Here is a 51,598-nt window from a genome sequence, read left to right on the forward strand (position 1 = left end):
GTTGAAGCTCTTTAGATTTTTATAAAACTATTTTTAATTAGATGTTGTTCAGAATCTGTTTTTAAAGAACTTTTATTTAATGAATTATTACTATTATATACTTCTGCAAAGAGATTTTATGACATTTTTTCCTTCAACTAGACGCTATACGTACAAGGGGGATATGTGTCTTGCACGTAGCCCCCGTGCTAGTATATGTGTGTTACCATACATGATCCGAAGGAAAACATGATGAGTCCATTTTTTCTCGAGTATTCCGGATTTTGCTTATGATGATAAAGGATTGATAATCAGATCAGGAATATTGCCCGCAGATATGATGAAAATCCAATTAGTGCATGCATTGTCTAGCTAGCTAGCTAGTTACGTACGTACAATATTATATAAATATATATATATATATATATATAATTATTCAGTAGATCGTATATCTTTGTATGAAATATTTGAAAACATATTATATAATATATATATATATACAAGTACACATACGCATGCATATATATTTGCTTACACATTTTATAAGGTTAGCATGCATGCATGATGATGAAGTATTAGTAAATCCTACGTACGGCCTAATTACGATATAATCATCACTAACAAGTACATGCAGCTAGCAGATCATGATCATCAACAAATCAAGAAAGGCGGCGTAAGAACAATTAAATAGCCCACGTACGCTCCTAGCTATGCATAAACAAACCCTCAGCGCACACATTATATACATGCATACATACAGATAGATAGATAAATAAGGACGTACTCATGTGATTTATTATCTTTGGCTTTCAGTTCTGCACCTGTCTTTTTTTTTTTTTTTTTTTAACGTAGCTTTCAATTATAAGTAGTATGAAAAAGATGCTGATGATCAGTAATTGTAAAAAATTAGATAACATGCATCGAACAAAATGATCTGTACCTTGTAATATTTGACAAGATCGATCGATCAATTGCGAAGTACGTCATGTACAGCCTCCTATTTTTTTTTCTCAAATCCAGAAAATGCTGCTCGATCCTCTACTACTCGAGGCTGCATATATATAACATAGTAAAAAACAACTAGATCGAGCATTTGAATTTCGCTAAAACATTACTGCATGCCATCAATGAACAAAGAAACTTCAACACTCACTGCTTTGTCCTAATCAAGATCATTCACGATTTCAAACTTAGGGTTATACATATCTAAAATCAACAGTTTGCTCCCAAAGCAATGGAATTGTAGCCCCCGAACGGCCTGCACAAGGCATGCAATTAAATGGATAAATAACATGAGACAGCTCAGGTCGATGAAACATGCAATTACCACAACACAATTTTAAACCGAATCCCACGTCGCAGCCTCTCCCATGCCCATGCCCATGCCCCTATGCAGTGAACTCAGCCCAGTCCGCACTCTGGGGCTCCTCGCCACACAGCCGCGTTTTTGAACCACCTCAGGAAAATCAATCCACCACAGCCCAGCCAGCACTCGATGCCAAACACCATGGAAACCGCCCCCAACAGCCATATTCCCAGCCCCTGTTTTGCACTCACAAAAACAGAGCACTCTACCAACGACATGCATGAGAAACCAGCAATTCGGCCACCACCAACAGAGGCCAGCTCCGCCCTAAACCACCCCTGCAGCGCCACCTTTGGGACCCCGGAGGCCATCGTACCAAACGCCTCTCCAATCAAGCGACTCAAGCAACGAAGGGCCAGACCCTAGCGCACAAGCGTCCCGCGCGATTTCAGGAGTACCCAATCACCGGGAAGATTCGCTGAGCCACAAGTTCAGCCTCAAGCTCTCCCACCTCCGACCAAACCTCCATCCCTATCCCTTCCCTTTGTATATAATATGGCAGCTTTAAGTGAGGCGACACGCTCTGTATTAGGAAACCAAAACAGGGCATTATAGGAACTTCACAATTGCACCGGTTGCTCCTCCGCCTCCCATGTATGCCCTTGCGGAGTTACGTCACCGAAAGTCTCCCTCTATCGCGTCCTGCCCTCCCCTAACCGACGCAGCAAACTACCAAGCCGATGTGCCCCCTTCGCCGGTTGCGCGTCGCCCAGCTGCACCGAAGCCATCCTTGCCACGTACGTCCACTGCACCACCCTCGTTGGAACGTCTCATTTTTTCATGCTTAAGCACATCTCCACCGTTCCGGAACTCACGGAAAGGGTACGGCGTTTCATGCGAAAGGAAAGGGTACGGCGTTTCGTTTCATGCTTAATTAAGCACATCTCCACCGTTATGGAACGTTGCGCCACTCGGTATATAAGGGGTGCTAGTGCATGGGTGAGAAACCGTGCTCCAGAGAAACACAGTACATCTCTCAATCGATATATTCTTTGTCCACTGTCGTCTCAGTCACAGTAGTTTTTCATTTCCAATCATCCATGGCCAGGCCTGGAGATTCCTCCTCCTCCTCCTCCGATGAGCAACAACAACTTGGGCGTGAGATGCCGCCTCAGATTAATGCTTATGCTGTCGGAGAGGATGCCCCCATGCAAGGAACTGATCATCAGAAGATTTCCCCAACTAGGGCTCAACAGACTGGGGGTAATAATGGAGGAAACAACGTTAGGGCTGAGGGTGGTACTGATGCTGTTAATGTTGTTGGAGGCCACCTGGAGGGTCCTAATAGGAAGCGGAGAGGCCGAAACGAGGAACAGGGCTCATCGAGCATGGGCACGCAAAAACCTAAGAGGAAGGTGGAGTTACTGGATCCACCATCGCGCGAACCCGATTGCGTCGTCTGTGGCAAGCACTTTAACTCGTGGAAGGCTTTGTTTGGGCATATGAGGTCCCATCCTGAGCGTCAATGGCGTGGGGTGTTTCCTCCCCCGACTGGAAGCTGGGACCCTTTAGGATCTCCAGACCGAGAAGTAGAAGCAGGAACTGGAACTGGAACTGGCACTGGCCGCATAGGCCCTCGGGCTCAAGAAGAAATCGCTTCGACTCTTCTCAATGTGGCTCAGGGCGTGATGTCGAGAATGACTCCTGTACTGATCGGTGCAGGTGGCGTGGATGGAAGTAAGGGTGATGAGCCTGCGCCCTCGGCTGCTAAGGATTCCACTTCTTCTCCAGCGAGAGGCCGCCTGGGAATCGATCTGAACCAGCCCCAAGAGAAAGGCCCAAAATCTCCGAGATTCGATCTGAATATGCCTGCTCCGGAGGACGATGATGAGGACACTGATTCTTCTTAAGTCCTCTCTCTCAGATATGGGAAATGCCTGTGTTGTGCGCTGCTTTTTTTTACGTTGATTTCCGTCCGTCGTCATGCATGGGATTCATGCATGAATAAGAATAAGACTTATTTGTTTTATCTGTTCCAGTTCTCTTCCTTCCGATATGGTTGGAGTACGTCATGTACGTACGTTGATATTTCCTTTTGTCTTGTACTTAAAAGTTGAATAATGTTGTGTTTGGATGCTGTTATTGCAGCAATATTAAAACATCTGTTATTCTTAAGATATATATTTGATCATTCCTCTTTACTTGTCCTATGAAAACTGTTTGTAAACATAATCGTGGCGATATATATATATGTGTGTGTGTGTATATATATATATATATTGTATTATTGTAGCTCATAAATTAAGTTTTGGTTTTTTCTTTCATGGCTGTGCATGCATGCTGCATGCATTGGTCATGACACTTGAAAGATGAATCATTTTTTGTCGGCCTATGATCATACACTTAAATAAAAGTTGAGTAGTACTGGTCCTGTAAATATATAAATATATATTTTATATATATATAAATATATATATGATTTAGAGTATATATCTTACTGATGAGTGATGAAAACATTGGTACATATATATGATCAGGGGGCCAACATATTATCCAGATCGAATTCTATATATAATCATTGGCGCTGCTGATATATAGCGCCACGATTTTTTTTTATATACATGCATGCATATATACTGTTTAAATACGTATTATCCAGACCTGGTCTATATATCATTGGCGCTGCTGATCACAGCGGCCTGACGTACAGTAGTAAAAATTAATCACTTCTGAGAAAAGAAAAAGAAAATAAATGATTAAAGATATATCGACTCTAATCCGATCCTTTGCATGGCAGATATCCAAATATATATAGTGCAGAAGGCCGCTAGCTAGCTAGCTAGGGTTGTGGGAATAATAAGATTGTAGTACTAGTACTAGTACTAGTGTTGTTAAAACAAATTTGCAGTCAAAGTCGAATCCGATATGGCCGTCGCCCAATGCTAGAGAACAGGCTCAAGAATTATATATCATTCATAATATTGAATTCAGTACGTGTTGCTTATATAGACAACGCGAAGAGCCCAGAACATTCAGGCAAATTATCAACTACCTGTTGTGTATCATACACGCTAAGGCTATGTTTGGTAAATGAGAGTAGCTCACTTATTTTTTACTATTACTTTTTACCTACTTTTATACTATTCATTACTTTTCACCTACTTTTTACTACTATTCAATATTTTATTATTACTTTTTCATTACTTTTTTACTATTATTCATAAACATTCTCAACACTTCTCAACATTTCTCACTATCCAAACGTATCCTAAAGCTAGTCTCACTACAAGAAATCTCATTTTTTTCCAGGAGAGACTGTGGTCGGTAAAAATATAGACTTAGTGAGAAATCATTTTTTTCCCACCAAAACGATCCGTGGGACACTCGTGGCATATAACCAGTGGGAAAAAATAAATTTTCCACCAAATTTTCAATTCATGGGAAAAGCCCGATTTTTGCGACGACCTGAACAGTAGATAAAGCATTTTAATTTTGTAGCAAATAAGTCCATTAACATGACCTCGTGGTCGGTAATAATGCAGTTCTCCGTGAAATAATTTCGTGGTAACACTATTATATCCACAAATTTTGTTCATGGCAAAAGATGAGTCTTTTGCATTTTACCCACCAATTTATTAATGGGAATAGAAGAATCTTGAAGATAAAATCTGGTGGAAATTATACTTTTCACTACAATCAATTGGTCGGAAAAAAATATTTTTCTACCAATTCATTGATTGTAAATAGTTTTTTCCGGTGAAGCTCATTTGTAACAAATTGGTTCAACTTTTTTCCACGGTAATTAATTTGTGGCAAAAGATGAGTCTTTTGCATTTTACCCACCAATTTGTTCATGGGAAAAGAAAAATCCGGAAGATAAAATCTGGTAGAAACTATACTTTCCACTACAATCAATTGGTCGGAAAATAACATTTTTCTACCAATTACTTGATCGTAAATAGTGGTTTCCGGTGAAGCTCATTTATAACAAATTGGTTCAATTTTTTTCCACGGAAATTAATTTGTGGCAAAAGATGGGTCTTTTGCGTTTTACCCACCAATTTGTTCATGGGATTTACAATTTCCACTACAATCTCTTGGTCGGAAAATCATCTGTGCAAAAAGATGCATTTCACAGGAATATTATTTGTGGGAAATACGATGGTGAGAAAAGATTATTTGTGACCAAATTAACTCTTCTGGAAAAGTTTGTTCTCACCAGTGTCTGCGACTAGGGAAAAAAAAAAGGTTTTCCTACCAATCAGATCTGAAAACAATTAATCCAACCAAAAATCAACACTATCACAACAGTTAATCCCACAAACAGGCCTGTATTGAACCTCTTTCAACACAATAATCCATCAAAAAATATAAGCAACAACATATATCAAACTTATCAAACAAAAAATTCAGATTGCCGACAGCTATTATGTATATATACATAATTAATATTGTAATTTACAAATCTGTCCACTAGGTTAACCAATCAACATAGGCCATCAAAATACAAGTATGTTTGCAAATAGAACCCAAGTACAGGATGGAATTACAAATATGCAGTAAACACATGTTGCAATACTAATGCTGATGAGCTGAGGTTTGTGTCCATTCTGGAATAGTGCTCCCTGCCTGGAGAGATTGGATCCTCTGTTGTACCTTTAAGACCTGAAATATGAGATTTGGACTAGTACAAGCAATTAAGCCATATTTCTAACAAATGATCTAACACTCGATACATATAGATCCCTTTTTTGTGTAGTTATAATCCTTCACAATATTCAACAAGGTTAAACAATAGTTACTGAAAAAAAAAACCTCAATTCATAAAATCTAGTACTGAAATTTAAATGAGCAAATGATAACTACACAACTTATCATGGCTAGCACACCAGGACCCCTTTTTTTTTTTTTTTGGATAAGCTAACCACCATTAATCTTTCAGTACCAAAGTAGGAACTAATATGTTTGTGAGTATAACCACTAGAAACTACCAAATTTAGCTACAAAGCATCAATACAACCATACTAATTACAAGCTTGGTATTGAGATTCTTCACTAGCCTAGGCAGCTCGATCTATGTATAAACAGATGAAAAGAGAGGCAAGAGAAAGCAACAAGAAAATTCTGGTTGGGGGAAAGGGGCAATTTTTTACTTTTAGACCACAGAAAATCAAAGACAGCAGAGCAAATACATAAATAAAAGGATCATTCCAAAAAAAAAAATGCTTCCAGTTATAAGAATAGAGCATGCTTGAAGAAAATAACATCATCTAGGAAAGTACTGCCCATCCATTTTCAGTCTAGATCCCAGAAAGGCATACACCCAAATCCTATTATATTATGATGTAGATCAATCATAACTAGCCCCAAAATTAATTTGTCTAAGTATTCCTAGCCAGAAGTACAACATAGGTTTTTTTATGTCATCGAAATATTACCTTCATTCTAGTTGCTTCATGGTTATTCAAACACTAAAGTGTGTGTTAAAAATAATATCATAAATCAACCATTGCTTGATTTATGCATCACTCCTTCTAGGTTTTAAGATGGTTGGGTCAAGGCTTATGTTAGGTACATAATAACGTTATCATCAAAAAATACCCACAGAGAATATGACCCTTTTTCATAGCTCAATGGCAAAACAATCACTAGAAAAACTGAAATTGGAAAAGAGTGTAATACTTGGTTGGAAGAAAGGAGAAATGAAATAATTGAATAGTATGAAGATATACCCTAATTGGCATGGCATATGTGAGGGCAAGCACATAAATGTAAAAGCCACTCTATTCCATATTCAAACACAAGAACCAAACTGCATTATGCAAATTAACAATATCGTGAATGTGCCAACCAAGGTTTTGTCCATGTTTTTTTTCATCCATCATGTATTTGCACAATTAACTTGAATAAAAGCAAATGAGCTGGAAACTTTACACTTACTGCTATGTAGTGCTCAAAGGAATACAGTGCGAATTTTGCCAGCTTCCTGAAACCCTCTTCATCTCCACCAACTGTTGTTCTATCCTTATATCAAATTTATACCTAAGTTATGAGAGAGCTTAAACCTGCATACAATGAAAGCAACACTAATATTAGCCAATGAAGTCTGGTTTAATATATACACAGTCTACAAACCATTAATTAAATGCACAAATTATAGCCAATAATTATCCCTTTATAACCACAAGTCTCTGAAGCGGCAAGACAATCAAGGGAGACTACTAACATCTCCAATATTTGCTTACAAAACACTAGGAAATGGAAAACTAAAACACTTGTTAATTTTCCTGCACTGGTTCTAACATACCCAACCTAACAATATGGGCAGCAATGTTTGTAGATACATATATTCCTTTTCTACAAACCACTATGGCCTTTGGATTGTTACCATCCACTATAACATAAGGTTCGAACGCAATTGCCCTGACATAAAGTATGGGCAAACTTGCATGCTAAAGCACATTTTTAGCTTCGAATGGACAAGTTAGAGTTCGAACACTTAAATCATATATCTAGATCTCCCATCCTCATTGTGTCCTCCATTTTCAGTCCTTAATTTGAGAGAGAGAGAGAGAGAGAGAGAGAGCATCCGACATTCTCTTCCTTGCAAATAAAGGGAGAGACCGTGCGAGGGAGAGAAACAACAAGAGGGAGAGAGAGCTACTATATCTCTTAGAGAGAGAGAGAGACCGTGTGAGATAGAGAGAGATTTGGGAGAGATAGTGTTTGTTGGGAATTCTCTAAGTAACTGTCGTGCCACAGATCTAGAGAGAGGTAAAAGCTTCTCTCTTTCACTTCTTGTGTTTATTGTTGGTTTAATATGTAAATCTATGTGATATATGCTTGTAACAACTTGTTGGGTTTACTTTATTTGATTTTTTAAGAGTGAGAGTGAGATTTATTTGGGAATGAGATGGATATGCAGTGCGAGAGAGAGGTCAACGACCTGCTAGAAAGTGTAAGAAGTGAGAGAGAGAGAGAAAGAGAGAGAGATAATTTACTGACATGTTAAAGAGTGCAAGCCATGCGTGCCATAGAGGAATTTCGCGCATGGCTTACTGTTTGAATGGATGGTGAGGTTTTGAACCAACAATATGTCAGTATATTATGTCCTAGAAACCTTAGGTGTTAGTGTTCAAATGGCTGATGCGTGTTCGAACACACCTCTGAGTTAGGGTTTGAACGACTGGTGTGTGTTCGAACGTATGTCCGAGGTAGTGTTTGAACGTGTTGATAGGAAGCATGTCAAAGCTTTAATGACAATTTAGAATATGAATATGTTCATGGCGTGGATTAGGGTTGAGCAAAAATCTGACAATCCGACTCCGCACCGGCTCCGACTTGTCGGAGTCGAAGGTTTTTTCCCCTTGAAAGTCGGAGTCGGAGTTGGAGTCGGATTCGGATTCGGATTCGGAGTCACTGATGAACCGACTCCGGCTCCGCTCCGATCCGACTCCGACCCTCCGCCTCCGATTTTATACATATTTTATAAAAAGATGTGTTTTTCTATATATTAATTATTTAAATTTTATACAATTATATCTTATATAGTTAGTTAAACTCAATAATATACTAGTTAAATAATATATTTATACTATAATATATAGACTAAATTAACTAATAATAGTTTAGTATATGACTATAATATACTACTATAAACACTAAGATGCATAATAACATCAACATGTAATATTGTAATACTAATGAATAAACACTAATCTATAAATTTATAATAACGTATAATACTAATGTATAATAACTAAAGTATTATTCATATAAATTACTAATAGTATTAATTACTATATATAAATTAGTAAACCACTTTAAGCCTATATATAAATTACTATATAAATCACTATAGTATTAATTACTAATACTATATTACTATATGATACTATTAACTATAGTGATATACTAGTATTAGACATTAGTGTACTAATACAATCAGTGATATAGTTAGTATAATATTTATACTAATACTATTATATAGTTATACTAAATTAAAATCACTATAGCAAATACTAATATATAATTATACTAATCACTATAACTAATACTAATACTATTATAGACTATAGTTATAACTTATAGTATTATAACTATAATAAATCACTATAACTTATATTAATATAGTTATATTAAAATTTAAATCACTATAACTAATACTAATATAGTTATATTACTATAGGGTACTATTAACTATAGTGATATACTAGTATTAGACATTAGTGTGTTACTTGTTTTATTTTTTAATGCATGTTAGTATGTTACTTGTTTTATTTAGTTGTATTTTTTGTTATAATCAAAAGTTTAATTAGTTTAGATTATAATGTTGAGAAAATTGAAATTTGAAAGCCTTCCAATATATATTTTTTTAAAGTGGGTCAAATATGAAGTTAAAAAAGACAAAAATAAAAAAATCCAATTCCGCTCCGAAAAGTCGGAGTCGAAGTGGGAGCGGATTCTCTATGTCTCAGAGTCAGAGTCGGAGGTCAGATTCGACCTCTGACAAAGTCAGAGTTGGAGTTGGAGTCGGAGGTTGGGCCCTCAGACTCCGAAAGGGTCGGTGCTCAGCCCTAGCGTGGATGGCTTGTGATTGTGAGAGAAGGAGGAACAGAAAATCAGAGGAGGTTGAGATTGTGAGTTTTTTAATCCGGAATCCTTCTTTCAAAACAAATAAATTTTCTTAGATTTTTCTCACTAACCAAACGATCAACTCAAAATCTTTAAACCAATACTTGAAAAAGCTCCCAACAGTATTTTATACCGTTTTGGTGCTCGAAAACGACAACAACAGAGATGACATTTAATTGATTCCTTCTTAGAAGCCAAGGTAGAGGGCAAGAGATTATGACCCAAAAAGGGTTTCTAGGATGAGAGAGAGCGAACGCAATGAGAGGTAGAAACTAGAAAGTAGCGAGTCTGTGACTTCTTTTCTCTTTTTTACTTCTATTTGATGTAGAACTGAGCCACATCAGATTTAGTGCACGCGCAAGTGTACGGGGCAAATGTACCTAGCAAAATTCTAAATTTTTATTAAAAGAAATAATATTTACCGTTATAAAGTGTGCAAAAGTTATATACTCTTTTTAAAAAATTAATAAATATGAAATTTATTAATCCGGAATCCTTCTTTCAAAACAAATAAATTTTCTTAGATTTTTCTCACTAACCAAACGATCAACTCAAAATCTTTAAACCAATACTTGAAAAAGCTCCCAACAGTATTTTATACCGTTTTGGTGCTCGAAAATGACAACAACAGAGATGACATTTAATTGATTCCTTCTTAGAAGCCAAGGTAGAGGGCAAGAGATTATGACCCAAAAAGGGTTTCTAGGATGAGAGAGAGCGAACGCAATGAGAGGTAGAAACTAGAAAGTAGCGAGTCTGTGACTTCTTTTCTCTTTTTTACTTCTATTTGATGTAGAACTGAGCCACATCAGATTTAGTGCACGCGCAAGTGTACGGGGCAAATGTACCTAGCAAAATTCTAAATTTTTATTAAAAGAAATAATATTTACCGTTATAAAGTGTGCAAAAGTTATATACTCTTTTTAAAAAATTAATAAATATGAAATTTATATAAAAAAAATTAATTTTTTATTAATAAACTCTATTTTTTTTTTAAATATACGCAACGCATCATAACTCAGTGTATATAATATTACTCGTTTAATAAACGTTCCAATAATCACAAGGCATATTGTATACAAAAGTACTTGTGTAGTTATGCAAATCAGATGTAATGACCCGGCCCGTAATTAGATCCAGCCTGTTTCATAAGCCCAACCCAGCCCCCGGAAAAAAATAAAATAAAATAAAATTGAAATGACCTTATTTTTTCCTTCCCAGCCCCGATGTATCTCTCTCTATTCTCTCTTCCGGCGCAGACACCGCCACCCCGACGTCTCCTTCTTCCCCTATATCCCGTCTCTCTCTCTCTGCTGCTCTCTTCTCTCTCTCCCTCACTCTCCGTCTGTAGAAACGCAGTGCATTAAAATGTTACAAGACTCGGCCCCGGGTACATCAATTAAAACAACAGTCGCTATGGCACAGCGCGCGAGATGAATTTCATTTTGTAATGGGGGTATTCCTAAGAAGAAACGGCAACGGTGGCTTGTTATCTCGTCTCAAAGCCCTGGTTAACTTGCAGGTTCCTGTCCCTCTGTTTCTCCCTATTTCTTTCACGATTTAGTTTCCTCATTTCTTCGAACAGTTCTGTAACAGGCTTTTCTTCTTCTGGATTGATGTTTCATGGGCAGAGATTTAAACATACGTCAGCCGAAGAAGGTTCGCAAGCCCAATTATACGTGGATATGGGTTCTTCATCTGTAGCCAATGGAGGTTTCTCATCCGTTATATGTTATTTCAATGAATGTTATATTCTTCTACTTCGTCGTTTACATTTACATGCACATTGTGCACATTATTTTGATTGACTACTTTGTTATTCTTCGGTTACACTACTTTGTGTATTACTAAGGCTTGGTATCAATGGTGACTTAGGCCATATTGATAAGTCGAAATGGACAAAGTTCGATTCCAGAATATTTGGGATAAGCCGTTCAATAATCCCGCAAGCCTCATGGGTTGTGTTAAAAATTCTTAGGAGTGAAGGTAAGTTTTGTTTCATGCTTGTCCCTTTCTTAGTTCCAAAAATATTCTCTTTACACATTAGATTTTAACATTTATGTTAGCTTTGTTGGAGAGTTAATCATAACTGGATATTATTGCTAGCTAAAGGCTCTGGGCAACGAGTAGGATGGAGCCTTGACTTGAGCATTTTACTTGTACAAGTGGATAAGGCTCATTCGGGTTGATGGTTGACATGCTACCATTATACAGGAATGGCAGTTGTCAAAAGGGTTATTGTCTAAGGAAGTGGTTATCCGGACTAAGCTTGTTTTATAGGAACATTTATACCGTGAAATTGAAAAGAATAATATAGTTGGTGGCTGAGTCATTTTGTTGGCCTTTCTATGTCTATTTTGCTCCCATGTTATATAGTTTTCTGCTTCTGCCGTATTCAGGGGACAAAACTGAAAATTATCTTGAGGGGGCCCCTTTCAGCTTGGAGATTGGGGGGGTTGGGGCTAGTGCTGTCCATGGTTGTTTGGCCTGATTGCATGCGTTTTATTCACAAATAGATAGCTTCCTTTTATGTATGACGTACAGGGTTTCAAGCCTATCTAGTGGGAGGCTGTGTTAGAGATTTGCTCCTAAATAAGACACCAAAAGATTTTGATGTGATTACCACAGCTAAACTTAAGCAGGTTTTGTGACACTATTGCTTTTTGTCTGGTTCTTATAGTAATGATGAAGTGCTTAAATGATGACATTTCATGTTTTCTGTGCGTTTTCTAAATCTAATTACAGATCAAGAAACAGTTTCATCATGCTGAGATCGTTGGACGGCGATTTCCTATATGCAAGGTGCATATCAAAGGGTCTGTAATTGAGGTTGGTTCGTGCATTTAATAACCATATAAGATTCTTCCATGTATACACATGTGCACGGGTGTCTGTGTGTGTGCACACACGTGCTGCTGAAATGTGAGACTCTTCCATATAAGTATATAACTCTCTTTGATAAATATCTACCAGTGAATATATTTCACGGTCCTTCATTTAATATCCTATATCAATTTCTTTGTTTAGTTTCTTTGATTCCTTTGAAACAGGTTTCCAGTTTTGATACAGTGGCAGAACGTGCTGGAGAAAAGGAAAAAGTTTTTTCCTTGAAAGTTCCAAAAGGCTGTGATGAGAACGACTTCATACGCTGGAGAAACTCCATTTGTAGAGACTTCACTATCAATGCGTAATGTTTCTTTCTTAATTTGTTTCTTCCATTTTTTTGACCTTATTTCACTTGAAAATGTTTTTATGTGCGAGTCTTGGGTTCTGAAGGTTTTTCATGGTCTTTTCTTGTTTACTATGTGACGTTAGACTGATGCTATTTAACTCCAAATGTTAATTTGGTTTTGTAAGCAGCTTGTTCTTTGACCCTTTTGCCAACACAATATATGATTACGCTAATGGAATGGTGGACTTAAGATCCCTAAAGGTGACTCTTTATTTGTTGTGCCAGTACTGGTCAAGTTTCAGCATCAATTGATCTATATCAAAGTCATCATTTGAAGTTTACTTAGATTTGATATTGTTGGGTGATGTGGTCTCAGCTGCGAACATTGATCCCTGCTCAATTGTCATTCAAAGAGGATTGTGGTATATATTTATTTGTTAATCATCTATAATCTTTTAGCATCTTGATATTTGGAGCCACTGGCTGAATCTGGTATCAAACTATATGAATCTGAACAATTATAAGCAATCATTCTTGCAGCAAGAATTTTGCGGGGCTTAAGAATTGCAGCTCGTTTGGGCTTATCATTATCAAAGGAGACAGATACTGCAATTCATAACCTCTCATCATCTGTTCAGAGTTTAGACAAGGTAGTTGCCAAGGATTTAAATGCGTTCAGTATCTTGAGTGAATTGTCATAAAAAGTTATTGGGTGTTTTTGGCATATCTTCTTATGGCAGAGATGTTAACCACTTTTCATATTCTAGTTTTTTAAAGATTGGCTGTTTCTCATGAAAGCTACTATATCAGAGAGTTTAGATGTGCATGGAAATGTAATTTCATATTTTCAACTTCTTCCTTCTATCCATACTAAAATAACATTCTCTATGTGCTCAGGGCAGGATAGGGATGGAGTTGAACTATATGCTGTCTTATGGAGCTGCCGCACCTTCTCTCTGCTTGCTTCAGAGATATAACCTACTTGAAATGCTACTTCCATTTCATGTATGTATTTTTTCACTATTTGTTTCACAGCGATGTTAATGATTTCGGTCAAAGTGTATAACACGAAGTTACTTATGAAAAAAAAGTGTATAACACGAATTTTGGATTACAGGCAGCATATCTTCAAGAGGCCAAGCAGAGTGCCAAGAGTTCCACTATGTTGATGGTAAGCTTAATTTAACAAGGCAATAGTGAAGGAAGCTCTCTATTATGTTATTAATTTGGTTGGGGATAAATATGTAACTATGGTGTGAAATTGAGTCAATCTTGGAAATTTTTTTATAGATGGAGTTAAAGGGCAATAATGTTTAGATTGTGAGATCACCTAAGACACATTCTTGAGTTGGAGGAAAGCAATTTTTGTTAAGAAAATAAAAGGATCTCTTTTATACTAGATAATTTCACTGAATAGTGCCTGTCAACTCTACTTTGTTATGAGGTTAACCTGGCTTGAGTGTGTCCTCCATCCGGGTCGATTAAATTACCTTGTGTTCTTTTGAGCATGTGAAAAGCACATGCTCTTTAATAGGATAACAGCGTTAGATTAATGGAGAGAATTTTTTTTAGATGTTTAGGAGGAGTTCATGATAAACTAACACAATAAGTCTTAGTATAATAACATATGCCGTATTAAAAAAAAAAAAAAAAAACGCATGGTAGTTTACTATACTAGGTTGGAGGAATTTCCTCCTAAAAATCTCTGTCACTTTACTAATTTGTTCACTTTTTTTTTCTTTTGTGGGCAGAAATTATTCTTCTATTTGGATAAAGTGGTTACTTGTGATCGACCTTCTGATTGCAGTCTATGGTGAGCCAATGATTTGCTCTCTCTATTATAATTATCAACATGATGTCATCAATGTTACTTATACAAAAAACATAATGTCATCAATGTGTGATAATTTTAAACTTGATTAGTGGGAGATAGTTGCTTGACTTCTTAAGTTTTCTTGAATTTTAGGAAATTTGGGTATTTTTTTGTTCAAATTTGTTTCCATTTCAGCTTGTATAAGCCACTGTTGAAGGTACAACAGATAATAATACTGTTTCATTTTTTTTTTCCTTCTTGTTAAGTAAGAGTGTTTCTGGTTTCCTGTCAATTTTGTTTCCTGTTTCAGTCATAGATGCATGGTTAGAAACTCATTTATCACCTAACTATAGATGTGAGAACAATCTTCGTTGTGAGTGTCAATGGTTGGTTGTTTCTCTTGGAGGGAAAATAGTTAGATAATTCATTGGTACATGTTAATTTCTTTCTGATAAGTAGAGACTTGTTAATTTCTCTAACAAGAAATGTTTTTTTTCCCTATTTTAGTGTAACTGGTCAATTTATATGCTTTTGTATCTTTGCAGTATTGATTTCTGTTTTGATATGGTCTTATCTCTTTTGTATGGGACAGGATGGGACTGTTGGCTTTCAACCAGGCATTAGTAAATAACCCTCAAGAGGCTCTTGTGATTTTAACATTTGCTTCTGTTTTGTACCATGGAAGCTGGAAGGAAGGTGTTAAATTTGCCAAAACAAATGCCCGAATGCAAGTTAATTTTGCACCTGAGATCTTGGGTTCCTCTGATATTGAAGCAGATGAAGAACTTGCTGAAGCCGTTACTCAGTTAGCATCTTTAGTGCAGGATTCCATAGTTGCTTTGACTGAGACAGAAAGTCTTTTCAAATCAATGTCCAGATTCCCAGTTTCTCAGTGCTCTGGTTTTGTAAGTACATCTATTCTCCTTAAGCATATTGTTAATACCCTCAAAGCTGCATAATTAACTAAAGGATGAATATGCCAAGTTTGGGTTTGATGCCGCTCATCTGAGGTAATTTGAATCTGATGTTGTAGTGCTCTTGTGTCACATCTAGGCTAATGTTTTGACTGCTGGCCCAATAATATTGGTCTTCATTCATAGGAAACAAAATGAGCAAAAAAAAAAAAAAAAAAACAAATAGAGCTACCATTGGGGCATGGTCTGGGTTGGAGGCTAGTCCAGTCCAAGCCAACATTCAACCTGTACAATTCAGCTGAAGCCTAGTCTGTGCATAAATTTTTGGGCTCAGGCCAACATGTAATCCCAAGTTGGGTCAAGTTGATTTCTAAATTACAGTGGTTTTAGGCTAAGTTGTTAGCATGATATTTAGCTCTTATTTAGAAAATAACTTATGATATGGCATATTTATTGATTGCTTTCCATTAGAAAAACTAAAATTATGATGAATTTCAAATGGACTTTAAGATATAAGATTGAGACACTTTAAATGTAAAAATAAATGTAGTTGACTACCTGTATAATGAGAGAAGAAAAGCATAGATATTAAATATATAGATAAAAGAAGGTTAAATAACCCTTTATGTTTAATTGTTAATTAATGACAAACATGAAAAATCCTAATCCCTAGATTGCCAAAGTCGTAACTAAAATAAAAGTTGGAAATCTACAGTCTCATGCCTGTCTTGCTTTTTCATCAATGGATGATAAGGCAAATGCTTGTATATAAGTTGGCTGATTTCCTCTCATCTTATCCCATGAATGGTCAACCAGTGTTACTGTGTCATGTGATTGCACATATCTATTTGAGAGAAGCTGCTATTTCATTCTGGCTTGTTACAATAGTGATTTTTTATCACAGAAATACATGTCGAATATGCGTGTGCATGTGCTTGCATAAAAGGTTTGATAATGTCACTTACTGGATAAGGAATCGTAGGTGGTTGTCTGAAATGTCACATATTTAACCTCAACTTTAGGTTGGTTAATATATTAGGTTAAAAAGAAATCAAATTCTGACGGTGACTTGACCTTGACTGTTTACTGTGATAATGTGCCACATGTCAATATATCATGTTAAGAGAAATATGGGCTGAAGACATTGTTATTGAATGGGCAAGCTCACAGCCGAGTTCCTCTGTGAACCTAATCAGGGCCTAGAAAAACTCTGGCTCCAATTTTAGCCCTATCTTTGATGATTTATGAACCAGGTATCTCCATTGTGGTTGGTCAGGAATGTTACCCAGACATGTCTTACTATTTTTTTTTTCTTTTTTTATTGGCACTGGGTGTCCTGGAACGGTGTCCCAACTAATCCCGGGAGACATGTCTTACTATTTAGTTTCCTAGTGAAAAGCTGTCTCAGCAATTGACTTATGCCCTTGGTTTCTTGGAGCAAACGGTTGTGCAATTCTTGTATACTTTCCACTATGCACCTGATCTGATAAAAATGGGGTTCTTTAGGTATTTATTTCAAAGAAGATGGGGAAAGATGTCGCTGAAATTTTCAACGTACTCTTAAATGATATTGAATCATACAATTCTGGAAGAAAGAGTTTTGAGATTGACTATCATTTGCTTGGGAGGGGGTTTCTGAATGAGACAAGATTTGTTCTTGGCAAGATTATATTGGAAACCATGAGTGAAGTTGTTGAAGGAGGAATGGAGGGTGTCAAGGTGGAGGAAACTCATCTGCAGCCAGACTTCACCAAGGAGAATTATGGTCTGGCACTTTCTGATTTTGTGAAGCCACGAGTTGTGAAGGATAGAAATCATAAACGTGGCCTGTCTGAATCTAGTCTTGAACCACAGCACGGGAAGGTGAAGAAACAAAAGTTGGTTAAGAAGAAAAGCAATAGTCTCTCCAAACAGGAGGTAGATGATATGGTGAAGTGCCTGGAGGTGGGTGAGAAGCATCAGACAGTAATCAAGACGGGTCAATTGCCTCAGGTAGAAGCAAATATGACACAGGGAATCATGGTAGAGAGGGAAAATTGTCAATTGCCGGAGATGGAGGTTACAAAGGAAATGCAAGAGGACGTGGAGAATGTTGAGAAGGATAAGAGACATTTGAAGGTGGTGGAGAAGATGCTATCTCAGGATAAGGTAACTAAGAAGGATAAAGTACTTGGCAGTCGTAATTTGAGGCGGGAGGCAAAAACGAAGCAGAAAAAGATGTTAGAGAAGGAAGGATTGGCTTTCTCATCTCAGGTGGCGGTCAAAGGTAAACGCGATGAAGTACTGGTGAAGGAGAATAGCAGTAAACCTTTACTATCAAGCTTGTTCAAGTAAATTTGTCAATGTTTGTTGTAAAACATGTGCCATGCAATAAGAACGCCATCACCAGCAAATGGAATTGGCGGGTATCCCTTCTCCCCTCATTCATTTATCTACCTCTCTCGTGTTATCTGGATGACTAAACTCACCCCTGACTCGCGAGAGCTGATGGAAATAATCGTTGAAACATGTAACAGGCGTCTCTGGAGAACTGAAGTGTACTTGGAACTGAGTCAAGTAGCCTAACTGGCGGACGGAGTGGGTCATGGGTTTACTTTTTCTTTTTGTTCTTTTCTTTATGTAGTAGTTCAATTCAGTAAGAGTGAGGAGGTTGTAAAGACTATTGGGCCTTTGCCTGTAACGCTTAGTATTGCTTTATTTATAGTTTCCGGTTGTTTAGCTCTCAGCCCATTAAGAGGGCAACCTTAGGCCTAGTAGGTATGGAGCATCATCTGCTCTGATAGTGATGGCGTCACCATATTGTCATTTTTTTTTTTTTAAAGAAAAAAAGGGAGAATTTCATGGTCGAGTTTTGAGATATTGTTTAATACTCTCCTTTACAATAATCCTTATTAAATATCTAAATGCATTGTATATCGGACGTTAATTGATTGATAGAGGCACCGTCATTGAAGCTTTTCACACTTTGTCAGGCTAAATAAAAACAAACTCTGAAACCATCGGTACTGACATTCCCGAGATTTTTGAAATATAAAGTAATCTCCATGATTAGTTTAATAATAATATAGGAAGTTGCGTTTTGCAGCCACCTCCATCACATGCGCCTTCGATGGCTTGGCTCCTCCCCACTGATTTTATTGGCCCCTCAAGGAGTATCGCATAATTTCCAAGGGGCCCCCATTAAAGATTAAAAAGAGAAGATACAACACTAGTTTAGGTAATGTTAAAAAGATTCATTAATGGTATTTATTCTCTCCAATTCCGAAAAACATGACAAAATAATCTATCTGTGGACTCATTTATCTGTCAATATCAATGTAATCATTGATTAGTCTATAAAATCCCTTCTTTTCATATAATAAATAAACACACAGCTCAGCCCCCCCACAATTTTCCCTTCAAAACTTCCTTAAAATGAAAAAAGATACAAAGACTAACGACTCATGACAGATAATATTAACTGAGAAAATCTCTAACCTACTACCTAATAATCTTGTCTGAGGTTTGATACCAAGATTTTGAAATGCGACATTTAATGAATTTTCCTTATCGTACATTACCATTCGAATTTGTCATTCCAAAATATTAAGAGAAATAATGCTTGGTGGTTTAGGTGCCCACAGAAAGAAGTGGGATTGTATTTTCCGTGACAGGCAAACCGAAGGGAAGGTTACCAATGATTAGAAGACAGACCCCATAAAAAAGAAAAACAAGCAATATATTTAATTTGAAATCAGATGATGCACATGAGACATGACATGCCAACCAAAGTGACCGTTGTTCGGACAAAAAAAATTGAGAGCCTCATTTGTCAAAGACACTTTGATCCAACGGTCACAATTCACTAGCCGTTGCATTTGAAAAAAATGAGAGGCCGCGACCACTTTACAGACTAATAATAACGCACCGTTGGTTTTTTTTTTATTCTCTATATTTCTCTCTACCTTTGTTCGTATTTTCTTGGAGGAGGGGCTCAGGTCTTTAGATGCTCTACCCTTTAGGCTAGTGGGTCTTGGGATCGAGGAGCTTTGTTCTTTGTTAGTCATTGTTCTTGCTAATAATCAAAGAAAATGGTTATTACTGACGAGAACAAGCCCACAAATTTTCAAGGTAATTTGAGATTTTTTTGATGTTTTGAGACTGAATCCTGCTGTAAAACCTCAAGATCTAACATGGGTCTTTTGTCATTTTTTTGAATAGTCGGAGGGTTAGAGATGGGTACTAGAAAGTCCAGCAGGCAGGAGATTAGGCAGAACAGAAGGGCTTTAAGCGTCATTAATCAGAATTTAGTGGGAGCTCAAGCATACCCTTGTGTTGTCAACAAGAGAACCCTGTCAGAGTAATGTTATTGACACTACTAAAGATCTAATCTGAAGTTTTAATGCATTCGCGCTTCTTGCTTTTTAGTCTTTGGAATTAATTTTTCTGTTTTCGTTCGTCTGTTTTAGAAACTATGATATCTGTGAAAAGAAGCAGGCAGATCCAGTGCATCGACCAATCACGAGGTTTGGAACTTAGAATGCCACCTTGAATTTTTTTTTTTCCTTCATTTTTTTTGGCTGCTGACTGAAGGACGTAGAAAGAAATGAAATTCTAAAATCTGGATATTAGATCTTTTCTTGGATAAGAAGATATAAGATCGTAGTTAATTTCAGAGAAGAAAAAAAAAAACAAAAACTTTTGACTAAATGCAAGTTTAAAATTCTTTTTGTTTTATAGATTTTCATCAAAGCTTTTTCCTAAACTTCTTATAATTGATTTTGATCTTCTGTGTTATTTAGGAAGTTCGCGGCACAAATTGCAAACACGCAGCAAGCTTCTTTCCAGGTATCACTACTGTTCTCTCAGTCTGCCTCTCTCTCTCTCTCTCTCTCTCTCTCTCTCTCTCTCTCTCTCTCTCTCTCTCTCTCTCTCTCTCTCTCTCTCTCTCTCTCTCTCTCTCATACTACAAGAAAATATGGATTTAAACTTGTATAAGCGCTCTAATTTTCTGGGTGGTGCTAGCATTGATTTCTCAGTTCTAACTATAAACAGGAAACCAAGAAAGCAAATCCATCAGCTTCAGAGGGATTTCAAGCTTGCATATTTATAGACGAGGAACACAAGTCAACTAAAGAAGACCAACCAGTGCCCATGTTTTTAGAACAAACAGAAGCAATGTCTAGTGGAACTGAAGAAATGGTATCTTTCTTTCCCAACAGCCATTGAAATTTGTGTTGATCAATATTCTAATTTTTTTATAAACTTTCTCAATTGCTAGGAGGAGATTGAAATGGAGGATATAGTTGAAGAGCCTGTCATGGATATTGACAGCTGTGATGCGAAGAATCCACTTGCAGTTGTGGACTACATTGAAGATCTCTATGCCTACTACAGAAAAATGGAGGTGAATTTAATGTCTTATAGTTTCTTTACTATTTCAGTTAATAAATTTTCATGTTTAATCGTGCGTATGGTGTCTACCTAGACTACCTTCTTCAATGGATAGGTCGGGCAGTGTTTAGGAATCCAAACCTTTTTAGTAAATGCAGTCCTGTTAGTATTTAAGATAACCTAATAGGAGCGTACTTTTGCTGCCAAATACACGCTGTACACCTCAATTTCTAGCTAGTTATTGGAAAAACTTTATCTGAAAACACACACACATATATATATATATATATATCTAATGCACCCTCCAAATTTACGCCATTAAAACTCCCTTCAATTATATTACCGTACAAGATATTTGGATAACATATATATATTAGCTACATTGTCAGCAAGCGAAGCACTAGGTGTTAAGCACCTCTCGAGTTGAAGTAGTTATTGACACAGATTAGGTTGATGTGGTGGTAAAAACTCGGATATATTGAAAAGTGTTCCATTTCTGTTTCTACACAAGATTGTGATACCGCCATATAGTTCCAATAACTATTGAAAACTCTCAGATTTTGATATCAAATGAGGTAACTAATGAAAGCATCAATTTCTACCAAGTTTGGTTACCAAGTGCCAGTGATTCTATGCAGAGTTTTAGCTGTGTCTCTACGAATTATATGGCTCAACAATTTGACATCAATGAGAGGATGAGATCCATACTGATTGACTGGCTTATTGAGGTATACATAATGTTTCCTACTGAACCAATGCCTAAACTGGTAATTGGGTTTCCAGTTCGAACTTAAGCTTGATTTTTTTTTTCCAAATCAATGTTAAGTTTGAGTCATGGTTCTGCTTGTTCGAATTAACAGGTCCACGATAAGTTTGAACTGACGAAAGAGACATTGTTCCTAACGGTTAATATAATAGACAGATTTTTATCTAAGCAAACAGTAGTAAGAAAGAAACTTCAGTTGGTGGGTTTGGTTGCCATGCTCTTAGCGTGCAAATACGAGGAAGTTTCTGTTCCTGTAGTCGGAGACTTGATTCTTATATCAGATAAAGCTTACACAAGGAAGGAGGTTCTGGACATGGTACTATTCTTTGGTTGTGAATTGTGATTATACCCAAATTATAATAAATCACCTTGCAACAAATAAACCTTCAGCTCTTCATAAACCTGCAGGAGAGCTTGATGGTCAACACATTGCAGTTCAACATGTCAGTTCCAACCCCGTATGTTTTCATGCAAAGGTTCCTCAAGGCTGCTCAGTCGGAAAAAAAGGTCAGTGGTCAAAAGAAAAGAAAAAATTTAAAAGAGTGTGGTTTTCTTATTGGTGCATAATGACTTCCAAAAACAGTGTCTAGGAATATTGCTGCCCTCATAATTAATCAAATCTATATGAAACAGCTTGAGCAACTGTCCTTCTTCTTGATCGAGCTTTCGCTGGTGGAGTACGAGATGCTCAAGTTTCCACCATCTTTATTAGCAGCTGCTGCAGTCTATACTGCGCAATGTACTCTTTATGCGTACAAGCAGTGGAGTAAGACCTGTGAATGGCATACCAGCTACTCAGAAAATCAGCTATTGTGAGTTTCTTACCATTTTAACTTGCACATACAAATCGAGTACATGAAAGTTCATTGATCAGATGCTTCTTGCTTTGCTTGCTCACAGAGAATGCTCAAGACTAATGGTAGGTTTCCACCAAAATGCAGCAACAGGGAAACTCACTGGGGTACATAGAAAATACTGTACATCTAAGTTTGGCTATACTGCAAAATCTGAACCGGCTCATTTTCTGTTGGATACCCAACTATAGCAGGCCATGCACAGTTACTAACATTACATGACTTTGTAATTGGGTTGCTTGGGGATGGGGAAACACTCATCATTATAGAGCAACTTGGGTTGCACTGGTCATTGATCTTCTAGATTACTAAGCCTGCAGCCTCGGTTGTTAATTGCACACAGCCATGGTTGTTTTCCTTAAGTTCTAATTGGAAATAATCATTCTTTTCCCCTTCAAATTGTACTTCTACTGTTGTTCTCTGAACAATAATGTGATGACAGTGTCATATTTCCTTTTCCACTAATCTGGAGAAAAGTATTATTTCGAAGTAATTTGATTTCATTTCCCTTTCTCTCTTATGATTTTTGTTTGGCATTCTTATGTTAAAGGTTCCTCCATTCGCTTTACTGGTCAAAAAGTAAACTTGGCATTCTTATGTTTAAGTATATATGTCAAGAAAATAGCCAAGAGCCTGATGACCCGATAGCGTATGACCCGACTCTTCAAACCCCCCCCCAATCAAATAAGGAAAATAAAAATAAAATGATACTTAAATCTACAATGCAGGATTTTAATACAAGTTACTTTTCAGCTTAGTTGTGCTATTAATATGAGGTTTAGGTTGATACGACAGTATAAATGAAAGGTGGCTACACTAGTTCATCTATAAATGAAAGCTCCATTTAAGGTAAGGGTAGAGTGGATTGCAGGAGAACATTTGAACCAGATTGGTGGCCCCAATTTCATCCCAACAACAACATCACCTCTGTCCCTCAGTCATTTTGGCTGCCAACTAAGCGCAAGTTGCTTGAGTTCATTGAAAGGAGATAGTATTAGAGACAGAAGATAAGAAAAACAGAACCACCTTTCTAAAGTTCACTAGCCCAGGAGGTGGGTGAGGGCTATTGGAGTGAAAAAGCCAGCAAAAGAATCGAATCAAGTTAATTTTTTCCTACCCCCCGCAAAAGGCCAACAACGTCGTTCTCACCTTTACTTGAGTCTTGCGCAGCCAATATTTTAAATTTCTGCTCTTATTCTCTCTTTCGCTTTGGACAACCACCTTAAAAAATTCTAAATTCATATCACTTGCTATTGATTTGTTACTAGATCATATACATGAAGATCTAACGAATGTTTTTTTTAAGGGAAATAAAAATTTTAATTTATTATTAATTCTCAACAGTTGAAATTCGCCAATTTGAAAATGTAATTTTAATTTAATATGGATGGATCCATATTACAAAAAAATGTCATGTGGCATTTATATTAAAATGTAAAATAATATATATAACTTTAGGAGTGAGAATTTTGTACCTATTTAACAATATTATAAATTCATCGTTTAAGCTTAACCATTAATTTTTTTAAGTGCTACTCAAATTAAGAATATTGAGTTGCATTAAGCAAAAACCTAATATGAAAATGATACATACATAACTTTTTTTACAATTCTATTTTAAATAAAGGGTATTTTTTATAAAATAATTTTATTCTTATAACATTTTTTTTATAAAAATACTGTCGATTTAAAACGTAATTATATAAAAAAAAAAAAATTAGGTAACCTTCCAAATTTCCAATCCACCAACCCCCACATCACATGAATGGAGGCAGTGTAACTTGGCTGCCACGAATCTCATATCCTTTTATTAGGCATTTATTACACAATTGGTAGACTATATTCATAGATTATAAATATAAAAAAAAAATGCTACTGAAATTCTTTAAATTTATGGCTCTTATCGTTCATATATTTTAATTTTTTTTAATTTAATTAGTTTTATTTTATGACTCAATCTTATGTTCATGTATTTTAACTTTTTTTAATTTAATTATTTTTATTTATTGGTTAAAGAAGTAATTATTAATAAAATTATATATATTTTTATTTTTTTAATAATTAAAAATATTAAAAAATACTTAAAAAATAAATGAACAAAAATTTTATAACGAGCGGGTCGCAGCGTTTCGGTAAACGCTGGCCGGCCCGCAGGCATGATCCTAAATACAAATCCCCCCTATATATATACACGCTCCAAGATTCCAAACTGAAATATATTAAAGCTCTGCAAATATACTCTCTTCCTTTCTCTGTGATCCGAGATCTAAAGCACAGCCACCACCCCCGCCATCGCCATGGCAACCTCATCCCACTCTCTGCTCCTCCAGAACCCTAATCGTGCTCTTCTCAAAACCCCGTCGCGTTCCATCCTCCCCACCACCCACCTCAACACCCTCAAGCTCCCCACCAAGCTCATCTCAATCAGATGCGCCGCCACAACCCAAACCCAAGATCATCGCCCATTGGCCCAGACCCAATCCCAAGATCGAGTCTTCAACTTCGCAGCCGGACCCGCTACCCTCCCGGAGAACGTCCTCCTCAAGGCCGAGTCGGAGCTCTACAACTGGCACGGATCCGGCATGAGCGTCATGGAAATGAGCCACCGAGGTAAGGAGTTCCTCTCCATCATCCAAAAGGCCGAATCGAATCTCCGTACCCTTCTGAAAATCCCCTCCGAATACGCGGTCCTCTTTCTCCAGGGCGGCGCCACCACCCAGTTTGCTGCGATCCCTTTAAATCTGGTTAAACCCGACGAGCCGGTGGATTACCTGGTCACCGGGTCTTGGGGGGACAAGGCCTTCAAGGAAGCACAGAAGTTCAGTAAAGCCAAGGTGATCTGGTCCGGCAAATCGGATAAGTACACGAGAATCCCGTCATTCGAGGGGTTGGAGCAGAGCCCGGACGCCAAATATTTGCACATATGTGCCAACGAAACCATTCACGGTGTCGAGTTCAAGGACTACCCGACTCCGAAGAATGGCCTTCTGTTAGCCGATATGTCTTCGAATTTCTGTTCGAAGCCCGTGGATGTGTCGAAATTCGGAATCATATACGCTGGGGCCCAGAAGAACGTGGGTCCATCTGGGGTCACTATTGTCATCATCAGGAAGGATCTGATTGGGAATGCCCAGGAGATCACACCCATTATGCTAGAGTACAAGATCCACGCCGACAACAACTCGCTCTATAACACCCCTCCTTGCTACGGAATTTACATGTGTGGATTGGTGTTCGAGGACTTGTTGGCGCAAGGCGGATTGGAGGAGGTGGAAAAGAAGAATAAGAAGAAGGCCGAGCTTCTGTACAGCGCGATCGATGGGAGCAATGGATTCTACAGGTGCCCAGTTGAGAGGTCGGTGAGGTCTTTGATGAACGTACCGTTCACGTTGGAGAAGCCGGAGCTGGAGGCGGAGTTTGTGAAGGAGGCGGCTAAGGAGAAGATGGTTCAGCTCAAGGGACATAGGTCGGTTGGGGGTATGCGTGCTTCCATATACAATGCTATGCCTTTGGCTGGGGTTGAAAAGTTGGTTGCTTTCATGAAAGATTTCCAGTCAAGGCATGCTTGATTGCTTTATAATGGCTTATTTGGTGAGCCTGAAATTATTAGGCATCGTAGCAATTTTTTTGGCTTTTTTCCTCGTTGCTTGTTTGTTTGTTGTTGTTGTTGATGAGGGTGGTTGGGCTGGTCATGTTTTGCTTGCATTTCAGGATAATGGCCTGGAATGATGTTCATTTACGTGTCCAGTAATATAAATTGTAATGGTTTAGGCTTTAGAGTATTACATTGCTGTCTTGCAAAATTCATAAAGTCGATGAGTTTAAATTTCTTGTCATAAAGAATTATAGAGAATTGCAAGACTTGGTTTGTACGAAGGTTTGCTGATTCAATAAAGCAAGCTTTAATATTCTTTTTTTTTCTTTTTCTAGCCCCATCCTTGTTTTTGTTTCTCGTTAGCATGTAAAGATTGTGAAATATCTTACTGTTTGTTCTATTAAAAAGAAAAAAGAAAAAGAAGAAATAACTTACTGTCTGTTGACATAGGTAAATTCATGGAAAGAAAAAGGAAGTGACGAAAGAGAGAAATCTCTCTAGCAACCAACCACATTAGACGTTTCTCATCATCATGAGGGTCTTACTCCTAAATGACTTGGTTGACATCACGCATGGCCGGCTTATTGACATTTATGCCTGCTGCTTGTCCTTCAATGCCTTCGTAATACAGACTGCGTACACAGGGTGGTTCCCACTCTCTTCCTGAAACTTTTTAAGGCGGTGGCATTTGATGGGTCCACAGCACCTACCGGCAAAAAATTTCGGAGCAATTTCAAACGCGTGAAACCTATCGTGATATAAGGTATTTTTTAAGCTTCTGATGAAGATGGTTTTCGTTTTCACACACCAACCCACACGTCCATTTACGATCCAACAACCCCATTAATTAACGTGGTTCAATAAAACAGGCAATGCTAATTTATTTGTCATTTTCTACGTAAAAATTTATTAACTGTGGATTCTTTTTCTTTTTTTTGGTATTTTTGGGGAGGGGGTCATAATTGTGGAACTTGAGGACATGGAAGGAACACAAGAAATTATTCATCGCATGGTGCAAGATCTATTTATACACCGAGGCCGAGTGCACGCTACTGCTGGGGCTCAACTCGTGCCATCGGAACATGAGGCCACATGAAAATTCACGTCGCACAAATGCATTTCACACACAATTGCATTTCAACTCGTGTTCGTGTGTGTGTGTCGAGAGAGAGAGAGAGAGTCCTTATTCCACAGATACGAAAGACTCCTCACTGGAAAATGCCCTCTTGTTTCTCAATGATATCATTCTCACGTATACTCTACATTGAATTGTGAAAAGAAAGGGAAGAAAGAGAGCGTGACCCAAACACTGCCACAATGTTTCTCCTCCCTCTCTTGAAATTTGGTATATATCATTCTCACCTTTAATTGTTCTTTACAATATCTCAACCTTTCTCATGCAACAGTATATTGTTACAAGATAAATACAAGATTATCTTGACCACACCTGCTCTTTAGAATCTGCGCATGACAGCCAACATGATTACAACTGAGTTGCAGATGCAGATAATCCTGTGCAAGGAAATAATCCTCTAGTTTTCTCCCGCTGTTAAGAAAATGAGAATCTCGAGAAAAGAGAGCGGGCAGATCCTGAAGCATCAGTGGCTGGGTTTGGTGGAACATCTGTAGAGTTGCGGTATGCTTGTTGACACTTCTGAATCTGCATTTGGAAGTCAACAGGCAGTTCAAGATGCAGTATTGAACTTCATCAACAATCTCGAGAGAATTGTTTCTAATATATCCTTGATTCACATTCTAGCATAATGTAATGTGCTGCAATGCAGCATCATTGCTTGAAACTAGTTCAGACATGGCATATGACTTCAAAAGGTCAAACATTTAGGCCATTTGGTCTTGCCCCTAAGGTTTAAATGCACTTCTGAAGGGGTTTTATATATATAGGTAAATGCATTTCTTAAGTTTTAGACAAGCTTTCTCCAAAGTTAGAACAAAAAAAGTAGATGACAAGCCACAGACAGGGACAGATTGATTCCTTAAATCTTTGTAGCGATATATTATGGCTCTGGGTTACCATCTTATGCTATAGCCAGCATCCTTATACTTACTTACCACGACTTATTTAAGAATACCCAACAAAAATAGAGCCTCTAGTATACGCTGAGAATCTCACCTCCTCAGGACTAAATTGAAGAAGCATCCCAATCACTGGTAGTAGAGCCTCCACTTCTCCTGTTTGAAAAAGAATCATAATAATCAAAACCACTAAGTTTTCTGACACCACTAACATCTAGGTTCTTCAAAGTTGACAGGGAGTAGAATTCAGCAATTAGTTTTGGATTGTAACGGCTAATAGTTCATGGGGATACCGGTTTCAAGAAGCTTTAAGATAACATTTTTCAAATACGTCATATCTACTCCTTCCCTCTTCTGCGTTCTTTCCATGTTACGAAGCTCAGCTTTCAGTATGGCTTCCTGCACTCATTACAATCAGAATTTTGTTATAAGCTAATAAACAATGCACCTTGGTTTTGCGACACCTGGCCAAACAATTTTAGTTGAGTCCACACATATTCATAAACATTCAAGAGTCTGGTACTCCATTCATCGACAGAACATTATCATTTCAGCTGAACTAGTTTCATAAAAATGCTCTTGATGGCCAGCATTTCTTTTGCATTTCACAGTAAATCCACAAAAAATTGTAATCTGCAACAATTCAGACAAATGTGTATACCTGTTGGCTATGAAGACGATTCTCACGTTCAAGCTCCTCAATTTCCTCCTGAATTGAAGCAAAAAATGAGAAACTGAACTATGGGGAAAAGAGAATTCAATATTTAAATTTTATCTGACTTACTTGAAGTGCTAAAATGTGCCGTTGTGACTGCGATAGCTCTTCCTCTCTCTGAGCTTGCTGCCTTGCCAAAAGCTGAGTTTCAAGTGAAAAATCATTATTCTCAAGACATTTGGATGGTTCCTCAATTGGAATTCTACTTCCATGAAATGCATGAAGCGCAAATTTTTTCAAAGATATACCAACTATCAAGCATCCCTTTATATTAAAGAAAACTTTGTCTAGCAGTTACATATGAATAATATAGGCTCCTGTGATAGCTAATCATTATTCTAAGTAATGACTACCAGAACATCATCCACAACAAAATCAGTTAACTATCACATAAAAAGCCCATAAAGATATGAAGCAAGCCTAGGTAGAACCAAGACAGTTTGAGGAGAAATGTAAAGGACATAAGATTGACGTAAACAGGTGCCCCAAAAAACAAAAAACAGTTTCCAGTTTGCTTGGGTCTTTGTCTAAATCAGCTCACTCATTTAAGGCACTAAAATTTGTCCTTCAGAGCTGGCAGAATCTTGCAGATCTGATGTAAGTGCATGCCCACTAAAACTGTTGTAATAAATGCCTTTGGAGACTCAATAAAGTAACTTCCGCATGAAAATGAATGTTTTGAGAGAATAGATGTTTATACCAGAATCATCTGTTCAGCTGCATTAGTGCTTGCATTCTGTGCATCTTGCTTTTGCATGGCTGCCAGTTTGATATAAAAGGATAAGTCAAGACCTCACCAGCCACCCCAACAGTATAGTTTTGTCTAAACCAAGAAAAAGCTTTCAACTTTTATTTAAATAAAACAGATGCTAACAAGTGGTACCAAGAGTGGATTCATACCTGTCCTGTAGTTATCATTGTAATCAACCTGAGATTATTTATCACATTGTCAGGCCAAGGTCTAACAACATAGAAAACCACCTCATGGGAAAGTATAAGGATGAGGAGAGGTTTTACAAACATTTAAGAAGACAAGCAAGGAAACATACAGGTGGTCTAGATTCCAGAGATTGATGAAGATTCTTATTATCATCTAAAAGTTTAGCCATCTCTTTGTCCTTCTCCTCGATCATTCTATCAGCAAGATCGCGAAATGAGTCATGCTCTTCCTACAGGGTTATGCATCCAATTAAAACAAGAACAAAAAACATAACTATACCGACAACTAACCCAAGCCCCAGAACAACAAGATAGGAGGTACCTTTAATATTTTATAACGTAGTTTGAGCTCCTCTAATTCTCTTTGCAGGTCCTCCCCAGAAGATGCTTCGTTTTGAGCCTTCATAGCCTCACATCTCACTGTAAATTATATTAACATTATAGAAAAGCTCAATTGATATGCATCCATGAATTGGAGAAAAAGGAAGAAAAAAAGATAGTAAGAATCTTTATTATTTGACAACGCATGGAATGTGGAAGTTGTACATCGCCATGTTTCTTCTAAATTTTGAAGGTTCATTTCCCATGCTTCCTTATCTGATTGGTGTCTAGCATTAGCAGAAATAAGCTTTATTTCCAAGTTCTTAATCTGCTGCTTGGCATTGTCAAGGATCATATCTCTGAAATAAACATGGAATAGAAGAGTCAATAGAAGACTTCTTTGCACTTCATGCAAGTTCAATACATTTCATGCAACAAAGACTGGTAAATTAAATTCTCAAATGAGGTATTTGTAAATAAATATAACATAGAAATGAGCAGAGTTCTCTGATGACAAATTATAATAACTAACTGATTAGCATAAACCAAAATGTATTTTTCTGATGCATAAGGTATTCATCATTTACCAGGTGCATTATAAAATAATCTTATACCAGAATTATCAGCAGAAAAGGCAACAAAAAAACTTTTAATATCAAAGAAAGCAACTGAACTCAACTCAACTAAGCCTCATTCCAAATCCCATATAAAACAAAGCAATGAAGAAAGAAAAAGGATTTGAATAAAAGGGAAACATGACATTGTCAACATTATTAACACCTTTCTTTGAGTTCTTTATCATGATTAGCCAAAGCATTCTGAAGATCTTGTAGGGCTCTATCCCTTTGTGTAGAGACAGATGATACTTCTTTTTCAGCCTCCTACAGGACAAGGAATGGCAATGACTTTCAGATATACCTATGATTAACCATGTATTTCTATCATCTTATAACATAAGAGGAAACCACAAGGACGTACATTTAGCGCTTCCTCAAGAACTTTAAGTTGTTCAGATTCTTTAGATGCAGCTAGCTCTGCATCCTTCTTTTGGAGAAGTGCATGTGCACGAACCTTGTAGGAAGAAAATTCATTTTCCAGGCGGCTGATCTGCAAGATTAGTAATGAGAGAAAAGTAAGAGTTCAGACACGATCAGGGAATATTTAGATACATGCAGCTTCAAATGAAAGAGCAGTAACATCATAGTGTAGCTAAGCAAAACATGGTTTCGGCACAAATATGTGTGTAATTTATTGTTCCCACTAGTCCTTGGGAAAAAGGTTCCTACTTTGTCGAACCCCTGAAACCCTAACCCTAAACCACCAAAACTACTCCATCAGATTATAGGCAACATGATGTCCCGAGCTGATATCCAGCAATCCATTGCTAGAATAAAAGTCTGTGTCAATACCATTGTCCAAAAACTTTCCATCAGCTACTTCTAAAGAAAATTAAAGTCAAATGACCATTGGTCATCACCAGTTCACCCGTGCAAAGGGACAGGGTTGTATATCACTATTTGATGTCCACAGTAAAAGAGACCCGTTTCTGTAACGCCCCAATGGAAGGCCCAAACCACATGGCCTATACTCCAAAAAGACTAGTCAATGATACAATTGGAGCCCCATTGGAACCTTATAAAGAGCAAGAACTTCTCCTTCCCAAGCAATGTGGGATCTCGTACACCATCTACCCTTATCCATATCATATGGGGTATCACAATCTACCCCCCTTAAATTCCTGACGTCCTCGTCGAGCCTATCCATTGTAGGTGGCACGACTCAAGTCCCACATTTCTGGTTGGGATAGTCTCTAATACCATTTGTAACGCCCCAATGGAAGGCCCAAACCACATGACCTATACTCTAAAAGGACTAGTCAATGGTACAATTAGAGCCCCATTGGAACCTTATAAAGAGCAAGAACTTTTCATTCCCAAGCAATGTGGGATCCCATACAACATCTACCCTTATCCATATCATATGGGGTATCACAATATGACTAATCCTTTTGGAGTATAGGCCATGTGGTTTGGGCTTTCTATTGAGTCGTTATAGTTTCTATACGAATTTGAGGCCAACGGGAGCGAGAAATGCTTTTAGCCAAAAGGGCACTTTGTTGGATACCCAAGGGATTCCAGCTCTAAGATGACATATATTTTGAGCAATAAAGAAAATGTACAAACAAATAATTCTTCATTTTCTTTATTTTTTGCATCTTACCCACAGTATCCGACCTATACTTTATCCCCATGAAATATGTGTGCGTAGCATGCATACACGTATGTATGAAGAATGAGTTCAGAAGTTGTGGATGGAAGTAAGAATAATTAGATAACCTCCTCCTTCGTGACCGCTAATTCTGCATCTCTAGTACTTAGCATCCGGGCTTGAGCAGACACTTCAGATTCCAGATGGCCTACCCAAAGATAAAGTTATTAATATTCATTTCACATCTATAAGAGATCTGACAAAGTTCGAAAGGGATGCAAATATACTTCTCATTTTAGCTGCTTCAATTTCAGCACGTATACAATTACTCTCGGCAATTTCCAGTTTGGTTCTAAGTGTCTGCGAAGCAGCTTCCCAGCTCTCCTTTTCTTTCTCCTGAATGCCTTACACGCTTTATGAGTATAGAAATGATATACATATGCATGCAACTAGCTATATAGTCTTTTCATTTTAAGGAAGCCTGCTTCTCATAAAGAAGCTCAAAGAAAAAGCCAAAACACATTATAGAAAAAATCATACGTGCTCATGTTTTAGGTGAGCAAGCTCTCCCTTTACAGTTTCCACAGAAGCTCTAAGCCGAGCGGCTTCACCAGTTGAGGCTGCATCCATCTCTGCAATCTTAGACTCTTTTTCGGCAACTAGCACCTGGTAATACATCTCCAATGCTTAGTATTCGTCCAGCAGAACTAAGATATAAAAATATAAAACCTAGTTTTCTTTTTCTTTTTTAAAAATACTCAAAAAACAGCAATGGACTAGATCACTTCATTATTCCTAAAGCAATGATTTGTGCCCTTACACACATAGAGAGAGTCTCACAAAGTGCCATCTTAATTAGATGAGTGTTGCGTCTCTAAAGGTTTAGCAAGAAACTATCGAAACAATAAAACAACCACATCCTGACCCTCCAACCTAATCTAAAATGGAGAGGAGGGATCATTAAGCTAGAGCTCATTGGCATAAGAAAGTAATGCACCACACTTGCTTTGCACCACACTTGCTTCGCTTTTACTCCTAATACCAGTCAACAACAGAATGACCTCATAAAAAAAAGGACTTATGCTATTAAAGCCTGGTGTGTAACACACCATTTACTGTGGGACCCATTGTATTCATAAAAATACCAATACTTTTTAGGAAAGCTGTCGTGACAGACTTCCATATTAGCGCCAGCAGTGTGTTTGGTGTATAAAAAAAGGCTTGCAAATACATTTATTCATGAATAAGTTCTACCTGTAATGCAGAAATAGTTTCAGTTGCTTTACTTCTATCCGAGAATGCATCAGCAAGTTGGGCTTCCAAACTCTCCAGATTCTGAGGAAAACAGAGACAGTTCTGAAGCTATAGCACAAAATGTTGTACACATGTAGCAGTGAAAGAAAGTACAGTCCTTAAAGTTAAAATAAACATAATATTCAAGCCATCATGGTGCAAGTTTACCTTCTGATGTTTAGCAGAGAGCTCGGCTATTGAAGCTTGCCTCTTTTCATCCGCAGCTTGTAATAGTCCTCGCATGTCTTCCAACATCTAGGACATAAGCAAGTTAAGACATCATTCGTCTTCAATACATGAAACAAAAAGATAGTAAAGGCATAATGATGCTAGAAAATCTCAATGAGCTAAATAATAATACTTCAGATCAAACTAAAGAGAGAATTTATTTTTTTATAAGCAAGCTAAAGAGATATAATTGCCAGTCAAAAATAAATTACATATTATGCAATTCATTTATCGTCATCAGAAATTTAACTATAAAGTCACCAGAGAATTGGAACTGTCAATACAATAAAATTAATCTTAATCATGAGGTAGTATAAAACACTAGCACATAAATTGAAGATATTCTCGAGGATCCATTATTTGGTCCAAAAAAGAATAGTAGTCAAGGTATATATCCAACCATCCAACCAAAAACAGAAACATTACATAGCAGATTTATCCACAAGAATAAACGCACATGAACATGCAGGGGATTATACATCTAGGACGGACAAACTTTTCAGCCATTTCCATGATATGCATACCTGTTCCTTCTCCAATAGTGACTGTTGCAAAGCCTCGAGAGCACTCTCTTTTGGTTGCAATGAACGCCGCAATTCCTCAATAGTGTCTCGCAGTCTAGATTTCATCATTACAATCATGAAAGAATGAAACAGGACTCTAGATAGAAATTCTTATATTCTTGAATTTTAAAAGCATCGCTAAGGTGAGGAAAGGGTTGGGGGGGGGGATTACTACTACATCATCATGATTTTTTATTCACAAGGAAATTATTGGCTAGGTTTGGATGCAAAAAGCATTTCATCTCATTTAATCATTACAACTTTCCCAAATTCTCACACAAAATATAATAAACAATTCTAACTTTTTTAAATCTCAAAACAATAATAATATTAAAAAATAATATTCGAATAATATTTTATTCAACTTTCATCTCAACTCATCTCATTTCAACTCACTATCCAAACCTCCCCTAAGAGAATTTCATAGTAGTTTCTTGTTGATTAATGATTTTTTTTCGGATAAGTAAATGTGAACTTTATTGATTGTTGATTAATGAAAGCATACAAAAGAGGTATACTTATCTTTCGTATGCCTCCCTATGTATTTGGGTTACACCTATTTACTTGCTTAATAAATTTATTTTACTTATTGAAAATATTACATCTCGAAAAGAAATTACTTTTGACTACATTGTGAAAGATTTTTGAAGGGCAGATAAACTTGAATAAAATTTCTTTTTATAAGTAAAAGATTGTATTAATATAATACTTGCATAAAATTAGGAAAAACATATCTTTCATGCAAAAGATACAAAATGCTTCTGCCATCAAATAGAACACCATGGACAGTGGACACATGCCTCACTCACCCACAAAAACATAAACAATTTCTGAAATTAATACAGAGTTAGTTTGAGATTTACTTATTGTTTGTACTCCTTAATTGTTGCCTCTCTGCATCCATTGCTTTTAATGCATCATTCGCTTGCTGCCGTGTACGCTCAAGCTCTTGCTGCAATGATGACTGTTGGGATGATGCTCGCTCAGCCGCATCACTCACTTCACGAAAACGAGCCTCAAGATCATCCTTTTCCTGAAAATGACAATCTCCAAATAACATCCGAATTTAATTTCAGGGCGAATGAGACCCTTATTCTTCTGCTATTATTAAATCAAAAGCTAACAACACATAAGGAATATAAAATTTAAAGTGGAATATCTAGCATCATATGATAGCTCCAGTCCAAGTTATCTAGTTCATTTTTTCTGAGTAAAGGCAATTGGTGACAAACATCTGCTCCAGTTCAAATGTTTATAGCAGCCACTTTACATATATAGTTAGTCATGTGTGTCACTCCACCAAAAATTTCCGACTGTGTCAAAGATCCATATCAGTTTACTAAAGATCTATCTGTTTTAATGAACTGATTACCATGGCAAAATATTCCAGGGAAAAGATAAATTTCCAGAGAAGAGAGATAATTTCACAAAGCTAAATCCTCCACAGGCTAAACCTCAATAAATTCAGGAAAAAATTCCAATTGATTTATCTCCCATCAAATCATAAGGAGTTCTTTTTTCTAGATTTCTCCTTTCATTTTATAAATCTACAACAAGACCTTTGCCAATAGAAATTGGGAAGTGTGTCACCAGTCAAAAGGGTGAGGCTTACGTGCACTAGCAATGGTGCCAAATTTTATAGAATTTTAGGAAACTTATCCAAACTGTTTAATTGAGACGCTCTAGCTCTTTCAATAAGAAAAAAATTATAGCGCCTTGATTAAATGTTTTATGTAATATCACGGAATAGTCCCCAAGAAGATGCCATTTCAAGAGCAAGGCCATCATATTGAGTATGGTTTTCTAAGGATGCACTTAACTGAAAGAGCCAACTAATCCCGGGGGTCCGAGAACAAAGTCTCAACTAATCCCAGGGGTGCACAGGCCCTCGGCAAGGAGTTTCCCCCAAGTGCACCTCGAGTAATTCAAGGGGAAGTTCCCCTAGTCCAATGGCCCCTAGAAATATTTTGCACCCAAGAGAATTTGAACCTTAGACCTAGAGGGAGCATACCACCAAAACCAAGGCGTTTACCACTTGAGCCAACCCCTAGGGGTTGGATGAACTTAACTGAAAGTCTCATAAAGATTATACGTCTGAACATGGGAACCAGTCAACTATTCACAAGCATGCAAGCATCCAAAATATGTGTAAATAAGAAAAAACCCAATAACTGAGTTAGAAGTTTAATATTTGACAATCATAACAGATTGATCTTGTTTGATAGGTGATGCTTTGGATTTATATCATAACAAATTGATCTCAAAATATAGCAAGGCAAAAAGTCTCGCAAGGTCACAAACTAAGGCAAAAATAAGGTAAAGATGATTTACCTTTTGAATATCTTGTATGCGTTGTTTAGCTCGTTTGTGAAGCCTGCTAAATTTCGAGTCAAGTTCAGAGTACTTCTCTTCACGCTCTTTTATTTCTTGATCCAACTTCTGTTGAGCTACGCAAAGTAAACATGCTATGCATTCAGACTAAGAAAAGTTCCCACAAAGATTTCTCAATTTCAAGATTCTAAGGCTTTGGGGAATGTGGAATTCCAGATTTCTTTGGTTCTTTTCCTTTCAAAATACCCGCAAGGAAGACCATTCCTCAGCTCAAGCTCCAGCCCCAGCAATTAGTGATAATTTTTAGAAACAGAACTGGTTTTTAAAAATGAAACACAAACATTTCATTATATATCAAGTTTTCTTTCATAGTGAATTAGTTCAGGACCTAAAAAAATTGTAGATATATGCCATTACTTGACAACAAGATATATTTAACAAGTCTTATTATACGGATGAAGAACTGAATAATTGGAACAGATAAAATCGGACCTTCAGTGAGCTTTGAAGAGAGATCTTGGGCTTTTGCATCTGCCTCCGAGTATGCCGCTGTAAGATGCTTCAAAGCGGCTTCTGCTGCACCCCTTGTCTGTTTTTCCTCCACAAGTTCTCCCTTCAAAGATTCTATCTTTTCACGAAGTTCTTTCACATCTTCAGATTCCCCATCGCCAATCTCACTTGCCTTCGTTTGTTGGTTAGACGCATTTGAATCCGATTGAAAATCCCTCAAACCTTCAAACTGGGACTTCAAAAATTCATTCTGAAATCTTAGGTCAGTAACTATTTGAACCATCTGATCATAAGTATCATTTGAACACGGGTTGACATCAGGCAACCCATTTTCCATGACAAGATTCCCATTGCTCGTGTAGCTCATGTCAGATGAGTGTTTCTCAGATTTTAGAGCATCTTCTGCATGAGTTTCCAACGCTCCAGCCAAATCACCTCCCTCGGCTGCCATTGTCTCGCTCATCAGTCTTGCTTTTCTGTCCACATTGGCTACCACATAACTTACATACATAACACAGCTTATGTTAGACAAGCTAACTCAAAATGGATCCAAAATTATAACTTATTACTAGCTAGATGCTATTGAAGCTAAGTAACCCAAACAAGCCAAGCAAGCACGAGATCTGTTTTGGCTTTAATAGAGAGTGCAAAATCTCATGTTAGTGTTTATCAGAAGTTGGAAGTGAGTTTACAAGCAACCAACTTATAGCAAAAGCATGATGTCAAAAGGCTGGCATAGAATTATTGTTATATATTTTCCATTTTCCATGATTTATCCAATACCATGCAAACCAACCCCGCCGCCCCCACCCCCCCTCTCTTCCGAGTTTTCCACTTCGCAGTACAAGATTTCTAATATTAATAACGGAACAGGGCCTAGGAAGTGGCAACAATGAAGTGAACATTTAGCGTAAGGGTATAACTTATCAACGTAATTATATTTCAACGTCGAAAAATCGTTTGAAATACTTAGACGCAGTAATTAAGATTCACCATCAATAGCTTAAGATCCCTAACATTTTAAAACACGGATTACTTGAAACAGTTATTCATCTAAAAATACCGGTACTAATGCTCATGCTACTACGATTTTTCCGAAATTGCAAAGTCAAATGCCAGAAAAGAGGAAGACTTGAAGGGTTTGGCAATGGCTGTACCTTCTATAATAAAAAAGTGTTGGGATCTATCCACCAAGCACTAGAGATTCAATTTAGACTCGAGATCCAAAAGCGAAACGTTTTGAATAATGGTGGGGACTGAGATCGCCGGAGTTCGAACGGATGTCAGTTCTCACGGCTACACAGGCAGACAAGCAAGGGAAGGAAACGATCAACCGCCGTCGTTTTACGGGGCCTATTCCTGTTGTAGTTCTAACCGGGGGACGTCGCTGAGAAAGATAGCTCCTACTCCGTCATATGGAGTCAGGAATAATCAGGATTCAAGAATGGAATATCTTTGCAAGGGTGATCTAGTAATTTCAAAAGCTCCATCTCTCTCCCTCTCTCTCTCTTTTTTTTTTTTTTTTTTTTTTCCTTCCTCGGATCGTAAAAGCCCATCTTACTTGAACAATTCGTTGATATACTTAATTTGGGCCGCACAAGGACTAGGCCCACTGGTCATTGCCATTGACGGTACAGCGCAAGCAGTCTCTACAGCATCTTTAAATTTAAGTACTCGTTTGGTTCATTTACTGCACTCAACTCAGTTGAGTTCGGTTTAAATGTAGATATCTTTTAATATTTAAATACTCAACTCTCAAATCATTAAATTCATCTCAACTCAAAATATTTATACACGTAAGACCCACAATTTTTTTTAACTTCTCATAAATACATCTAAACTCATCTTAGATAGGTCTTATAAAACTCACTCTACAATCTCAAATCACTAGTATTTATAGAGAATTTAACTCAGTTCAACTCAACTCAATATTCAAACGCAACCTCAGTGTATCCAATATAATAACTAATAAAATAATAATTCTTTATTCATATCCCATAGAAATTTGCATGAATGAAGATGATAAAATGAAAAATATGATTTCTCTAACCAATCCGTAGAGAATAAAAAAATTTCATTCGATAACTTATCAAATTAATTGATTTATTTCCTATTATTTGTAGTACTCTTGAGTTGTCGTAGCCATAGGACTAGGAATTGAATGGTTCATTAACCATTACCAAAAACTAAATACCCACTCTCAATCACCAAAATAATAATAATAATAATAAGAGTAATGTTACATATAGTTATAGAATACACAAATAATATACAATTATTTTAAAAAAAATAAAATTTACTATTAAAATTTTTTTTCATATAAATCTCATATTTATTTATATTTTTTTCATATAAATCCCTTGCATACTAATGAATACAACTATAATTTCTATGATAATAATACCTTTTGAATGAGGAGGATTTGGACATTGGAGTTTTGTGGCTGGCCAGATGATAACAATTCAGGTGGGATCCACTTGGTCAATTATGGAAGCCAGCAAATTGGATTCATTCAGTGTGCTTGGCGACCTTTATGTTATGGAGTCCTCACAAAAGAAAAAAGATTCCAAATGGTCATTTTTCTAAGGTACACAACATTTTAATTTTTCATAGATGCAATTATCAAAGACTGACCAAACCAAAGGAACACATTGTTTTTGTTTTTTTATCTTTTTTTAAGATAGAATTTTGACAAAATAATCGATGCAATGAATTTAGCTTTCCAAGAGTTTTTATTTATTTGCTTTACAAACTTCTGATAATTAAAGATATGCACATTGCCCTGTCAGGTTTGAGGCGTCCCACGCCATCCTGTTATCCCTCATTTTATTTGAGCAATATAAAGGGGTGGGATTCCAATTAAAACTACAAAGAAAGAATAATCGCTTGGCTTTATCATCTCTTGAATTATGCAAATGAGTAACGACATTTCAAAGCTAGTGGAAAAACATTTCATCGTTTTTGCATTTAACATGCAGAGAGGCATTGCCAATTTGCCATTTTCCCACATCTCTTAAGTGCCTTCATTACTTCTTCCACGGTCTTGAGCTCCTGAAAAATCATACATAGATTGCTTGATACTATATTGTGAAGAAAAAGTATATTAACACTAATGGAGATGCCGAGAGAGATACAAGCACCAATGGTTTTCCTACCATCAAACCAACATAGTTCAGATAATTCCAAAACAAGAAACCCCAATAATACTTACCGGTTGATCTTCCGTCTTTAAAAATAATTGCTGCATGTTCAAAAAATTCTTTGCTAGCATCTGCAAATAGTACAGAGCATGATAATGAAGATACTTGACTCAATTATCTGTTTTTCACATATGAAATGTTAAAGTTGACAACGAGAAGATTAATTTTATGAAGCAAAGGTCATAAAAGCAGGACATTCAACATGTATTTCCAACTGAAGCTTAACATGGTTCGAAAATAGATTCCACGGTCACTTCATTATCCTCAATCGTTTCTAGAACTTCCAGCAGCAAACATGGGATCTAAATATGGTGGCTATGGAGGAACTAGGAACACTTATAAAGTCCATCTTTTAGCACAGGTGATTTCCTTGTCAAGATCAATATAATGCCATGATATATATTCCTATAATGTGATACCCTATATGACAAGGATAAGGGTAGGTGGTGTATGGAATCCCACGTTGCTTGGAAATGAAAAGTTTTTGCTCTTTATAATGTTCCAATGGGACTCCAATTGTATCATTGACTAGTCCTTTTGAAGTATAGGTCATGAGGTTTGAGCCTTCCGTTGGGGCGTTACACATGGTATCAAAGCTTATCTCAACAAAAAATGTGAGACTTGAGTTGTGCCACCTACAATAGACTGGCCCGACGAGGACATTAGGAATTTAAGGAGCGGAGATTGTGATACCCCATATGATAATGATAAGAGTAAGTGGTGTATGGGATCCCACATTACTTGGAAATGAAAAGTTCTTGCTATTTATTATGTTCCAATCCAATGGGACTTCAATTGTATCATTGATTAGTCCTTTTGGAGTATAGACCACATGATATGGACCTTCCATTGGGGCATTACATATAAGTTTGTTAAATGCAAGCATATAATCTTTAACAAAAAATGTTCCAGATTCTAGGAGACGGTAGCATTGCAAATGATTAAAGCAGCATGGTTGTATTATACGGTCCAATTTGGGTTTAATTGGTGTGGGTTTCATCCTCTAAGCTATTTGCTGCCTTTCTAAAGGACATTAACCTAGTTTTCAAGTTAAATGAAAATAACAAAAGCAAGTTTCAACCTGCATGGAAAAAAATTCTAATTTGCAGGTTTTGTTCATATATGTGGCATACCATGCTTCATTGTCAATGATGGATCTTGCTCATCTACATATCCAATCACTTTAGCTGGTATTCCTGCCACCATGCTTGGGAACACAAAAAAGGAAAGTGGAACTCGTCTTTTTTATATCATTTCAAAACTAATACTGATGGGAAAAACCATAATGCTGAAAAGTGAAAATCAGACATTTCTTGCTACCTGTGGGGAGGGATGTCTTTTAACACAAGGGATCCTGCAGCTACCATCGCACCTTTACCTATTTTTATATTCCCAAGTATATTTGCACTAGCTCCAATTAGTGCACCTTCACCTACTTTTGGATGACGATCACCAACTTCTTTTCCTGTTCCTCCTAAAGTTACACCCTGTCAAAACATTTCTCTGTGATAAGCATAATGCAATCTCAAAATGCAGTTTCCAAAGCATAAATCTTTGCAAAATTCTTAGCAAGAAATTCAGATGAAATCATTGTTTAGAAATTAAACAAACAAAACACGAACTACTTGATGTCTTGAAACAAAAATAATTACACTATCCATCCATCAAATAATGGGAACACAAAGGAAAAATGAAATTGACTCACATGCATCAATGAAACTCTGTTTCCTACGACAGCAGTTTCACCAATAACCACACCTGTCGCATGATCCAGTAATATTCCCTCTCCAATTTTCGCAGCTGTACAGGATTGTCAAAAATGAAAAAAGAGAATGGTAAAAGGTAGCCTTAAATAATACAGAAATAACCTTCATCCTAGAAATGACCGTTGTCTCAGATTAGTGTAAATTCTGTAGGTAACAACCATTTCTCTGCAGAAAATCAAGTTTTGTACATAATGCTTCAAAAAGTCAATACAAAAATATCTTGAACTTTCTTAATCCTTTCATCAAAATTTCTGGTGAAAACAATAACAAGAATATGTTTAAAAAAAAACACATATAAGCCACATTCCATTGCTTTTAAAAAAATAGCAACCATTAAAATTTAAAAAGAAAAAAAAAAAGGTTAGAACTAGAAATTAACATACCTGGATGTATGTCAACTCCAAAAACCTGAGGAGAAAAACAGCTGCCAAATTAAATAAGGGTAGATGAAGAGGATTGGGGATATGCTTATCAAGGACCATCCTTTCTTGCACATTTCTGTGGGTAAATAAATCAAGAAAGTAAAAAGCCACCTCACTGATTCGGCTTTGTAATGCCAATGCCAATACTTTGCGCCCTTGGCTCCACAAGGCATGTGCTACTCGATACACTTGCAGAGAATGATATCCCTACAGCAAAGCATAGCTCACAACATCAAGGATGTACTTGACTTGGTGGGGTTTCTTTTCTTTTTTTAGTGATGCCTAAACACACTCATTGATCCATCTATATCTAAAACATAAACAATATGGACAACATATGGAAGCTAATTTTCTGTTTTTTTTTTTTTTTTTTTTGCTAATAAACCCCATTAACCAATTATAGGATCTTGACCAAGCAATCATCACACTTCATGATGCAGGAATAGTAGTTATCAAACTGGGACATTTGTAACAATCCAGGTGGTTTATAAACACATTTGGCCCAATAAAATAAACATTAACATTACATCAATGTTTTTATTTCTACTTTTTCTATCCATATGGGGTGTGAAGGGGAAGGGCATACCATACTTCAAGTCCGATCTTGTAATGTTTCATTTCCTTGTATAAGGTATAACTAATTAACTACCTTTCGTCCTTGGCATAACAATACAACCAATATCAACATACCGCAAAAATAAAATAATGGATTGCGAAAAGTACCTTAAGATACAACAGAACTGAGCAATATGACAAGCATGCAGGATCTCGGTCTTTAAATGCCTGTATAAAGAATATTCTAGCCATTAAAACATGTTCGAATATTCAATAACATAGCTCACACATATTCTTTGGGCTCCCAATTAAGTTACCTGCATATCTAGGCGAATTGAACGCCGAATACTAGTGTCATGCATTATCACATCACAAAATATATCCATTAGCTGAGTCGCCAAAAGTGTAGGATTCTGCAGTCTATTCGCAAGAACAAACCCCAAGGCTTGCTCTAAGCAATCATGGGACAATATACTGGCATACAAGAAGCTACTCAAAATTGGCTCCTTTTCTGCCTGCAATGATGTGTGGCAACAAATATAAATTTTATAATAGGCTAACGTTTAATTGAGCCTTGTGCGTGAGATTTCAGACTTCACCCATATTGAATTAGATTCTTTTTTTTTTTTATAAGTAAAAAAATATTATATATCAAAGGAGAAACCAACTACACAAAATGTATACAAAAAAACACATTGCCCAAAATGACCCAAAAAGCCCCTAATGACCCAAAAAGCCTGTGAAATAAACAACCCAAAATACACTAGACCAGTCCCCAACCCTTGTTTCTCGTAGAACTAAAAAACTCTACCTGAACACCCAATCCCAAACCCTTGATTCCCATCTTCACAATGTCCTCCCTTTAGACTTCCCTCTAGTTGAGCTACCACCTTTAACGTCGTAGTTAATTGCCCAAAAAAGACGTTGTAACTCCCTGCTTTTCTTGAAACTTTTGGTTTCAAGTGCATGGCTTGCCTCAATCGTAGTGATTAGTTCATTGAATTGGTCTTCACATCCTCCATGTGAGATTCCCACAAACTATTGAATCTCATTAACTTTAGGCAAAATCCAGTCCGCTATTGGTGGAAGAGACACCAGGGGAGCAACGTTATCCCTAGACACAGTATCTAAATGCACTTACGAGTCTAGGCATTTATCTACACGAGACACCAACTCCAAACCCTTTGGTTCTCCAACAACTCCATTGGTTTGCTCCAATGGTATAATGGTCTTCATTGGAGAATCTGGGGTGACAGCAAGTCCTTTTACCTTTGGGATTCCTACATCTCCTTCAGACCTTGGTAGTATACCATTTTCCTTCAACACCAAGGATGTAGTACCGACTATTGGTCTATCCTGTGTTACATAAGGCGAATGACATTCCATTATTGATGTCTCTACGCCGATACCCGATGTCTTTTCTACTGAAAGCCAATACTCTTACCCCAACACATGAAAAATTCACTACTAATGGTTTGGTTAAACAAAACCACGAAATTCAACCTAAAGAGACCCCATAGAAAAAGTCGAACATATGTATAACCAACTGACAACCTTAAAAGTCATTTCCTTGTACCCTTTAAAGTCAATTTACATCAATCCCACATAGCAAGAAAAAAAAATAAAAAAATTGAACTCCAAAAAAATGTAACAGCTCCCAAAAACTTCTTTCAACACACTCGTAAAAAAAATATCTTTAAACATTGAAAACCCATCACTCACGACCCAGGAAAAAATGAAAATAAAAGAGTATTGGAAAGGTACTCTGTACCTCCAACTTGGCCTCTTCTTTCACAGCGTCCCAAATAGGGTCAGCAAGCGGGTCATCCGAATTGAAAACCGACACAACAGAGTCTGAGTCGGGCCTTGAAATCCCCAATGCATAAACAGGAAAAAACTTCTCTAACCGGTGCTGGGCAATCTTGGAATCAATAAATCTCTTCCTTTCCTGCTCATCCTGGTCTTCTCTAAGAGAGAGCCGCTCTGACAGCATTTTAGGAAGAGAAACCCAGCTCTCATCGCTCAGGCAAGCCATGGAAAGAAGAGCTACACGTCTTCTAAGGCCTCACAAGCATACAAAGAATTGGAAAGAAAGCAGTGGCAATGAAACAATAAGCGAAAGCCGATAAAATAAAGGGAGAGAGAGAGAGAGAGAGAGAGGTCCTAAAAATGGTGGCTGCTGTCGAACGGCTGCGTTTCTTATAGTCTCAACTTTCGAGAAACGAAAAGACACTAGCGAATATGAGATACGATTCCGAATGCGATTGTGAATCTGTGATGATGATTATAAGCATTATGAAAGGCTCATGTGTAGCTTACTCCCGCTGCTCTTTTTCTTTTTCTTTCTTTTCGGCCTTGGGGAGGTGGTGGAGCTTTCCTTTTTCTTTTTTTTTGTTTGTTTATTACACTAGTGCTCAATGATTATAAGTTTAACTAATAGTATTGGTCTGTCTAGTCAAAGTTATCTTTCAAATTAACTAAAAAGTATTTATTTTACATAAAATCAAAACCATTTAATATATAATCTTATATTGGATTATTAAAAATAATACTATAATATTATTTTTTTTAATAATAATATTTCTATTTTTTTTCATATTTTACAATTATTATAACTATATATTAATTAATAATTTAATTTTTACTTAAATTATTATTTCCTAACTATTATTTTTCCTCAACTTATTTTTTAACTATTATTTTTCCTTAACTTAAATTATTGAAATAAAATATTTTTTTGGTTATGAATAGTATTACGCCAAATATGGAGATGGGTTTATATATACTGTAGCTTAAATGTCAAGCTAGCAGGTTATGACTACTCCAATATAACGAATTTAAGAGATAAAAAAGTCATAAATTTAGATGCATTGTGCTCTAAGGACGTTGTGATCTAGTAAGTTATAAATTAAATTAAAATATTGGTATTTATAATTAGCTTCATTAAAACTCTTAACTTTAATTTTAATTAAAGATGTCACTTTTTTCTATTTTGCCTAAACTATTTAAAATGTATCCCTTAATAGATTACTTATTTTATCTAAATTCCCAAGATCTTATTTCTTTATTAACTCCACATTTGGAATGGGAGCTAACTACATTGTCTCTCTAATTTCTAAATTTAGAACAGCACAACCTCATATCTATTTTAAGCTAAATCTTAAAATATAGATCAGTACAATATATATCAAAATAAGAAAGTTTAAGCTAAATCTTAGTTAGTTATATATATTGAGTTGTAGTGGGAGGATCGTTTCTGCTATAAGGACATAGAAAGGAGTTAAAGAGATTTTACACATAGACAACTTGTGAAGCATTATATTAGTACTTTAAACACTTAAAAAAAGCTATTTGTGACGAGTTATATGCGAGAATAATTGACTTATTTTGATATAAAATAATAATTTTTCATAGCAAATAACTGACCATTAATAAACCATTTTTTATTGCAGTGAATGTATTTTTTGCGTGAGTTATAAGGTACTAGATTGAGATGTAGGATATATATCAAGTCATGTAATGTGAAGTGGCCAATGAGTATTGGACAAGAACAGTAGAACAAGTACTATAGAATCCATCATTCGAGTTCAATCAATCCAATATGGTAATTTTTATCTTGGAATCATTAATTTTATTCATTATGTAAGTTAACCAAAAAATAAGTAAAGTTTATAATTTTATTAACATTAATTAATAGGCCGTTAGGTCCATTTCAAACAATAGTATAATATGTTAGACTTTAGCTATCTATTGAAGCTAGCCTAAAGTGGGTTGGACTTTGGTTGGATACCAAGTTAATTTATGAGAATCCATAACACATTGAATTAAAATAAATACAAGTTCCCTACCAATTATGTAGCGTTCGCCAACTTATCGATGTCTAGTATAGTAAACGCAACCAAATGACCATTGAAGGGAGCGAATATAACCACATACCGAGCGGGATAGGGACTCATACGCTTGGAGGTGTGGCACACATCGGCACCGTGAGCTCCATTCGACCATTATAGTATGCCTATGGTATTGCTTCGTTGAAGGGCATTAGCCAAGCCACTACGCACCATACTTTGGTGTTGTGGCGACTTGTGAAATGCAACATTGGTGTTGCGTTACTCATGTTGGATTGGGAAACACCACGGTATTGTTGAAGGTGAAGCGACGATGCCGAGTACTGGGTCTCCAAAGTGCGGCGCGGTGCAGTGATGGTGCGCATAATGCAACAGGCACCTAGAGGGTGAGGCGAGCACTACAAGAGCACCATGCGCAGTGCCATCTGTACAATGGCGTTGAACGTTTCCAATCACCATAGCGCAGTGCATTTCTACCATGGAAGGGCTAGAAGCTGTACACTTCCACAAAGGGTAGGATTGGCTGAAAGAAGCAACGCACACTACAGATGCAGATGTCACAAAACAAGATAGGGCAAAACATAGCAATGCAACTATACGCATCACACCCATGAGTGCGAGATGGTGTAGAGCACCTGAGGTGGCTTGAGATGTGCTCTGTTGTATGCTCCACTACTCCACTTCACAAGCTGCGCACCAAGGTTGAGACTCAAGCTCTACTGCGAGTAGAGCAAGGCACCAGGGAGGTACAACAAGCTTTGTTGAGCGCAGAGCGGTGCACCAAGCCCCTGCAGTAGTAAAACTGCCATGAAGTAATGTACACCGTATATTTCATTCAATGCTGCCAGAAGGGCGACACTACTTGAGAAGGGTGGGCCTGGATAAGTGAGGTGGTTGCGGCGGCTTAATACAATTTTTTCTAGATAAGTTGTAACCATGCTAAGGTGGAAGAAGAACGGTTGTGGGTCAATTTAGTTTTGGGCTACAAATAAGTTTGGGCTTGTTTTCAAATCAAATCTTTTAGTCTGAACTCAAAACAGGCTAAGGCCCTTTTTTATGATTTTTTATTTTTATTTTTTTATAACTGGCCATGTGATGATTTTTGGTTAAAGAAAATGGACATTAGACTTTGTTTAAATCATCTTTAGGCTGAGAACCATATTTAGACCATTTTTTTAAAAATCCGGCACGTATCATATTCTATTAAGGGTCTTGGAGAATTGGATTGTGATTGTGAGACGCAAGCAAAGGCCGACTCTGCAATTGGGCACCCAAGAGGGTGGAGCCTGCTGACAGTGTCCTAATTCAATGGCACTAGAAGCATAGGAATGAGCAAAAGTTTTTTTTAACAAAATGCATAGATTGAGTTTTGAACCCAAGAGCTCAAAGGCCATGGTATTTGAGGTCAACCATTGGACTATGGAGTGAGATTTGCTTAATTTGTTTTATGTTTTTTAACATATTTAGCAAATAGTTATGCCACATATTTTTTTTAAATACTTTTTTTTTGGCATGTGATTATGGTCGTTGAATACATGCATGGCATGATATTATGAGATCATGTTTGTCACATTTGTTAGGCAATTTATTTTATGTTATAAATTACCTAGATTTGGTGAATAATAATTATTTGGATGAAATATGATTTTTTTTTTTTTGTACATGTATTGTGATTCCAATAATTGTATGGGCTTATTTAATTACTAATGTATTTTAAGCTAATTTTAAGAGTTAGTCATCAAATTTTTAAAATGCGATAATATATAGGATTTAGTAGCCTGAGTTTGTATTGTCCATACTTATGTTTAGCCCAAATGAATTTCTTTGATCTGAGAATATTTTTTTTTTTTTGCATGTGACTAACTCGACATATTGCTCAACCTAGTAGGAGTATAGTTGAGATTAATTTGGAACTAATTTTCTCTACGATATAAATTTATAGGAAAATTAATTTAAAAATTATTAAGCATTGTAGTGCAATAAATGATTATAAAGATTAGCAAATTTTTGATCTTGTGACCTATGTTAATTATTTTTGTTTTGACTTATATTAACGAATCAAACTTCTTAGGTGCGTGTGCAATTAAATGCACATAGAATAATGACTTTGAGATAACAGATAAGTAAGCTTAGAGATTTGGTATGTGACTGAACTAGTGCGTTAATCTCCTCCATAAGCAATAGTTAAAAAAATTAAGATTATTATAAGTGTCAAATTGTTTTAGATCATTATTATTATAAAAATATCTAAAAGGTCTAGAGTAAAATTAGAAGTGTGCGTAGAACGCATGAACTGCAATTTTCATAGAAGTTGAAATGATCAACTATTAGATAGAACTTAACCACTATTTTGCCTTTAAGAATCTTGTAGGTAATAACGAAAGTTACGTGTTGTTTTTGTAATGCAAATATTAATTGCTCTTATATTTGAGGTTGAACTTTATAATCCTAAAGCAATTTAGAATAACTCACAGGTAAGCACAATCTCTAAAACTTAACTGTATGTCTAGTTAGTGTGGACATTAATATTTAAATGTGCAAGAGTGCTGAGAACATTTTTTATTGGCACGTTTATTTTAAAGTTTTTTATCAATGCACCTCTCTGTAATATTAGCATTAGTAATCTTGATCACGTATTCTTTCTTTCTGGCAAGAATAAATAGTTTCTTGTAGATATACAAACTTTTGAGCACTCCTTGAGAGTAATGTTATACCAAATACATTGGAGGTTTGCATGGTAATTGTAGCAAAAGTCTAAATAATTAGATACGACTGAATTAAGCCTAAAGATCTTGCTCGTGGTTGTACTGATGCAAGATAGGTTTTAGTCTAAGATAATTTCTCATAAAATTTTCTTTTCTCTCATATAGTGGATTGGAGAATATGAAAAATATTGAGTAAATGATAAATAGGGATTCGTTAGTTAGCTGCTAAAACGTCATTGATTGTATTTATTGCACGAGAAGATACTTTTGGCACTTTTAATGCGATATTGGCAAAGTCTTTACCTAATTTGATTAAAACTCGATGTATACATCGATGTTATTAAAAATATCTAGAGGTTTAGGAGTTGGATGATTACTCATTGACTTGGTGATATTATTTTTCGAGTAAAAATAATATACTAAAATATGTCGTAAATGCATAGGATGATGAGTGTAAAACTTGAGAAATTGAAAGTTTTCTTGCTAATGATATCCCTCTCCCTTATTTAGCAGAGTTAATGAGAAAAAACAATATGAACATTTTCTATGTTAAAATTCCTATACATGAACACTAAATACATGAAATAAGAAAGAGTATCTCACCATATAAATATGATTCCATATTTTTTAATCAGAAGTAAATTATATTTTTCAGAATCGTAATTGATAGTGCTATATGAGAAAAGCAATTAACTCGCAATGTTATGACTTGCTGAGGATTGAGTTATAAGTAAATTATGGTGTAAAATAGTTATAGATCACACTTGGGTTGATATAACAGCGGGTTGCGGCATTAATCCTAACATGTCATCCTTACATCAAGTTTATTTGTCTTTAAGTAAAGCTAAGCGATTATTTTATGAAAACATGAATTCTATTATCCCCGGTTTGGATTGAAAATTCATCTTATTTCATCATTACAACTTTCTCAAACTCTCACACAAAATATAATAAACAATTCAACTTTTTCAAATCTCAAAACAATAATAATATTAAAAATAATATTTTAACAATATTTTATTCAACTCATCTAAAATCATCTCAACACATATCTGAATTCAAACAGGACATTATGGAGGATTTAAGTTTGAATATTTTCTTGGTTAAGTCAAGAAAATTATTCATATTTTCTCCGAGGGTGGGGTATTGTGAATTTTATCAACACTTATTTTGTGGAAATAATGTTTTATTCCACATTACTTCTATATTAAAATTTTAAAAACTTTTATAAAAGATCACTGAAAATAGTGGGAGCAATTCAAAAACTAGTGTGAGTATACCTTTGAAAAAAGGTATACTACTAGTGATAGCGAGTCCTATAATTCACTAGAATATAAGATCCTCAAAATTAGCGTGATAGTAATATAGCAATATTCTCTCGTCACTTAAAAACTATAAGAGAATATTTGTAATATGACTCTACTAAAGGCATTGAATTCATGTAATATGAATCCTAATATAAAATCTTAGACTCACTTCACTTATATGAACTAACCTAGAGTTGTTGATCTGATTAACAAAAGAAAAAGTGGAGTTGATAGAAGTATAGATCCA

At 36.4% G+C, this 51,598-nt stretch overlaps 5 protein-coding genes across 9 annotated transcripts; 3 read left to right on the forward strand and 2 right to left on the reverse strand.

Moving 5' to 3' along the window:
- Window positions 1–11,126: 11,126 nt before the first annotated feature.
- On the forward strand, window positions 11,127–18,671 carry LOC109014131. Of its 4 annotated transcripts, XR_001999694.2 has the most exons (15): window positions 11,140–11,441; window positions 11,551–11,632; window positions 11,795–11,905; window positions 12,464–12,561; window positions 12,665–12,748; window positions 12,970–13,106; window positions 13,280–13,352; window positions 13,468–13,513; window positions 13,632–13,741; window positions 13,989–14,096; window positions 14,209–14,262; window positions 14,843–14,904; window positions 15,497–15,809; window positions 17,325–18,223; window positions 18,335–18,666. XR_001999694.2 is itself a non-coding variant. In XM_018996469.2 (14 exons), exons 1-14 carry the CDS (start codon window positions 11,370–11,372, stop codon window positions 18,150–18,152), a joined length of 2,178 nt encoding a protein of 725 aa, XP_018852014.1. In that variant the 5' UTR covers window positions 11,127–11,369; the 3' UTR covers window positions 18,153–18,671. The 4 variants fall into 4 exon arrangements, 3 of the variants coding, with proteins under 3 accessions (XP_018852014.1, XP_018852015.1, XP_035551643.1); XM_018996469.2 differs by having other exon boundaries at window positions 11,127–11,441; window positions 17,325–18,671; XM_018996470.2 differs by having other exon boundaries at window positions 11,516–11,632; window positions 17,325–18,671.
- Window positions 18,672–19,746: 1,075 nt separating this feature from the next.
- Window positions 19,747–23,270, forward strand: LOC109014130 (G2/mitotic-specific cyclin-1-like). Its single transcript, XM_018996468.2, has 11 exons — window positions 19,747–19,928; window positions 20,019–20,157; window positions 20,267–20,323; window positions 20,600–20,645; window positions 20,853–20,999; window positions 21,079–21,204; window positions 21,830–21,919; window positions 22,052–22,273; window positions 22,366–22,464; window positions 22,591–22,769; window positions 22,858–23,270. Exons 1-11 carry the CDS (start codon window positions 19,889–19,891, stop codon window positions 23,000–23,002), a joined length of 1,290 nt encoding a protein of 429 aa, XP_018852013.1. The 5' UTR covers window positions 19,747–19,888; the 3' UTR covers window positions 23,003–23,270.
- Window positions 23,271–25,007: 1,737 nt separating this feature from the next.
- Window positions 25,008–26,732, forward strand: LOC109014128 (phosphoserine aminotransferase 1, chloroplastic-like). The gene has a single exon (XM_018996465.2). The coding sequence runs from the start codon at window positions 25,109–25,111 to the stop codon at window positions 26,378–26,380; it is 1,272 nt and encodes a 423-aa protein (XP_018852010.1). The 5' UTR covers window positions 25,008–25,108; the 3' UTR covers window positions 26,381–26,732.
- An 882-nt stretch (window positions 26,733–27,614) lies between these two features.
- On the reverse strand, window positions 27,615–39,004 carry LOC109014126 (protein GRIP). Of its 2 annotated transcripts, none has more exons than XM_035683081.1 (22): window positions 38,706–39,004; window positions 37,531–38,024; window positions 37,039–37,154; window positions 35,571–35,740; window positions 34,669–34,762; window positions 34,085–34,171; window positions 33,878–33,958; window positions 33,164–33,289; window positions 32,911–33,019; window positions 32,752–32,831; window positions 31,394–31,522; window positions 31,196–31,296; window positions 30,641–30,774; window positions 30,417–30,514; window positions 30,205–30,324; window positions 30,056–30,083; window positions 29,856–29,914; window positions 29,225–29,296; window positions 29,102–29,149; window positions 28,734–28,839; window positions 28,538–28,596; window positions 27,615–28,066 (listed from the first exon to the last, which is right to left on the reverse strand). In XM_035683081.1, the coding sequence occupies exons 2-22, from the start codon at window positions 38,009–38,011 to the stop codon at window positions 27,956–27,958; spliced, it is 2,409 nt and encodes an 802-aa protein (XP_035538974.1). In that variant the 5' UTR covers window positions 38,012–38,024; window positions 38,706–39,004; the 3' UTR covers window positions 27,615–27,955. The 2 variants fall into 2 exon arrangements, with proteins under 2 accessions (XP_035538974.1, XP_018852005.2); XM_018996460.2 differs by having other exon boundaries at window positions 37,531–38,048.
- Window positions 39,005–40,410: 1,406 nt separating this feature from the next.
- LOC109014129 (serine acetyltransferase 2-like) lies at window positions 40,411–45,847 on the reverse strand. The gene is made up of 10 exons (XM_035683040.1): window positions 45,263–45,847; window positions 43,809–44,006; window positions 43,660–43,719; window positions 43,048–43,143; window positions 42,898–42,922; window positions 42,454–42,548; window positions 42,069–42,235; window positions 41,882–41,955; window positions 40,760–40,819; window positions 40,411–40,599 (listed from the first exon to the last, which is right to left on the reverse strand). Exons 1-10 carry the CDS (start codon window positions 45,524–45,526, stop codon window positions 40,562–40,564), a joined length of 1,077 nt encoding a protein of 358 aa, XP_035538933.1. The 5' UTR covers window positions 45,527–45,847; the 3' UTR covers window positions 40,411–40,561.
- Window positions 45,848–51,598: the final 5,751 nt, after the last annotated feature.

This window comes from Juglans regia, chromosome 11 (assembly GCF_001411555.2).
Source record: "Juglans regia cultivar Chandler chromosome 11, Walnut 2.0, whole genome shotgun sequence".
Classification (NCBI taxonomy): Eukaryota; Viridiplantae; Streptophyta; class Magnoliopsida; order Fagales; family Juglandaceae; genus Juglans; species Juglans regia.

Bases quoted from the DNA above. Each gene is read 5' to 3' on its own strand.
- LOC109014128 (XM_018996465.2), top strand. From the start codon at position 25,109: ATGGCAACCTCATCCCACTCTCTGCTCCTCCAGAACCCTAATCGTGCT.
- LOC109014126 (XM_035683081.1), bottom strand. From the start codon at position 38,011: ATGAGCGAGACAATGGCAGCCGAGGGAGGTGATTTGGCTGGAGCGTTG. The intron at 37,155-37,530 runs GTCCGATTTTAT...TACTTTGCGTAG, and splicing joins CTCTTCAAAGCTCACTGAAG to CTCAACAGAAGTTGGATCAA. The intron at 30,515-30,640 runs GTACAACTTCCA...TATAATTTACAG, and splicing joins TTTAGAAGAAACATGGCGAT to TGAGATGTGAGGCTATGAAG.
- LOC109014130 (XM_018996468.2), top strand. From the start codon at position 19,889: ATGGTTATTACTGACGAGAACAAGCCCACAAATTTTCAAG. The intron at 19,929-20,018 runs GTAATTTGAGAT...TTTTTTGAATAG, and splicing joins CAAGCCCACAAATTTTCAAG to TCGGAGGGTTAGAGATGGGT. The intron at 20,646-20,852 runs GTATCACTACTG...AACTATAAACAG, and splicing joins CGCAGCAAGCTTCTTTCCAG to GAAACCAAGAAAGCAAATCC.
- LOC109014131 (XM_018996469.2), top strand. From the start codon at position 11,370: ATGGGGGTATTCCTAAGAAGAAACGGCAACGGTGGCTTGTTATCTCGT. The intron at 13,353-13,467 runs GTGACTCTTTAT...ATGTGGTCTCAG, and splicing joins TGGACTTAAGATCCCTAAAG to CTGCGAACATTGATCCCTGC. The intron at 14,263-14,842 runs GTAAGCTTAATT...TTTTGTGGGCAG, and splicing joins AGAGTTCCACTATGTTGATG to AAATTATTCTTCTATTTGGA.
- LOC109014129 (XM_035683040.1), bottom strand. From the start codon at position 45,526: ATGGCTTGCCTGAGCGATGAGAGCTGGGTTTCTCTTCCTAAAATGCTG. The intron at 43,144-43,659 runs GTACTTTTCGCA...GCTTTGCTGTAG, and splicing joins CAGTTCTGTTGTATCTTAAG to GGATATCATTCTCTGCAAGT. The intron at 41,956-42,068 runs GTAGCAAGAAAT...TGTGTTCCCAAG, and splicing joins AAAGACATCCCTCCCCACAG to CATGGTGGCAGGAATACCAG.